Source organism: Heterodontus francisci, chromosome 49, assembly GCF_036365525.1.
Source record: "Heterodontus francisci isolate sHetFra1 chromosome 49, sHetFra1.hap1, whole genome shotgun sequence".
Taxonomy (NCBI): domain Eukaryota; kingdom Metazoa; phylum Chordata; class Chondrichthyes; order Heterodontiformes; family Heterodontidae; genus Heterodontus; species Heterodontus francisci.
The window spans coordinates 1,492,251-1,564,339 of record NC_090419.1 but is presented as its reverse complement, the minus strand read 5'-3'; the positions used below and the strand labels follow the sequence as shown (position 1 = coordinate 1,564,339).

The window sequence follows — 72,089 nt, the reverse complement described above, 5'->3', positions numbered from 1 at the left end:
GATATTTTCAAACTGAAGTGACATTTAATATTATTGAAAAAAATAGTATTAAACACTGACAAATTTTAGAAGCAGGGGAAATGGGATACAGTGTGTGAGGGGACTTTGACAGAATCTCAGTAACAATCCCCATTATCTGCACAGTCCTGTATTGGGGGTTTAGTGTGAGAGTTTAGGGGGCGAGTGTTGAACAGTGTTTTGTATTTTCAAACTGCAGTGACGTTCCAAGCAAGGGCAAGATTTACAGGTTCAAAATTAACCAAGAAATGAAGAAAAACATTTCTGTCCAAGGAGAGAGAGATGGTGTTAGAGACAGAGTCATGGAAAGAGGCAGAGAAAGAGGGAGAGGACGAGGGAGAGAGAGAGAGAGAGAGAGAGAGAAAGATGGGAAGAAACAGACATGAGAGGGAGAGACAGAGAGAGGATGAGACAAGTTGTAACAATCATTAACAATCCTCATTATCTGCCCAATCCTCTTTTTGGAGGTTAGTGTGAGTGTTTTAGTGGTGAATGTTGGATCAGTGTTTCATATTTACAAACTACAGTGACATTCCTAACAAGACTGTTAAAGTATATAAGAGCAGGGAGGTTATGCTGGAACTGTATAACTCATTGCTTAAGCACCATAATGAGACCTCCCAGGGCAGGTACAGTGTGAGTTTATATACAGAGTAAAGCAGTGGATTTAGAGCAGGAGGGAGAGATGGGCAGAAAGAGTGAGGAGATACGGGGAGGCAGGCAGATTGTAGGAGAAACTTTACATCTAACCACGTTAAAAAAATAAATATTTAAAAATTTAAATGGATTGCGCACTGGAAATACTGTCCGCAAACAACAACTAAAGTCACACACCATCCTAACTTGAAACTATATTGCCGTTCCTTCACTGTCACTGGGTCAAAATCCTGGATCTCCCTTCCTAACAGCACTGTGGGCGCTACCCCACATGGACTGCATCGGTTCAAGAAGGAAGCTCAACACCACCTTCTCAAGGGCAATTAGGAATGGGCAATAAATGCTGGCCTGGCCAGTAACCCACACATCCAACAAATAAATACGCAAATAAAAAGTTGACACCGAGTCACGTAAGGAGCTATTCGCTGAGACGAACAAAAAATTGGTCAAAGAGGTCGGTTTGAGGGAGCATCTTCAAAGAGGAAAGAGAGTTGGTGAGACCGAGAGGTTTAGGAAAGGAATTCCAGAGTTAGGGCCTTGGCAACTTGAAGGCACGGCCACCAATGTTGGAACAATTCAAATTGGGGATGTTCAAGAGGACAGAATTAGAGGATCAGAGATATTGATGGATTGTTGAGCTGGAGGAGATAGGGAGGTGTCATTTGTGGAAGACAGTTCCAAACTTCTACCACCCTTTGTATGTAGAAGAGTTTATAAATGTCATCTTTGATAGGGCTTTCGATTAATTTTTGATTTTTCGACAGTCCCCCCGGTCCGAGACTACCCCCATCGAATACTCACAGGGCAGGTACGCACAGGGTTAGATACAGAGTAAAGATCCATCTACCAATGCCAGACTCACTGTTCCTCTGTCTCTTTCTCCTCATCTCTCACTGCCTGCAACACCCTTTCTCTGCCTCTCTTTCTCCCTCTTCCCATCCTGAGAGCAAGAGGGAGAGATTGAGATAGTGTGCAGAGGGAGATAGAGAGAGAAAATGGAGAGATAGACTTGGAAAGTGAGTAACAGAGAGAAGAAATAGGGTTTCAGAGAGTAGAAGAGATGGGAAGAGAGAGATAGAGATGGAGAGAGATTACCAGCAAGAGAGTTTACCAGAGATTACCTCTCTCTCAGTCCCCGTCACTCCTTTCCAATTTGTTACCATCTCCATCTATCTTTCTCCCTCTACCCTGATGTTTCACACTCCATGCCTCTCGCTCGTATGTCTGTGGATACTTCAGTGAAGGATTACATCAAAATATTATGTTTTACATTTGCTCTTTCAATCTAACTGAACAATCTCTCAGATTGTGAACAGAGGGGCCTTGGAGTGAGGGTAGCAGGGAAAATCCAGGTAATTATAGACGGTGAGCCTGACGTCAGTGGTAGGGAAGCTGCTGGAGAAGATACTGAGGGATAGGATCTATTCCCATTTGGAAGAAAATGGGCTTATCAGTGATAGGCAACATGGTTTTCTGCAGGGAAGGTCATGTCTCACCAACTTAATAGAATTCTTTGAGGAAGTGACAAAGTTGATTGATGAGGGAAGGGCTGTAGATGTCATATACATGGACTTCAGTAAGGCATTTGATAAGGTTCCCCATGCTCGGCTGATGGAGAAAGTGAAGGCGCATGGGGTCCAGGGTGTACTAGCTAGATGGATAAAGAACTGGCTGGGCAACAGGAGACAGAGAGTAGCAGTGGAAGGGAGTTTCTCAAAATGGAGACGTGTGACCAGTGGTGTTCCACAGCGACAAAAACAAGAAATGCTGGAATCACTCAGCAGGTCTGGCAGCATCTGTGGAAAGAGAAGCAGAGTTAACGTTTCGGGTCAGTGACCCTTCTTCGGAACTGACAAATATTAGAAAAGTCACAGATTATAACAAAGGAGAAGGTGCAGATTGGACCAGGCCACATAGCTGACCAAAAGGTCACGGAGCAAAGGCAAACAGTGTTTAATTCACTGCCACTTCTCTTCCAGGAATGCCTACCTTGAAGAAGTTCTGCTCTTCTCTCCGACGGGATTTTCGTTTGCCTCTTTTACCTTGTTCACCTTCATTGCTTTCTATTTCCCTTCTGGTGTTTGATAAGGTATCTACCAAAAGTCGTTTTCACAGCCACATCTCCTTCCTCAGTGACTGTCTCCGGCTCAGACTTATTCCACGTGGATTCCAACTGCATTTTCACCCATCATGCTTTGAAACCACCCAGGATCACAGGTATCTCTGAGAAATACAACGTTCCTCGGACTGCTACTCTCGCCGCATCCTGAGATCCACACTCAGTGCTTTGCGCCACCACATACACACACTGGACCTCTCTCTCCAGCAGCACCGTCTCACCTTATCTCAAAGCTGTTCTACTCCGCAGTTTCATCTCATCTTACGTCTCATCTGACGCATTAACAAAAAACTTTTTTTCTTCCTTTCAGGTGTTAAGGAACGCAAGCTCCAGCAGCTGATGGGGACGAATGCTCCTCCAGATCCTCCTTCCGCTTCACTTCCCTCTGACCCCACCCCTTCTGATCTGACCCCTTGCCGTGTATTCACTGTACCCTCTGACCTCCCCCTCTCTGATGCTGAGCGTTCTGTGCTCAGCAAACGTCTCAGTTTTATGCCCTTACGCCCCCACCTCAATGAATTTCGCGCTCGGCGTGACGTTGAGCTCTTCTTCCATCGCCTCCACCTCCGGGCTCACTTCTTCGACCAGGAGTCCTCTCCCCGACCAGCAGACCCATTCACCCGCCTCCAGCATTCTCCCCCGGCCTCTTACCCGCTCTTGATCTCTTCATGGAAAACTGTCGGCGAGACATTGGTCATCTCAATTTCTCTGCCCCCTCACTCACTCTAACCTGTCCCCCTCTGAACTTGAGGCACTCCGTTCACGCACTTCCTTCAAGTAAAAGGTGTTGCTATGGGTACCCACATGGGTCCTAGTTTCCGAAGGGATCGTTCCCTCCGCGACACCCTGGTCCACTCCTCCATTACCCCCACCACCTCGTCCCCGTCCCAGGGCACCTTCCCCTGCAATCGCAGGAGGTGTAATACCTGCCCATTTACCTCCTCTCTCCTCACTATCCCAGGCCCCAAACACTCCTTTCAGGTGAAGCAGCGATTTACCTGTACTTCTTTCAATGTCGTATACTGTATTCGCTGCTCACAGTGTGGTCTCCTCTACATTGGGGAGACCAAGCGTAGACTGGGTGACTGCTTTGCAGAACATCTCTGCTCAGTCCGCAAGCAGGACCCTGAGCTTCCGGTTGCTTGCCATTTCAACACTCCCCCCTGCTCTCATGCTCACATCTCTGTCCTGGGATTGCTGCAGTGTTCCAGTGAACATCAATGCAAGCTCGAGGAACAGCATCTCATCTACCGATTAGGCACACTACAGCCTGCCGGACTGAACATTGAGTTCACAATAATTTCAGAGCATGACAACCCCCCATTTTACTTTCATTTTTAGTTATTTTTTCTTCCTTTTTTTAACATTCCTTTTTACCTTTTTTATAATCTTTTTTTGCATTTATTTCATTTCATCTTAGTTTGTTCAGTTTGCTTACCCACTGTTTTTTTCAGGTTGTTTTTCTTCAGGTTTGCACTTGCTGCTGTTCAATATTCAGTGTATTCACACCTAATCTGTACTAATGCTTTGTCTTTCAACACACCATTAACATATTGTTTACCTTTGCTCCGTGACCTTTTGGTCAGCTATGTGGCCTGGTCCAATCTGCACCTTCTCCTTTGTTATAATCTGTGACTTTTCTAATATTTGACCTTCCCTGCAGAAAACCATGTTGCCTATCACTGATAAGCCCATTTTCTTCCAAATGGGAATAGATCCTATCCCTCAGTATCTTCTCCAGCAGCTTCCCTACCACTGACGTCTGGCTCACCGGTCTATAATTACCTGGATTTTCCCTGCTACCCTCACTCCAAGGCCCCTCTGTTCACAATCTGAGAGATTGTTCTGTTAGATTGAAAGAGCAAATGTAAAACATAATATTTTGATGTAATCCTTCACTGAAGTATACACAGACATACGAGCGAGAGGCATGGAGTGTGAAACATCGGGGTAGAGGGAGAAAGATAGATGGAGATGGTAACAAATTGGAAAGGAGTGACGGGGACTGAGAGAGAGGTAATCTCTGGTAAACTCTCTTGCTGGTAATCTCTCTCCATCTCTATCACTCTCTTACCATCTCTTCTACTCTCTGAAACCCTATTTCTTCTCTCTGTTACTCACTTTCCAAGTCTATCTCTCCATTTTCTCTCTCTATCTCCCTCTGCACATTATCTCAATCTCTCCCTCTTGCTCTCAGGATGGGAAGAGGGAGAAAGAGAGGCAGAGAAAGGGTGTTGCAGGCAGTGAGAGATGAGGAGAAAGAGACAGAGGAACAGTGAGTCTGGCATTGGTAGATGGATCTTTACTTTGTATCTTACCCTGTGCGTACCTGCCCTGTGAGTATTCGATGGGGGCAGTCTCGGACTGGGGGGACTGTCTAAAAATCAAAAATTAATCGAAAGCCCTTTCAAAGATGAAATTTATAAACACTTCTACATACAAAGGGTGGTAGAAGTTTTCAACTGTCTTCCACAAATGACCCCTCCCCATCTCGGCAATCTCCTCCAGCTCCACAATCCACCAATATCTGTGATCCTCGTATTCTGGCCTCTTGAACATCTACAATTTGCATTGTTCCAACATTGGTGGCCGTGCCTTCAAGTTGCCAAGACCCTAACTCTGGAATTCCTTTCCTAAAACTCTCCGTCTCACTAACTCTCTTTCCTCTTTGAAGACGCTCCCTCAAACCGACCTCTTTGACCAATTTTTTGTTTGTCTCGTCTAATAGCTCCTTAAGTGACTCGGTGTCAACTTCTTATTTGCCGTATTTATTTGTTGGATGTGTGCGTTAGTTGCCAGGCCAGCATTTATTGCCCATTCCTAATTGCCCTTGAGAAGGTGGTGTTGAGCCTCCTTCTTGAACCGCTGCAGTCCATGTGGGGTAGGTACACCCACAGTGCTGTTCGGAAGGGAGATCCAGGATTTTGACCAAGTGACAGTGAAGGAACGGCGATATAGTTCCAAGTCAGGATGGTGTGTGACTTTGGTTGTTGTGTGGACAGTATTTTCAGTGCGCAATCCATTTAAATTTTTAAATATTTATTTTTTTAACGTGGTTAGATGTAAACTTTCTCCTACAATCTTCCTGCCTCCCCGTATCTCCTCACTCTTTCTGCCCTTCTCTCCCTCCTGCTCTAAATCCACTGCTTTACTCTGTATACAAACTCACACTGTACCTGCCCTGGGAGGTCTCATTATGGTACTTAAGCAATGAGTTATACAGTTCCAGCATAACCTCCCTGCTCTTATATACTTTAACAGTCTTGTTGGGAATGTCACTGTAGTTTGAAAATATGAAACTCTGATCCAACATTCACCGCTAAAACACTCACACTAACCTCCAAAAAGAGGACTGGGCAGATAATGAGGATTGTTAATGATTGTTACAACTTGTCTCATCCCCTCTCATGTCTGTTTCTTCCCATCTTTCTCTCTCTCTCTCTCTCTCTCCCTCGTCCTCTCCCTCTTTCTCTGCCTCTTTCCATGACTCTGTCTCTAACACCATCTCTCTCTCCTTGGACAGAAATGTTTTTATTCATTTCTTGGTTAATTTTGAACCTGTAAATCTTGCCCTTCCTTGGAACGTCACTGCAGTTTGAAAATACAAAACACTGTTCAACACTCGCCCCCTAAACTCTCACACTAAACCCCCAATGCAGGACTGTGCAGATAATGGGGATTGTTACTGAGATTCTGTCAAAGTCCCCTCACACACTGTATCCCATTTCCCCTGCTTCTAAAGTTTGTCAGTGTTTAATACTATTTTTTTCAATAATATTAAATGTCACTTCAGTTTGAAAATATCAATCACTGATCCAACACTTGCCCCCAAAACACTCACACTAAACCCCTGATCATTCCTTTCAAAATTAGTTCTTATACACAGCCAGTTTTACTTTTTAATTCTATCTTTTTTCAACATTATTAGATGTAAAGTTTTTCCTATAATCTCGCACTCCCTCTCTCTCTGTCTGTCTCTCCTTCTGTCTCTGTTTCTCCCTCTGTTTGTCTCCCTCCCTCTCTCTCTCTCTGTCCCTTTCTCCCTCTGCATCTGTCTCTCTCCCTCTGTATCTGTCTCCCTCACTTTCTCCCTGTCTCTCTCCCTCTGCATCTGCCTGCCTCCCTTTCTGTCTGTCTCACTCTGCATTTGCCTGCCTCCCTTTCTGTCTTTCTCCCTCTGTCTCTGTTTCTCCTTTTTTTCTCTATCATGCTAGCTCTGTCTCTCTCTCTCTCCCTTTCTCTGTCCCACTCTTTCTGTGTCTCTGTCCGTCTGCGTCTCACTCCCTCCATCTCTCTGTCCCTCTATACATGGACAGCAATGCTTTGAGCCATTTGTTTGGTTAATTTTCAATCTTTGACTCTTGCTTTTGTTGGGAATGGCAATGCAGTTTGAAAATATCAAACACTCACCTAACACTCATCCCTAAAACCCTTACATTAAACCCCAAATACCGGACTGGGCAGACAATGGGGATTGTTACTGGGGTTCCGTCAAGGTCTCATTTCGCTACCTCTTCTGTCTCTCACTGTCTTCCACTTTGTCCCTCTCTCTCCATTTCCCCATTTGTTTCCGTTTCCCTCTCTCCTCTTTCCTTCATCGCCCCCAAATTTATAAATGGAGAGGGTGCTCCTCCCACTTTATAAATAAAGATGGAGCTCACTCCACTTTTACATAGCGAGGGAGCTCCCTCCACTTTGTCCGGAGAGGTGGAGCTCCCTCTACCTTATACATAGAAAGGGAGCTCCCTCTGTTTTATATAGCTGCCATAGAACATAGAACATAGAAAAATACAGCACAGAACAGGCCCTTCGGCCCACGATGTTGTGCCGATCCTTTGTCCTCTGTCAAGGACAATTTAATCTATACCCCATCATTCTCCTTTATCCATATACCTATCTAAATCCCATGGTGGGATTTGAACCCCTGTCCCCAGGCCATCTGGTTGGGCCTCTTGATTACGTGACCAGTGATATTATCACTACCCAACTGCCTCCCAAATGGATGCGTACAGTGTCTGTCCCGTAATATCACTCACAGTATGTTCTGGGCTGTAACCCTGAACATGGTCCCGAATCAGAGACTCAAATTTCACATTTTAACTGGGAAAAGGCAGGAACAGAGTGAAACGGGATTGCTTTTGTCCCTGGATTCAGTGTCCACTGCAGACAGATCAATTACACAACAGAGAAAAGCCAGGAGTAAACAAGGTCAATACAATAATATGGAAAATGTAAATGACGCCTCTCACAATTGAAGCATCCGTCCAGTATGAGTACAGATTTCAGGTTTATTCCCGAGAGAGGTCTTACTCAGAAAATGTCATTGACATTGAAATGATTGTGTTTTATCCACCACATTATTTACATCAGAGTCAAAGCTGCTGATGTGATGTGTTTGCTCAGGTGAGTGTAACTAATAGCAATGGTCAGGGGTATAACCGTGTCAGTGGAGACTTATCCCCTGTATAAATCAGGCCCCATTGGAATGGATCAGCTCAGAGTACCTACTGGAGCTGTGGATTCCAGGCTAACAGAAATCTCTGCTTCTCACAGAAATGGGATATCCACTAATGCATCAGCTAGAAGACATTTACTATCCTGTACTTGCAGCAATTGGAGTTGCTGGTAAGCCAGTATCTCAGCTGTTAATGGTCTAAATCGATGTTAACTGTGCTGCTGTACTGGGTATTATTTCCCTCTGTGTGTGTTACACAGCCGCCTGTTCTTTTCCAGCAATTTACTGATGGAATCTCCTTATTGTCTACTCTTTCATTCTTGTAGGAGTTGTGTTATGTATTTAATGGTATTGTTTTAAGTAACTGTGGCTTTGTTATTGGATTATTCTGTGTATTGAATGTATTGGAATGAGATGTTTCAGTTAGGATCTATAATCAGACCATTAGGACTTTTTAATATTTTCGTGATGTGGATCTAACCAATCCTGGAATAGTTTTATGATTTTTTTTCAGTGATTGATAATAAGACATCTCACGGTCTCAGTGTTACAAGGGGACAGAACAAAATACTCCCTCCCCAATAACATGGCCCAGTTTAACTGTGATTTCAATGTATTTATTGATTATCACTGTTATCAAATATTGTTTCATTCTGTATGTGTCTGACGCTGGTTCAGAGGTCTGGCTACTGAACTGAGTTTGCTGCTGACACTTTCACTTCTCCTTCTCTGCTTCACTGTGAAACTTCACTGTCACTGGACTACATTGTAAAATAGAAAGTATTGATGTGATGTTTTACTGGTTTTCACTTTATCAGTTGGTATCAAGAGTCTTTCCATTTATCAGCTGCAGCGCTGATGTTGGTGTTTTATTAATGAAACAATCCCACATTATAACAGATTACTTTATAATTCCAGGAGAAGGAATTTCAATGATTGAGAGGTTTGTCTGGAAGTAGCTTTCGATCCTGTTTACTCCATGTATTGTAGATGAAGTGAAGAGTGTAGGTGAACAGGTGGAGACTTGAGTGTTCTGTAGATACATTAAATTATTCACAGAGGTTTCACCATTGAATGAACTGGCTCTGAGAATAGAATCATTGAACCTGGGGCTGGTGAACAGAACACAGACGCAGAATGTTAGGAATAAATCATATGTGAAAAGCAGCATTAAGTAACAATTTACAGGGTGTGAGTACTCCAGAGAGATAGGGAAGGAGAAAAGGAGCAGGGAGAATGAAACCGAGGGAAAGAGATCAGCAGAAGTAAAGAGAAAGAGAAAGAAGCAGCAGTGTAAATAATTCACTATCATAAAGTGCTGGAATGTCCAGAACAATTAGTGAGAGAAACTGTGAGTTGAAGTTGTCTGTTGTCAGATTGTGTTCATTTTCCTGTTGGACTTGATCCTCTGTGTTGATTTCTGTCAGGTCCTCATTTTGTTTTGTGGAATGTTCCTATTCCTTACTTAGTTACTGAATGAACTGAATAGAATCAGTTCTTCACTGATGGTAATTCATTATTTAAATACTGCACTTTAAAATCTCTGTGACTGCTGAATTCAATAATGAGCGAGGCTAATATCAGAAATATATTTAAATTTATATTTAATTGCCTGTACAAACGAAATATATTGACTATATTGTATTAACAATGAACTGTTCTCCAACACCAATAACCACAGGGATTATTGTTTGAATGTATGAATTGAGTTGTATTCCTGGGATCTATAGATTAGATTTCCTCTTACACTCTGCTGCAGTCTCTCCCTGTGAATCTCAGCCTCTCCTCTCACTGTATTGAATCCTCAGTCTCCTCATCCATTGCTTCAGTTTATCCACTTTCCCAAACCATCTGCTCCAGTCTCCCCTCCTGCTTCAACATGTCCTTTTCCTTCTCTCCCTCCCAATCTCACTCACTGGCTCCACCTCCAGCTGCCTTGTGCAACCTGATAGGAATACAGGAACATAGGAGCAGGAGGTGGCCATTCAGCCCTTCTCGCCTGCTCCACCATTCTAGATCATGGCTGTTAATCAGACTCAGCGCTGCAGTTTTCAGCATTTTCCCATGTGGGAACAGTCCCTGTCTGTTCCCTGAACCCAGAGCATCAAACCAGCTACACATCCCGCTCTCCCCAACCCTTCCCAACCAACAGTCTGGAGACACATCCCCAGTTAACCCATTGGATTCCATCTCTGTAAATCTCCTTCTCATTCCCCCATTGACACTGCATCCTCACTCAGTACTTCCAGTAGATCAGGTGCTGACTTCATTCACTTTCTGCATCAATTTCCCAATTCATTATTAATAATTGTGTTTTCAAACATTTCACTGTGACAAAACACTGCCCAGGTCAATGAATCAGTTTTCACTGCTCGATGCAGCAACAAAGCTGGAAATTTCAGCCCAGATCCTGTCAAACTGCTGCTTTGTCTCCAGGTCTGATCAGTAATTTCTCTGCTTCCTTTTCTCTCTCTCTTCCAGTTAACTTGGTGGCGATTGTGATCCTGTCCCGAGGAAAGTGCGGTCTCTCCAAATGTATCAGTGTCTACCTGGTGGGAATGGCAGTGTCTGATCTCCTGGTCGTTATCACTGATCCCATATTGAACTGGATTGTTGGAATTTATTTCCCATATTCATTCCTGAACATTACTCCTGTGTGTTCTCTCATTTTCCTTCTGCTTTGTGCATCCACAGTTGTTTCTGTCTGGCTCACAGTCACTTTCACCTTTGATCGATTTGTGGCCATTTGTTGTGAGAAGCTGAAAACAAAATATTGCAGCGAGAAAAGGGCGGCTGTGGTTGTGGGAACAGTGAGTGTGCTGGGCTGTTTAGAGTCTCTCCCCTGGTACTTTACACAGGAACAACAATACATTATTTATAATGTTCCCATGGATTGTGTTAATAAACTGAATTTCTCTACTTCCCCCATATGGAAGGCATTTGAATTGACTGACCTCATTTTAACCCCTTGTGTCCCGGTCTTTCTGATTTTGCTGCTCAATGTTCTGACTGTCAGGCGGATTTTATTCTCCAGTAAAGTCGGCAGGGGATTCCGGCGCCACAGCAATGCAGAGAATCACAAGGACCCAGAGATGGAGAATCGCAGAAAATCAATTATTTTACTCTTCAGTATATCTGGCAGTTTTATCCTGTTATGGGTGACCCAGGTTGTGTTTATCATTTATACTCGAATTACAGATAATTATTATAATTCCTCCCTCACTGACCCTGTCTTTATCACAGGTCAAACATCAAAGATGCTGCAGATTCTCAGTTCCTGCACCAACACATGTATTTACATTGGGACCCAGACTAAATTCAGACAGGAGCTGAAGAAGGGGGTGAAATACCCTCTCAATCTCATTGTTAAATTAGTGAAATCATAGAAAGAGCTGAAGGGTTTCAAACACTGGAACTAAATCCCATTCCCCATCCTCCCCCCCCCCCCCCCCACCAGACCCCCAGCTCCAACTCCCACCCTCCACCCACCTTTGTGATGATTTGACCGACGCCATCTTTAGTCCTGGCAGCAGCCTGAGCGTCGGCAGACCCTGACTTTAACTGGAACAGGATACGTTTGCGCATGTGCCAGTGCAGCGCCACCTAGTGGTTGCTTTGTCAACAAACGCCGCCAGTGGACAAAGCTGCAAATCGCAGTGATTGTGAGGTGGTGAGAGGGGGGCAGTAACTGCAGTGAGGCAGGGGCACCAGCAGATGGAGATGGTGTGAAAGGGAGACAGTAACTGCAGTGAGACAGGGACACCAGCAGATGGGGATGGTGAGAGGGGAGACAGTAACTGCAGTGAGACAGGGACACCAGCAGATGGGGATGGTGAGAGGGGAGACAGTAACTGCAGTGAGACAGAGACACCAGCATCTCGAGATGGTGAGAGAGGGACATTAACTGCAGTGAGATGGGGACACCAGCTGATGGAGATGCTGAGCCATTACTGATGGGAGATTCCCTTGCTGAGTTTGAAAGTTTCCACAAGTCTGAAGAATTTACTTTATTGAAAACTTGAGACGCTGAATAAAATAATTTAATGCAACTGTTGGAAAATGGCTATTTTTCTACTATGTGAACACTTGTAACATGAAACTCGTTCCTGTTTGGAAAGTTATATTGAGTGATGAAAGGTAATGTATAAATAAAACAACAGGATCAAATAAAACTCATTCATTTATAAATAAAAACTCTCCATATAAGTTGTGTTGAGTTCTTGATCACCTACGTTATGACATCTCTCTCTCACACACACTTCTCTCTCGATGCTGGTATCTTCTCTACTATAACTAAGAGTAGTTGAAATTTTACTCCAATTGTTTTCTGATAATTAATATTTAATCTGCTTTCAGAAACCTGTCAGACATTGAATTCCAGACCAGAACAACTCCCTGCCTATTTGTTTCACCCCTCTGCTAGTGTAAACAGTCTCTCCTCATGTCTCCAAAACGAGGGAAAGATATTCAATGCAATTAATTTCTGCAGGACAGCAGCTGCAGCGGAGCTGGAACCTCCTGAATTTGGACAAGCGATGAACAAAAATCTCTCTGAATCCCCCAGGAGAACAGAGGATAGAAACAGTCTGGAAGCAAATGGAAGCAAGTGACACTTTATTGCAGCAGTAAAAACTCTTTGTCAGAATGTACAGGTCTTTATTGCTGAACTTTATATAAACTGGAGGTGAAAATTGGAAGATCTTTAACACCATTTGTGATAAATGGCCATTTCCCAGCTTTGTAAACCCTTGTAACATTAAACTGGTAAATGCTAAGAAGGTTTCTTTCGATTGATTACAGGCTAATACATAAATACAGCAGCATCAAATACAGTGCAAAGAATCATTGACTAATATAACTGTAAATATGGGTAAGAATTGTTGTGTGAAATGTCACTGGTTATAAAAGTTCTCTTGGTTGCATCATTAACCTGGCTCTAGTTTCAGTCTTTGTCACACAGTGGAAGTGAAAATCTGAATAAAAACTGCTTATTTATACTGCAGTCAAACCGGCCTCTCCAGCAAAAACTCTTTGTCACAATTTCAAGGTAACTGCAATGAGTCATTTTCTGAACTTTCTGTAAACTGGAGATGAATAGTGAAAGACATTTAATACAATGAGTGTTAAATGGTCATTATCCAAACCGACCCCTCCAGGTTTTAAATTACAGCAGCTTTTCTGCTCTGTTAATGAGGATTTTGTGGGAGGGAGAGAGAGAGACAGACAGACAGGTTTCTGTCTGGAATGGTCCATTTGGGATATGGCTGGAATATCCTCTTCCCCCATTCCCTGTTTACACAGAGACTCACCTTGGACTGTTCCATACCTGGGAGGAAGTGCCCAGATGGAGGAAGCTGAGAGCTGGTTGGATTAGCTGAATTTGGGGTGGACTGTCTGTTTTGAGTGACAGGTTCTGGGATATATTAGGACAACATCAGCCTCTATTCATTCTTTCCTTGCGACTAGTTTGTGAAAGTGAGTTTCTGTGTCTCAGTTTCGCTGTCTCTGTGCCCAGGTGAATTGGAACTGATTACAGTGTGTGTGTGAGAGAGAGTCCAGTCTGAATCCCCCACTCTCTCTGTCCCAGTCCTGACGCTTATCTCCAAATCCCACTCCAGTGTCCCTGTCCAGGATCTTTTCCCCATGGATGAGCTGATGGAGGGAAGGTGTTAGAGTCCAACGATGGAACGCAGACAGTGTGGGATGGTGAGTATCACATCTTTACTGTCACACTCTGCCTTTCTCCCTCCTTCTGACTCAGTCTCTCTCACTCAGTCTCTCTCACTGAATCTCTCTCTCACTGAATCTCTCTCACTGAATCTCTCACTGAATCTCTCTCTCACTCAATCTCTCTCACTCAATCTCTCTCTCACTCAATCTCTCTCTCACTCAATCTCTCTCTCAATCAATCTCTCTCTCACTGAATCTCTCTCTCTCACTGAATCTCTCTCTCACTCAATCTCTCTCTCACTCAATCTCTCTCTCACTCAATCTCTCTCACTCTATCTCTCTCTCACTGAATCTCTCTCTCACTCAATCTCTCTCTCACTCAATCTCTCTCTCACTCAATCTCTCTCTCACTCAGTCTCTCTCACTCCATCTCTCTCGTGCTGAATCTCTCTCTCACTCAAACTCTCTCTCAATCAATCTCTCTCTCTCACTGAATCTCTCCCTCACTCAATCACTCTCTTACTGAATCTCTCCCTCACTCTATCCCTCTCTCACTGAATCTCTCTCACTGAATCTCTCTCTCACTGAATCTCTCTCTCACTCAATCTCTCTCTCACTCAGTCTCTCTCACTCCATCTCTCTCGTGCTGAATCTCTCTCTCACTCAATCTTTCTCTCAATCAATCTCTCTCTCACTGAATCTCTCTCTCACTGAATCTCTCTCTCACTGAATCTATCTCTCACTCAATCTCTCTCTCACTGAATCTCTCTCTCACTGAATCTCTCTCACTCAATCTCTCTCTCACTCAATCTCTCTCTCACTCCATCTCTCTCTCACTCAATCTCTCTCTCACTCAATCTCTCACTGAATCTCTCTCTCACTCAATCTCTCACTCAATCTCTCTCTCACTCAGTCTCTCTCACTCCATCTCTCTCGCGCTGAATCTCTCCCTCACTGAATCTCTCTCTCAATCAAACTCTCTCACTCAATCTCTCTCTCACTCAATCTCTCTCTCACTCAATCTCTCTCTCACTGAATCTCTCTCAATGAATCTGTCTCTCACTGAATCTCTCCATTTCGGAATCTGGTCCATTTGGGATATGGCTGGAATATCCCTCTCTCCCCCACTCCCTGCTTACACAGAGACTCACCTTGGACTGTCCCATACCTGGGAGGCAGTGTCCAGATAGAGGAAGCTGGGAGCTGATTGGGTGAGCTGTATTTTGGGTGGACTGTCTGTTTTGAGTGACAGGTTCTGGGATATATTAGGACAACATCAGCCTCCATTCTTTCTTTCCATGTGGCAGGTTTGTGAAGATGAGTTTCTGTGTCCAGGTGAATTGCAAGCTGATTACAGTGTGTGTGTGTGAGAGAGAGAGAGTCCAGTCTGAATCCCCCATTCTCTGTCCCAGTCCTGACCCTTTCTCCAATTCCCACCCCAATCTCCCTCTCCAGGATCTTTTGCCCATGGACGAGCTGATGGAGGGAACGTGTTAGAGTCCAACGATGGAGGCAGACCGTGTGGGATGGTGAGTATCACATCTTTATTGTCTCTCTCTGCCTTTCTCCCTCCTGCTGACTCAATCTCAATCTCTCTGTGTGTTTTTCTCTCTCTCTCTCTGTTTTTTTTCTCTCTTTTTCTCTTTTTTTTCTCCCTCTTTTTCTCTGTTTTTTTTCTCTCTGTTTTTTCTCTCTCTTTTTCTGTTTTTTCTTTTTCTCTGATTTTTTCTCTCTCCCTTTATCTCTGTTTTTTCTCTCTCCCTTTTTCTCTGTTTTTCTTTCTCTCTCTTTGTGTATTTCTCTCTCTCTCTCTCTCTCTGTTTTTCTCTCTCTCTCTTTTTGTTTGTTTATTTCTCTCGATTTTTCTTTGTTTTTTCTCTCTCTTCTTTTTTTTTCTCTCTCTCTCTCTCTGTTTTTCTCTCTCTCTTTTTCTGTTCATTTCTTTTTCTCTGTTTTTCTCTCTCTTTTTCTCTGTTTTTCTCTCACTCTCTCTTTGTGTGTTTTTCTCTCTCTCTCTTTGTGTGTTTTTCTCTCTCTCTTTGTGTGTTTTTCTCTCTCTCTCTCTCTTTGTGTTTCTCTCTCTCTCTTTTTGTGTGTTTTTCTCTCTTTTTCTTTGTTTTTTTCTCTCTTTTTCTCTTTTTTTCTTCTCTCTCTCTTTTTCTCTTTTTTCTTCTCTCTTTGTTTTTTCTCTCTATCTCTGTTTTTTCTCTCTCTCTCTCTGTTTTCTCTCTCTCTTTCTCTGTTTTTTTTCTCTCTCTCTGTTTTCTCTCTCTCTCTCTCACTGCTTTTTCCTCTCTCTCTCTCTCTCTCTGCTCTTTCCTCTCTCTCTCTGTTTTTCCTCTCTCTCTCTCTGTTTTTTCCTCTCTCTCTCTCTGTTTTTTTCCTCTCTCTCTCTCTGTTTTTTTCCTCTCTCTCTTTTTCTGTTTTTTTCTTTTTCTCTGTTTTTCTCTCTCTTCCTTTTTCTCTGTTTCTCTTTCTCTTTTTCTCTGTTTTTCTCTCTCTCCCTCTTTTTCTCAGTTTCCCCCCCCTCTAAATTCCACCCCCCCCCCGGGAACAGACTCCCCCCTCTAAATACCCACCGATAACAAACTCCCCCCACCCCCCACTCTAAGTACCCGCCCCCGGGAACAGACCCCCATCTAAAAATACCCCGGGAACAGACCTCCCCCCACCCCCCCACCCTCTAAATACCCCCCGGGAACAGACCTCCCCCCTCTAAATGCCCCCCGGGAACAGACCTTCCCCTCTAAATACCCCCCCGGGAACAGACCTCCCCCTCTAAATACCCCCCGGGAACAGTCTCCCATCTAAATATCCCATTCAGCCCTTTGATCCTGTCCCACCCCATGTTAGATCATGACTGATCTGTCCCTTCCCCCATTGGGCCACAAGGAGACAGGCAGAGACAGTTGGGGAGCAGATACACAGAGAGGCAAAGAAACACTGGGCTGGACTCGGACTTGGTGCCAATGGTGCAAACCAGGGTGGAGGGGAGGAGGGTGGTTGTGAATCAGCTGTCCGTTCAGCATCTCGCCCCTGTTTTTATCTCAATGAGAGCAAAACTGGGCAGAGATGGAAAGCAGGATCCCGGTTCACAATCGCCCTGTAAAAACACCAAGGCAGCGAGTTCAAATCCACCCCCAGACAGAGGCACATAGACACAGAAAACAGATTAGGACAGAACAGAGAGAGAGAGAGAAATAAATGGAAAGGGAGATGGAGAATGAGATGCAGGGAGTCCAAAACCAGTGAGAGAGAAACTGAGAACAGAGGGTCAGAAATACCGAGAAGGGCAGAGAGAGAGAGAGAGATACAAAGAGATGTAGATATTGAGAAAGATCCCAGACAAAGAGAGATGCAGAGACAGAAAGAAGTGGAGGGGCAGAGATACAAAGTAAGATGCGTTCACAGAATAGAGAGGGCTGTCCCAGGACAGCGGGGGAGAAAATGCAGTGATAATCTTGCAGGAAATGGGGAGCAGAGATGGAAAGATTCAGGGATTTGGAAGTGAGTGAGTGAGTGAGTGAAGAAATTGACTGAGAGACAGACAGATAAAGACGCAGAGAGTCGCAGAAAGAGAGTGACAATGGAAACCTGTGTGACTCTAGAGAGAGGCAGAGATAGAAAGGATGTTGAGAGATACAGAGATAGGGTTTTAAAGATGTGAAGAAACAGAACTAGGAACAAGGAGGAAGGTGCAGGGAACAAGTTGCAGCAAGAGATGGAGAGAGGGAAATCTACAGGATTACATTGACTGTTCTGGAGCAGCGCTTCCCAAACTATTCCCTTCGGAGCACCCTCCAGCCCTCTCCCTTGTGGTAAAAATCCACAGACCCCCGAAAAGTTTCAATCTCAGTCTCTCCCTCTTGCAGCAGTCACAGCGCATGCAGCCTCCAGCCTCTGGACACAGCAACAGTCAGTTGCACCTCGTTGTTGCACGCAGCACCTCCAATTAGCCAGCAGCCAACCACAGTGCTGTACCTGTCCTGGGAGTTGAGTTTCGCTCAGTTTAGAGATACAGCACTGAAACAGGCCCTTCGGCCCACCGAGTCTGTCCCGACCATCAACCACCCATTTATACTAATCCTACACTAATTCCATATTCCTACCACATCCCTACCTGTCCCTATATTTCCCGACCACCTACCCATACTAGGGGCAATTTATAATGGCCAATTAACCTACCAACCTGCAAATCTTTGGCATGTGGGAGGAAACCGGATCACGTAGACGAAACCCACGCAGACACAAGGAGAACTTGCAAACTCCACACAGGCGGTACCCAGAATTGAACCCGGCTCACTGGAGCTGTGAGGCTGCAGTGCTAACCACTGCGCCACTGTGCCGCCCTGTTTGATGGGACATTGTCGAGTGAGCTTTGCTCAGTATCTAACCCCGTGCTTTAGCTTTCCTGGGTGTGTTTCATGGGGACAGTGTGGAGGGTGGTTTACTCTGTACCAATCACGTGCTGTAACTGCCCTGGGAACAGATTTAACTAAGATGGTTGCAATTCCCCATGCGTAGAATTTCTAGGCATTAAACTCTGTGACAGTGGTTTGTCTTGGCCAGTTCTGTTATTATAAAACACTTTCTGTTTCCGTCTGTCGCTTTGGTCTTTTTCCTTGGGTATTTTCTTCATTTTTCAGTGCTTATTTGCTTCCATATAATGAAGGGAGCAGTCACTACCATTTGTCATCATGACCTCCCTTAACTGGCCCAATGCACTGACTCCATCCCACTCTCCGGCCAGTGTCTGAGACTGAACCAGCCTGTTCAAATCCTAGGCTTCCTATTGGGCTCTGAGCTCATCTTCCAACGCCACCACCCAGACTGCCTCCCTCGGAGTCTTTGTCCATCTCTGTCTCTGCCTCAGCTCCTCTGCTGCTAATTCTCTCATTCATTCCATTGTTAGCTCCACACTCGACTAATACAATCTACTTATCTATTGCCTCCCAGCTTGTCCCCTCCATAATCTTCAGCTAATCTAAAACTCTGCTGCTCACATCCTACATCACAGTAAGTCCTGTTCACCCTTCAGCCCTGTTCCTCCTGAGCTTTTTTGGCTTCTGGTCTGGTAATTCCTCAATTTTAAAATTCTTATCCTCGTGTTCAGGCCCAACTCATTAAACATTTTCCAGTGACGAAACTGCGTCCTCAAAATGGCAATTGTTAAGTTGTTTATGTTTATTATTTTACCCTAAGTACTTTTAACCCCAACGTGGCATTTTGTTTCCATACAAATGGCACAAAGGGAACAGAAGACATAGGGGAGGAGGTAGAAATCAGCTTGGACTCTGATGCAAAACACCATCACCAATACATAGAACATAGAACATTACAGCGCAGTACAGTCCCTTCAGCCTTCGATGTTGCGCCGACCTGTGAAACCATCTGACCTACACTATTCCATTTTCATCCATATATCTATCCAATTAACACTTAAATGCCCTTAAAGTTGGCGAGTCCACTACTGTTGCAGGCAGGGCATTCCACGCCCCTACTACTCTCTGTGGAAAGAAACTATCTCTGACATCTGTCCTATATCTATCACCCCTCAACTTAAAGCTATGTCTCCTCGTGTTTGCCATCACCATCCGAGGAAAAGGGCTCTCACTATCCACCCTGTCCAACCCTCTGATTATCTTTTCTGTCTCTATTAAGTCACCTCTTCTCCTCCTTCTCTCTAACGAAAACAACCTCAAGTCCCTCAGCCTATACCAGGCAACATCCTAGTAAGACTCCTCTGCACCTTTTCGAAAGCATCCACATCCTTCCTATAATGCGGTGACCAGAACTACACGCAATACTCCAGGTGCGGCTGCACCAGAGTTCTGTACAGCTGCAGCATGACCTCGTGGCTCCGAAACTCGATCCCCCTACTAATAAAAGCTAACAAACCATATGCCTTCTTAACAGCTCTATTAACCTGGGTGGCAACTTTCAGGGATTTATGTACCTGGACACCAAGATCTCTCTGCTCATCTACACTACCAAGAATCTTCCCATTAGCCCAGTATTCTGCAATCCTGTTACTCCTTCCGAAGTGAATCACCTCACACTTTTCCGCATTAAACACCATTTGCCATCTATCAGCCCAGCTCTGCAGCCTATCTATGTCCCTTTGTAACCTACAACATCCTTCGGCACTATCCACAACTCCACCGACCTTCGTGTCATCTGCAAATTTACTAACCCACCCTTCTACACCCTCATCCAGGTCATTTATAAAAATGACAAACAGCAGTGGCCCCAAAATAGATCCTTGCGGTACAACACTAGAAACTATACTCCAGGATGAACATTTACCATCAACCACCACCCTCTGTCTTCTTTCAGCTAGCCAATTTCTGATCCAAAGCACTAATTCACCTTCAATCACATACTTCTGTATTTCCTGCAATAGCCTACCGTGGGGAACTTTATCAAACGCCTTACTGAAGTCCATATAGACCACATCCACGGCTTTACCCTCATCCACCTGTTTGGTCACCTTCTCAAAAAACTCAATAAGGTTTGTGAGTCACGACCTACCCTTCACAAAACCGTGCTGACTATCGCTAATGAACTTATTCTTTTCAAGATGATTATAAATCCTGTCTCTTATAACCTTTTCCAACATTTTACCCACAACCGAAGTAAGGCTCACAGGTCTATAATTACCAGGGCTGTCTCTACTCCCCTTCTTGAACAAGGGGACAACATTTGCTATCCTCCAGTCTTCCGGCACTATCCCTGTCGACAATGACGACATAAAAATCAAGGACAAAGGCTCTGCAATCTCCTCCCTGGCTTCCCAGAGAATCCGAGGATAAATCCCATCTGGCCCAGGGGACGTATCTATTTTCACACTTTCCAAAATTGCTCACACCTCCTCCTTGTGAACCTCAATCCCATCGAGCCTAGTCGTCTGTATCTCAGTATTCTCCTCGACAACATTTTCTTTCTCCACTGTAAATACTGACGAAAAATATTCATTTAACGCTTGCTCTATCTCCTCTGATTCCACACACAACTTCCCACTACTATCCTTGATTGGCCCTAACCTATCTCTAGTCATTCTTTTATTCCTGATATACCTATAGAAAGCCTTAGGGTTTTCTTTGATCCTATCCGCCAATGACTTCTCGTGTCCTCTCCTTGCTCTTCTTATCTCTCCCTTTAGATCCTTCCTGGCTAGCTTGTAACTCTCAAGCGCCCTAACTGAGCCTTCACGTCTCATCCTAACATAAGCCTTCTTCTTCCTCTTGACAAGCTCTTCAACTTCTTTAGTAAACCACGGCTCCCTCGCTCGACAACTTCCTCCCTGCCTTAAGTACATACTTTACAAGGACACGCAGTAGCTGCTCCTTGAATAAGCTCCACATTTCGATTGTGCCCATCCCCTGCAGTTTCCTTCCCCATCCTACACATCCTAAATCTTGCCTAATCGCATCATAATTTCCTTTCCCCCAGCTATAATTCTTGCCCTGCTGTATATGCCTGTCCCTGCCCATCGCTAAGGTAAACCTAACCGAATTGTGATCACTATCACCAAAGTGCTCACCAACTTCTAAATCTAACACCTGGCCGGGTTCATTACCCAGTACCAAATCCAATGTGGCATCGCCCCTGGTTGGCCTGTCTGCATACTGTGTCAGAAAACCCTCCTGCACACACTGGACAAAAACAGACCCATCTAAAGTACTCGAACTATAGTATTTCCAGTCAATATTTGGAAAGTTAAAGTCCCCCATAACCACTACCCTGTTACTCTCGCTCCTGTCAAGAATCATCTTTGTTATCCTTTCCTCTACATCTCTGGAACTATTTGGAGGTCTATAGAAAACTCCCAACAGGGTGACCTCTCCTCTGCTGTTTCTAACCTCGGCCCATACTACCTCAGTAGACGAGTCCTCAAACGTCCTTTCTGCCGCTGGAATACTTTCCTTGATTAACAATGCCACACCCCCCCCCCCTCTTTTACCATCTTCTCTGTTCTTAGTGAAACATTTAAATCCCGGAACCCGCAACATCCATTCCTGTCCCTGCTCTACCCATGTCTCTAAAATGGCCACAACATCGAGATCCCAGGTACCAACCCATGCTGCAAGCTCACCCACCTTATTCCGGATGCTCCTGGCGTTGAAGTAGACATATTTTAAACCAAGCTCTTGCTTGCATCTAGATGTGGAAATATATCACCGTTCCTTCATGGTCACTGGGCCAAAAGTCAGAAATACTATCTGTATAGTATTGTGGGAGCATCTTCACTAAACGACTGCAGTGGTTCAAGTTGAAGGCCCAACATTTCATCATGGAAACCAGGGATAGAAAAGTTATGCCAGTCTTGTCAGTGTCACACATATCCTGAGAACAAATGTATATGGAACAGAATATAAATAAAATCATTGAGTTTGTATTTAACTGATTGAAACCAGGCTTGGACTGTGATAAGAGCAGGACATCTTCTTCTTTGGCCTCCTTGTCTCGAAAGACAATGTGTAAGCGCCTGGAGGCAGTCAGTAGTTTGTGGAACAGCGCCTGGAGTGGCTATACAGGCCAAACCTAGAGTGACAGGCTCTTCCACAGGTGTTGCAGATAAAATTGGTTGACGGGGCTGTTGAGCAGTTGGCTCTCTCCTTGCGCTTCTGTCTTTTTTCCTGCCAACAGCTAAGTCTGTTTGACTCGCCGCACTTTAGTCCCGCCTTTCTGACGATCACTGGCAACTGACTCCCACGACTTGTTATCAATGTCGCAGGACTTCATGTCACGTTTGCAGGCGTCTTTAAAGCGGAGGCATGGACGGCTGGTGGGTCGATAACAGTGACGAGCTCGCTGTACAATGTGTCCTTGGGGCTCCTGCCATCTTCCATCCACCTCACATGGCCAAAACATCTCAAACGCCGTTGGCTCGGTAGGGTGTATATGCTGGTGTTGTTGGCCCCCTCGAGGACTTCTGCGTTGGCGATACGGTCATGCCACCTGATGCCAAGGATTCTCTGAGGCAGCGAAGATGGAATGAATTGAGACGTCGCTCTTGGGTGACATACGTTGTCCAGACCTTGCTGTCATAGGGCAAGGTACTGAGGACACAGGCTTGATACACACAGACTTTTGTGTTCCATGTCAAAGTGTGCCATTTTCTCTCTTGGCTAGTCTGTATGCAGCAGTGGACGCCTTTTCAATGTGCATGTTGATTTCTGCATCAAGAGACAGGTTACTGGTGATAGTTGAGCCTATGTAGGTGAACTCTTGAACCACTTCCAGAGCGTGGTAGCCGATATTGATGGATGGAGCATTTCTGACGTCCTGTGTCATGATGTTTGTTTTCTTCAGGCTGATGATTGGGGCAAATTCGTTGCAGGCAGCCGCAATTCTGTCGATGAGTCTGCCATAATCCGACAACGTACTCTGATAAACATTCCGTCAACTTAGTTGGCCTCAATGGCCCTTTGTGTTTGATGTTCTGCTGTTACCTTTATTCGAGTGCAAGTAACAATGAGCCACTGGCTCAAAAACTGCCGGACACCAATTGTAAACATGAAATAATGAATCAATGGCTTGTTTTACTACCGAATCGGAGAATCACGCAGCATGGAAACAATTCATTTAGTCTATCATGCCTTTTCCATTTTTTAAAGAGCTTTATATTTTGTTCTTATTGCCTATTCTTTTCCCATACATCTGCAAATCATCTCTCGACCTCCGCCAGTATTCATCCAGTTCCCTTTTGAAACTTACTAGTGAATTGATTCATTCATGTCTTCAGACGGTGCATTCCAGATTGTAATAACTCGCTGTACATATAAAAAGTTATCTTTTTATTCCCTCTTGTTCTTTTGCCAAGTATTTGAAATCCTGTTTCCGACCCTGGTTCCAGTGGAAATAGTTTATCCTTACTCTGTTAAAATTCCACATCATTTTGAACGCGGATATTAAATGTCCCCTTGACAGTATTTGCTCTAAGGAGTGCAATCCCAGCTTCTTCAATCTTCCACATAGCTGAAATCACCCAGCCATACCATTATTCCAGTAAATTTCCCCTGTACCCTCTGCAAGGCTTTGACATCCTTTCTAACATGTAATGTCCAGAATAACTCACAACTGTTCAGCTGAGACCTAATCAATACTTCATCAAGTTGTCGCGTAGTTTTCTTGCGTTTTCATTCACTGCCTCTATGTATAAAACCAAATATCCTATATGCATTTTAACAAGCTTAGCAACGTGTCTTCTCACATTCAAAGACTTGTGTACATGTGCCTGCACCTCTGTTAACATTGTATCATTTAATTCTGTTGCCTCTCCTCATTCTTCCTGCCAAGTGTATCCTTCACACTTCTTCGCAGATGGGATCAACAAAAACCCTAAAGCTTTCTATAGGTATATCAGGAATAAAAGAATGACTAGAGTTAGATTAGGGCCAATCAAGAATAGTAGTGGGAAGTTGCATGTGGAATCAGAGGAGATGGGGAAACGTTAAATGAATATTTTCCGTCAGTATTTACAGTGGAGAAAGAAAATGTTGTCGAGGAGAATACTGAGATACAGACTACTAGGCTCGATGGGATTGAGGTTCACAAGGAGGAGGTGTTAGCAATTTTGGAAAGTGTGAAAATAGATAAGTCCCCTGAGCCAGATGGGATTTATCCTAGGATTCTCTGGGAAGCCAGGGAGGAGATTGCAGAGCCTTTGTCCTTGATCTTTATGTCGTCATTGTCGACAGGAATAGTGCCGGAAGACTGGAGGATAGCAAATGTTGTCCCCTTGTTCAAGAAGGGGAGTAGAGACAGCCCTGGTAATTATAGACCTATGAGCCTTACTTCGGTTGTGGGTAAAATGTTGGAAAAGGTTATAAGAGACAGGATTTATAATCATCTTGAAAAGAATAAGTTCATTAGCGATAGTCAGCACGGTTTTGTGAAGGGTAGGTCGTGCCTCACAAACCTTATTGAGTTTTTTGAGAAGGTGACCAAACAGGTGGATGAGGGTAAAGCCGTGGATGTGGTGTATATGGATTTCAGTAAGGCGTTTGATAAGGTTCCCCACGGTAGGCTATTGCAGAAAATACGGAAGTATGGGATTGAAGGTGAATTAGTGCTTTGGATCAGAAATTGGCTAGCTGAAAGAAGACAGAGGGTGGTGGTTGATGGCATATGTTCATCCTGGAGTTTAGTTACTAGTGGTGTACCGCAAGGATCTGTTTTGGGGCCACTGCTCTTTGTCATTTTTATAAAAGATCTGGATGTGGGTGTAGAAGGGTGGGTTAGTAAATTTGCGGATGACACGAAGGTCGGTGGAGTTGTGGATAGTGCCGAAGGATGTTGTAGGTTACAGAGGTACATAGATAGGCTGCAGAGCTGGGCTGAGAGATGGCAAATGGTGTTTAATGCGGAAAAGTGTGAGGTGATTCACTTTGGAAGGAGTAACAGGAATGCAGAGTACTGGACTAATGGGAAGATTCTTGGTAGTGTAGATGAGCAGAGGGATCTTGGTGTCCTTAAATCCCTGAAAGTTGCCACCCAGGTTAATAGGGCTGTTAAGAAGGCATATGGTGTGTTAGCTTTTATTAGTAGGGGGATCGAGTTTCGGAGCCAAGAGGTCATGCTGCAGCTGTACAAAACTCTGGTGCAGCCGCATCTGGAGTATTGCGTGCAGTTCTGGTCACCGCATTATAGGAAGGATGTAGAAGCTTTGGAAAGGGTGCAGAGGAGATTTACTAGGATGTTGCGTGGTATGGAGGGAAGGTCTTACGAGGAAAGGCTGAGGGACTTGAGGTTGTTTTCGTTAGAGAGAAGGAGGAGGAGAGTTGACTTAATAGAGACATATAAGATAATCAGAGGGTTAGATAGGGTGGATCGTGAGAGTCTTTTTCCTCGGATGGTGATGGCAAACACGAGGGGACATAGCTTTAAGTTGAGGGGTGATAGATATAGGACAGATGTCAGAGGTAGTTTCTTTACTCAGAGAGTAGTAGGGGCGTGGAACGCACTGCCTGCAACAGTCAAAGACTCTCCAACTTTAAGGGCATTTAATTGGTCATTGGATAGACATATGGATGAAAATGGAATAGTGTAGGTCAGATGGTTTCACAGGTCGGCGCAACATCGAGGGCCGGAGGGCCTGTACTGCGCTGTAATGTTCTATGTTCTATGTTCTATGATCAGGGATGATTTAGAATTAAGATATCCAGGCAGCTTGTCATTTACAAACTCATGTTTTGCTTTTTTTCCCCCAAGCCACAAAAAATTTGTCCCAGATTATAGAATCGAAACATCTCTCGAACGTTTCACCGACGTTAGAATGAATGACCTGTAAATTACAGGGTTACCCATTTGTCCTATTTCAGACAGGGTGTGACATTTGTAACCACCAGTACACTGTCACCATTGCCATATCAAAGTAGGATTGAACAATTCTGGCCAGTGCTTCTGATTTTTCAACATATCTTTCCACCAGCAACCCACAGACATCCCATCCTGATCGAGTAAAGCATATTCTTTATTGTCCTTCAAAAAGTGTTGGATCGAAATGGGTTAACTGAGCCTGTTTTCTTTCAGTGCTTGGAATTGGTGTTAGTCTCCATGGACTGTAGTTGTGAGGGTTTCCTCTGGAGGGTTTTCTTCTTCTATTAATAGTGCACGTCCTTCAAAATGCTAAGCTATTAACACCTAGTGTCAGCGGGAGTATCAGCCCCGGCACTAACAGGGATCTGCGGCTCCAGAGAGAAGGAGATGATCGATCAGAAACTGAGAACAATGGATTGGAATGTTACAACAATGGATCAGAATCTGAGAGCAATAAATTGGAATGTTACAAAAACGGGTCAGAATTTGAGAACAATTGATTGGGAGGTTGTAACAATGGGGAAGGGTTTATCTTCTTCGTTTCAGGCACTTATTGCAGATTATGATTGGATAACAGTAGCATGGCGAATTTATTGCGGTCTTTATGTGATTCAATACTTTTACTATCCAATACTTGCTATTCTTGGTGTTCCTGGTAAGTCTGGCTGTTCAGCGATTAATTCTGTAAACCGTGCATTCTAACAGCATTATTGTACTGCCATTTATTCTGCCCTCTTTGCTGTTGCTATTGTTGTTTGTGCTGGTTAGTCTCTGTACCCAGCTATTAACTCTACAAACTGATTTGATTTACTTTCGCTTATTTTTGCTGCTGCTGGTGTCTGTGTTATGTATGCTGTCACATGTGCAGACCAAGATTCAATGCAGTACTGCTTTTGATGTTTAAACATCGGCAAAATGGAAGCCATGATTTTCGTTCCCCATCATAACAAAGAACAAAGAACAAAGAAAATTACAGCAGAGGAACAGGCCCTTCGGCCCTCCAAGCCAGCGCCGATCCAGATCCTCTACATAACCCTGTCGCCTATTTTCAAAGGGTCTGTATCTCTTTGTTTCCTGCCCATTCATGCATCTGTCTAGATACATCTTAAAAGATGCTATCATGCCCGCGTCTACCACCTCCGCTGGCAATGCGTTCCAGACACCCACCACCCTCTGTGTAAAGAACTTTCCACGCATATCCCCCCTAAACTTTTCCCCTCTCACTTTGAACTCGTGACCCCTTGTAATTGAATCCCCCACTCTGGGAAAAAGCTTCTTGCTATCCACCCTGTCTTTTCCTCTCATGATTTTGTACACCTCAATCAGGTCCTCCCTCAACCTCCGTCTTTCTAATGACAATAATCAGAATCTACTCAACCTCTCTTCATAGCTAGCGCCCTCCATTCCAGGAAACATCCTGGTGAACCTCCTCTGCACCCTCTCCAAAGCATCTACATCCTTTTGGTAATGTGGCGACCAGAACTGCGCGCCGTATTCCAAATGTGGCCGAACCAAAGTATTATACAACTGTAACATGACCTGCCAACTCTTGTACTCAATACCCCGTCCGATTAAGGAAAATATGCCGTATGCCTTCTTGACCACTCTATTGACCTGCATTGCCACCTTCAGGGAACAATGGATCTGAACACCCAAATCTCTCAGTACATCAATTTTCCCAGGACTTTTCCATTTATTGTATAGTTCACTCTTGAATTGGATCTTCCAAAATGCATCACCTCGCACGTGCCCTGATTGAACTCCATCTGCCATTTCTCTGCCCAACTCGCCAATCTATCCATATTCTGCTGTATTCTCTGACAGTCCCCTTCACTATCTGCTACTCCACCAATCTTAGTGTCGTCTGCAAACTTGCTAATCAGCCCACCTATACTTTCCTCCAATTCATTTATGTATATCAGAAACAACAGTGGTCCCAGCACGGATCCCTGTGGAACACCACTGGTCACACGTCTCCATTTTGAGAAACTCCCTTCCACTTCTACTCTCTGTCTCCTGTTGCCCAGCCAGTTCTTTATCCATCTAGCTAGTACACCCTGGACCCCATGCGTCTTCACTTTCTCCATCAACCTACCATGGGGATCCTTATCAAACGCCTTACTGAAGTCCATGTATATGACATCCACAGCCCTTCCCTCATCAATCAACTTTGTCACTTCCTCAAAGAATTCTATTAAGTTGGTAAGACATGACCTTCCCTGCACAAAACCATGTTGCCTATCACTGATAAGCCCATTTTCTTCCAAATGGGAATAGATCCTATCCCTCAGTATCTTCTCCAGCAGCTTCCCTACCACTGACGTCAGGCTCACCGGTCTATAATTAGTTGGATTATCCCTGCTACCCTTCTTAAACAAGGGGACAACATTAGCAATTCTCCAGTCCTCCAGGACCTCACCCGTGTTTAAGGAAGTTGCAAAGATATCTGTTAAGACCCCAGCTATTTCCTCTCTCGCTTCCCACAGTAACCTGGGATAGGTCCCATCTGGACCTGGGGACTTGTCCACCTTAATGCCTTTTAGAATATCCAACACTTCCTCCCTCCTTATGCCGACATGACCTAGAGTAATCAAACATCTATCCCTAACCTCAACATCCGTCATGTCCCTCTCCTCGGTGAATACCGATGCAAAGTACTTGTTTAGAATCTCACCCATTTTCTCTGACTCCACGCATAATTTTCCTCCTTTTTCCTTGAGTGGGCCAATCCTTTCTCTGGTTACCCTCTTGCTCCTTATATATGAATAAAAGGCTTTGGGAGTTTCCTTAAGCCTGTTTGCTAAAGATATTTCATGACCCCTTTTAGACCTCTTAATTCCTCGATTCAGATTGGTCCTACATTCCCCATATTCTTCCAAAGCTTCGTCTTTCTTCAGCCGCCTAGACCTTATGTATGCTTCCTTTTTCCTCTTAGCTAATTTCAGAATTTCACCTGTCATCCATGGTTCCCTAATCTTGCCATGTCTGTCCCTCATTTTCACAGGAACATTTCTCTCCTGCACGCTAATCAACCTCTCTTTAAAAGCCTCCCAATATCAAATGTGGATTTATCTTCAAACAGCTGCTCCCAATCTACATTCCCCAGCTCCTGCCGAATTTTGGTATAGTTGGCCTTCCCCCAATTTAGCACTCTTCCTTTAGGACAAGTCACGTCTTTGTCCATGAGTATTCTAAAACTTATGGAATTGTGATCACTATTCCCAAATAGTCCCCTACTGAAACTTTAAACAAGATTCCCCCGAGATTAACAGTGAAATCTTGCAGAACTCCAGTCACTGGTGGGCTCTGGTGGTTGATACATGAGATGGTTGTGGTTGTTGGAGGTCAATCATCTGAGCTCCCGGACATCACTGCAGGAGTTCCTCAGGGTAGTGTCCTAGGCCCAAACATCTTCAGCTGCTTCATCAATGATCTTCCTTCAATCATGAGGTCAAAAGGTGGGATGTTCACTGAGGATTGAACAATGTTCTGCACCATTTGCAACTCCTTAGATACTGAAGCAGTCCATGCAGAAATGCAGCAAATCTTGGACAATATGCAGGCTTGGGCTGATAAGTGGCAAGTAACATTCGCGCCACACAATTGCCAGGCATTGACCATCTCCAACAAGAGAGAATCCAACCAACTCCCCTTGACATTCAATGGCATTTTGATTGCTTAAGTCCCCACTATCAGCATCCTGGGAGTTACCATTGACCAGAAACTGAACTGGAGTAGCCATATAAATGCCATGGCGACAAGGGCAGGTCAGAGGCTAGGAATCCTGAGCGAGTAACTCACCTCCTGACTCCCCAAAGCCTGTCCACCATCTACAAGGCACAAGTCAGGAGTGTGATGGAATACTCTCCGCTTGCCTGGATGGGTGCAGCTCCAACAACACTCAAGAAGCTCTACACCATCCAGGACAAAGCAGACCGCTTGATTGGCACCCCATCCACAAACATTCACCCCCTCCACCACAGGCACACAGTGGCAGCAGTGTGCACCATCCACAAGATGCACTGCAGCAATGCACCAAGGCTCCTTAGTCAGCACTTTCCAAACCCGCCACCTCAACCAACTGGAAGGACAAGGGCAGCAAATGCATGGGAACACCATCACCTGCAAGTTCCCCTCCAAGTCACACACAATCCTGACTTGGAACTATATCGCCGTTCATTCACTGTCGCTGGGTCAAAATCCTGGAACTCCCCTCCTAACAGCACTGTGGGTATACCTAACCCACATGGACTGGTTTTTTTCTGGTTTTTTTTCAGGTTTGCACTTGCTGATGTTCAATATTCAGTGTATTCACACCTAATCTGTACTAATGCTTTGTCTTTCAACACACCATTAACATATTGTTTGCCTTTGCTCCATGACCTTTTGGTCAGCTATGATGCCTGGTGCAATGTGCACCTTCTCTTTTGTTATCTCTTGCCCCACCCCCACCTCACTTGCTTACAATCTGTGACTTTTCTAATATTTGTCAGTTCCGAAGAAGGGTCACTGACCCGAAACGTTAACTCTGCTTCTCTTTCCACAGATGCTGCCAGACCTGCTGAGTGACTCCAGCATTTCTTGTTTTTGTTCCACATGGACTGCAGCAGTTCATGAAGGCAGCTCACCACCACCGTCTCAACGGCAATTAGAAATGGGCAATAAATGCTGACCTAGCCAGCAACATCCCCATCACAGGAGTCAATAATAAAAAAACACAAACATACATACAGACACACTCTGAGACACAAACAGATACACACAAACACAGAAGTACACACACTCAAGACACAGAAACTGAGGCACAGATGCACCAAGATATACAAACAAACACAGTCACAGTCTCAGAGACACACACACTGTGAGATACAAACAAACAGATACACATAGGCACATAGAAAGACACAGAGACATGGACACACACTCAGTGACACATACTCACAGAGACTGAGACACATAAACACACAAGCACAGAGGCACTCAGAGACACCGAAACTGATAATCAATCACACTGATACACAAAGACACAGAAACACACAAACTCATATATACATACACACTGCGATAAAACACACAGAAACACACCATGAGAGACAAGCAGGCAGGTATATATAACATATAAGTAAACAAACATGCACAGACACACACACACACACACACATACACACACAAACAGACATAAACAAGCAGGTATACACTGACACATAGTGGAACACACACACACACACAAACACACACACTGAAACGCAAGGAGATACACAAAGACACGTAAAAATAAGCAGACATACTTGGAGACACACACACTGAGACACAATCAAACAGAAAAACACATACACAAGCACGTTCAGGTCGAGGGTTTGGAAGGTGCTGTCTGAGGAGCCTTGGTGCGTTGCTGCAGTGCATCTTGCAGATGGTACACACTGCTGCCACTGTGCGTCGGTGGTGGAGGGAGGGAATGTTTGTGGATGGGGTGCCAATCAAGCAGGCTGCTTTGCCCTGGATGGTGTCCAGCTTCTTGGGTGTTGTTGGAGCTGCACCCATCCAGGCAAGTGGAGAGTATTCCATCACACACCTAACTTGTTCTTTGTAGATGGTGGACAGGCTTTGGGAAGTCACGTGGTGAGTTACTCGCTCAGGATTCCTAGCCTCTCACCTGCTCTTGTAGCCACGTTATTTATATGTCTGCCCCAGTTCAGTTTCTGGTCAATGGCCGCCCCTAGGATGTTGATAGTAGGGGATTCAGCGATGGTAATGTGATTGAATGTCAAGGGGAGATGGTTAGATTCTCTCTTGTTGGAGATGGTTATTGCCTGGCACTTGTGTGGCGCGAATGTTACTTGCCACTTATCAGCACAAGCCTGGATATTGTCCAGGTCTTGCTGCATATCTACACAGAGTTCTTCAGTGTCTGAAGAGTCATGAATGGTGCTGAACATTGTGCAATCATCAGCGAACATCCCCACTTCTGACCTTATGATTGAAGTAAGGTCATTGATGAAGCAGCTGAAGATGTTTGGGCCTAGGACACTACCCTGAGGAACTCCTGCAGTGATGTCCTGGAGCTCAGATGATTGACCTCCAACAACCACAACCATCTTCCTTTGCGTCGGGTATGACTCCAGCCGACGGAGGGTTTTCCCCCTGATTCCCACTGACCTCAGTTTTGCTAGAGCTCCTTGATGCCATACTCGGTCAAATGCTGCCTTGATTTCAAGGGCAGTCACTCGAAGCTCACCTCTTGAGTTCAGCTCTTTTGTTCATTTTTGAATCAAGGCTGTGATGAGGTCAGGAGTTGAGTTGCCCTGGCATAACCCTAACTGAGCTTCTGAGCAGGCTATTGCTAAGCAAGTGCCGCGTGATCGCAGTGTTGATGACACCTTCCATCACTTTACTGATGATTGAGATGGGGCGGTAACTGGTCGGGTGGGACTTATCCTGCTTTTTGTGTACAGGACATACCTGGGCAATTTTCCACATTGCAGGGTAGATGCCACTGTTATACCTGCACTGAAACAGCTTAGCTTGGGGCGTGGCAAGTTCTGGACCACAGGTCTTCAGTACTATTGCCGGAATATTGTCAGGGCCCATAGCCTTTTCAGTATCCAGTGCCTTCAGTCGTTTCTTGATATCACGAGGAAAGAATCGAATTGGCTGAAGTCTGGCATCTGTGATGGAGAGGACTTTAGGAGGAGGCTGAGATGGATCAGCAATTCGGCACTTCTGGCAGAAGATTGTTGCAAATGCTTCAGCCTTGTCTTTTGCACGAAAGTGCTTCGCTCCCACTTCATTGAGGATGGGGATATTTGTGGAGCCACCGCCTGCAGTTAATTGTTTAATTGTCCACCACAATTCACGGCTGGATGTGGCAGGACTGCAGAGCTTAGATACATACTCAGAGTTACTGCTTACAGACACAGGAACTGAGACACAAACAAACAGATACACTCAGACATACAAACACAAACGTACATACACACACACCCAGAGACAGAGACTGATACACAAACGAACAGATACACTCAGACATAGAAACACAAACGTACATACACACATATACCCAGCAACAGAGACACAAACAAACAGATACACACAGACACATAAACACAAACTCATACACACGCAGAGACACACACCCCGACACCCAAATAAGCAGATATATAAAGATGCATAAGGAACAAAGAACAAAGAACAGTACAGCACAGGAACAGGCCATTCGGCCCTCCAAGTCTACGCCGATTTTGATGCCTGCCTAAACTAACACCTTCTGCACTTCAGGGCCCATATCCCTCTATTCCCTTCCTATTCATGTATTTGTCAAGATGTCTCTTCAAGGTCGCTAACGTATCTGCTTCCACCACCTCCCCTGGCAGCAAGTTCCAGGCACTCACCACCCTCTGTGTAAAACACTTGCCTCGTACATCCCCTCTAAACTTTGCCCCTCTCACCTTAAACCTATGTCCCCTGGTAACTGACTCTTCCACCCTGGTAAAAAGCTTCTGACTATCCACTCTGTCCATGCCGCTCATAACTTTGTAAACCTCTATCATGTCGCCACTCCACCTCCGTCATTCCAGTGAAACCAATCCGAGTTTTTCCACCCTCTCCTCATAGCTAATGCCCTCCAGACCAGGCAACATCCTGGTAAACCTCCTCTGTCCCCTATCCAAAGCCTCCACGTCCTTCTGGTAGTGTGGCGACCAGAATTGCACGCAATATTCTAAGTGTGGCCTAACTAAGGTTCTGTACAGCTGCAGCATGACTTACCTATTTTTATACTCTATGCCCCGACCGATGAAGGCAAGCATGCCGTATGCCTTCTTGACTACCTTATCCACCTGCGTTGCCACTTTCAGTGACCTGTGGACCTGTACGCCCAGATCTCTCTGCCTGTCAATACTCCTAAGGGTTCTGCCATTTACTGTAAAGCTCCCATCTGCATTAGACCTTCCAAAATGCATTACCTCACATTTGTCCAGATTAAACTCCATCTGCCATTTCTCTGCCCAAGTCTCCAACCGATCTATATCCTGCTGTATCCTCTGAAAATCCTTATCATTATCCGCAACTCCACCAACCTTTGTGTCGTCCACAAGCTTACTAATCAGACCAGCTACATTTTCCTCCAAATCATTTATATATACTACAAACAGCACTCAGTTACACACTCAGAAAGAGCTACAAAAGAGCGTGAAAACACATGTGTTAGTTCATATGTGTTCTAAAACATGTGCACAGAAACAAACACAGTAACGCACATTGACACACAGAAAGCCCACACACACACACAGATGTACATACACACATATACTTCTCTAAATGTTGTGGTGAAGCAGAGATATGTACGAGTCCAAGTGCAGGAATCACTAAAACTTAGTAGGCAGATGCAAAAAGTAATGAAGAATATTATTAGGATGTTGGCCTTTATCTGGAGGGCTGGATTACAAAGGGAAGTGAGTGGTGCTTCAGCTGTACAAAGCTCTGGTTAGACTCCATCTGGAGTATTGCTATCGGGTTTGGGTCATCCATCTCAGAAAGGATGTATTGACCTTGAAGTGAGTGCAGCCCAGAACGATACCAGAATAATACTGGAGATAAAAGGGTTAAATTCTAAGGACAGGAAGCATAGACCAGATCAACATTCACTTCCGTAGAATACATTAAGAGGTGATATAATTATCACAGAATATTACTGCACTGAGGGAGGCCATTCAGCCTTTCAAGGTTCTGCCAGCTGTTTCGAAGAGCAATTATGTTTGTTGGACTGTTCCAATCTTCCCCATCTCCCAGCAATATTTCCTCCTTCACAGATTTATACAATTCCCTTTTGAAATCTACATTTAAATCTTTTTCCACCACCAGACCATCAAGTAGTACTTTGGAGATGCTAACAATTCATTCACTAAAACTTTTGTTCTCATGTTCCCACTGGGTATTCTGACAGTCACCTTAAACCTGTGTCATCTGCTCATTGATCCTCCAGTCATTGGAAACAGTTTCTTTTTAGTGAATCTGTCTGAATCTATTACTTCTGTCACAACTCTGTCATTACCTATGAATTGCTCTTGTTCATTCTTCAGTGACTCTGCTCCCATTCTGATTTGCATGTTGTTATTTATCTCTCTGTAAAATACTTCACTATTTCTTTTCATATTACTTGACAATTTAAATTTGCAGCTCCTCTTTGACTTCATTTATTTTGGTTTCCTTCCTCATTTCTTTGATTTTACTTTCTCGCATCCTCACATTTATTGTCAATGGACTTTCATTTTAGTTTCAATTTGTGCTTCTTCATTTATTCATCCATGGTGTCTCATTATTGGGCAGTCTGTTCTTTTTTAGCAGAATAAATATCTTCTGAAGTCCATTCATCACTTTTTGAAATATTTCCCACTGCTGTTCTATTTGCTTGTTCATCAATATTCTGTTCCAATTTACTTTTCTACATTGCAGACTTACCATTCAAAATAAGCTTTTCTAATTTATTATTTTTGGCTTTTCTTCTTTAATTCTTTCTCAATCATTGCCTTAAAATTTGTTATGTTGTGATTGATATTGCCTCGATTTTCATCAAAGTTTTGATTTCACATCAGCTCTGGTTTATTTTCAATGACTGGATCCATCACCACTGCCTTGATGGATCTCCTATCTACTGGGTACGAATTCCATCCTAAACACATTGTAAATATTCCTTTCCCTTTGCCCCATTCCCTACCTCTTCTTTCCAGATTATTAGTTGTGGTTGAAATCTCCCATGATTAATACACGATGAATTTGATTCACTTCATATTTTCCTCTAATTCCCATCCACTATTAGCTGGCCTGTAGAATGGCCATTTTCATATGATTTAACTTGGCTACGATCCACATTCCTCTGAGACATTTGTATCCAATATGGAAAATACACTCAGCAGATCAGCAGCTATTGCTTGCCAATTATTCAAATGTTCAAGATGAATTTGAAAGTTGTCCAAACAGCTTCTGTGACAGAGATAGACTGTCAAAAATAAGGAAAAACAAGTCCCGGAAGACTTACAAAGTCTTACTTACAAAGCACATCTTCTTTGGCCTCCTTATCTCATGAGACAATGGATACGTGCCTGGAGGTGGTCAGTGGTTTGTGAAGCAGCGCCTGGAGTGGCTATAAAGGCCAATTCTAGAGTGACAGGCTCTTCCACAGGTGCTGCAGAAAACTTTGTTTGCCGGGGCTGTTGCACAGTTGGCTCTCCCCTTGCGCTTCTGTCTTTTTCCCTGGCAACTGCTAAGTTGCTTCGACTCACCACAGTTTAGCCCCACCTTTATGGCTGCTCGCCATAAACAAGTCCCAGAAGACTTACAAAGTAAAGCACATCACAGGCATAAGAACATAAGAAATAAGAAGAGGAGTAGATCATTCGGCCCTTTGGTTCTGCTCTGTCATTCGATATGATAATGTTTGATCTATTATCATAACTCCACCTTCCTACACTATCCCCATCTGCCTTATTATCCAAGAAATTATCAATGTCATTCCTGAATATATTCAACAGCTGAGCATTCACTATCCTCTTGGTAGAGAATTCCAAAGATTCATTCCCCTTTAAGTGAAGACATTTCCCCTCATCTTAGTCCTAAATGGCCAACCCTTATTCCTAGTCTGTGTTCTCTAGTTCTAGATTTCCCAACCAGCATGTAGACATAAGCCAGCAGATATTCCAAGTGAAATGAAATGTCAGAAAATGTGTTCAGGAATGTGGCTGGGTGAGATGGGGGCACAGATTTGCAGCAGAGGTCAAAACTAAAAGTAATCTTGCTTCCAGATTAACAGAAAAATCTTATAGAACTCGAAGTCACTGATGAAGCTTGACATATCCAGAGTAGCTCAATTGAAAACTGGGAGTGTGGAAGTTCAGTTCAGCTCATACATTGTGTTCAGTGGTATTGCTGGGCTGTGTGAAAGTGATTGTGTTGGGACATAAATTACACAGCAAATCTCTTGACTCAGATAGAAGGCACAGGGAGAGAGAGAGAGGCAGAGAAACAGCAGCAAAGAGGAAACATACAGAGGGAAATAAGTGAGACAGACTGAGAGAGAGACGTGGAGTGAGAGGTTTACAGTGCGTCGGGGAAAAGAGAGAATGAGGCAGAGAGTGTGAGTATAATTATGTCATGTTCAGTTACCTAGTTAAAAACTGAGGCTCAGTGATTTTCCATTATTTCTGCTAGTTTACTGCCATTACCTAACTTTACCTTATGCATCCCTTAGTGAGCCTGTCCCGATCCTGATTTTACTTTTGTTATTTGTGTCTGTAGAAAACTTTACTAATTTCTTTTTATTATTCCCTGAAAATTTCATTTCCTCGGTCCTCTTTGCCTTCTTTTTTCACTTTGTTCCTAACTTCTTCCAATTCCTTTTTGTTGCCTTATTCTGTCTTGTAAATGGAATTAACGTTTACCTTTTACTTTCATTTCAATTTTGTCCTTATCAAATTATCCGCCTATGGTGTTTTATCATTGACTGGTTAGTTCTTGTTATTTAGCAGAATATATTTATCCTGAAATCTATTGATCATTTTTTGAAATATTTCACACTGCTCTTCTATCTCTTCGCATGTCAATATTTTTTCAGCATTCCTTTACTAGTTCCATTCTCATTCCCTAAAAATCAGCTTTTTCCCCAATCTATTAACATTGGCTTTCCCTTACTTACATATTTTTCAAACATTATCTTCAATCTTCTAATCTGATCACTATTTCCAAGATTTTCACCGAAGACTACCTTTCCTAACAGCGAGGCATCATTTCTAACGTTAGATCCTATATAGGTCCTTTCTTCCTGGGCTTCCTCCGTACTGGGGAGGAAAGGAGATCTGATTGGCCATTAAATATTCCATTCCCTTTTCCCCTTCATCCATGTCGTCTTTCCAGTTTATGTGGAGGTAGTTAAAATTCCCCTGATTTTTATGCTATGCATTTATGGAATTTCAAAGATTTGTTTGCATGTTTTCCCTCAACTTCTCTTCCACCATTAGGTGGTCTATAGGAGAATCTTATTGGAATAATTTGAACCTGGCTGTGATCCCTGTTCTCCAGAGGCATCTGTGTCCTGGATGGATATAAGCTCAGCACAGCTGTGACAATTCCTTGTCAATTATTCAAATGTTTCAGATGAATTTAGAAATTGACCAAATGTCTTCAGTTCCAGAGACAGACTAACAAAACAAATGAAAAACAGAAGCAGAATGAAGGCATAGAGAATGTACAGATAAAGAAGAGAGTAGATATGTCATTGGAAGATGAAATGTAATAAAATGAGTTGAAGAATGGGGCTGCGTGAGATGTGGAGTCAGAGATGAGATTAGAAACACAAACAGGATTCGCCCGAGATTATCAGTGAAATCTTGCAGGATTCCAGTCAGTGTTAGGGTCTGGTGGTGGTTGTGTAAGATGGTTGTGGTTGTTGGAGGTCAAACATCTGAGCTCCAGGACATCACTGCAGGAGTTCTCAGGGTAGTGTCCTAGGCCCAAACATCTTCAGCTGCTTCATCAATGACCTTCCTTCAATCATGAGGTCAAAAGGTGGGATGTTCACTGAGGATTGAACAATGTTCAGCACCATTCACAACTCCTCAGATACTGAAGCAGTCCGTGCAGAAATGCAGCAAGACTTGGACAATATGCAGGCTTGTGCTGTTACGTGGCAAGTAACATTCGCGCCAGACAAGTGCCAGGCAATGACCATCTCCAACAAGAGAGAATCTAACCATCTTCCCTTAACATTCAATGGCATTCCTATCGCTGAATCCCCCACTATCAACATCCTATGGGCTGCCATTGACCAGAAACTGAACTGGAGTAGCCATATAAATAACGTGGCTACAAGAGCAGGTTAGAGGCTAGGAATCCTGCGATGAGTAACTCACCTCCTGACTCCCCAAAGCCTCTCCACCATCTACAAGGCACAGGTCAGGGGTGTGATGGAATACTCTCCACTTGCCTGGATGGGTGCAGCTCCAACAACACTCAAGTTTGACACCATCCAGGCTAAAGCAGCCTGCTTGATTAGCACCACATCGAGGAACATTCCCTCCCTCCATCACCGATGCACGGTGGCAGCAGTGTGTACCATCTACTAGATGCACTGTATCAATGCACCAAGGCTCCTGAGACAGCACCTTCCAAACCCTCGACCTCTAACAACTGGAAGGATTGGAGGACAGCGAATGTGGTACTATTATTCAAGATGGGTAGCAGGGATAAACCAGGTAATTACAGGCTGGTTTTTCTAACATCAGTAGTAGAGAAACTATTGGAAAAAGTTCTGAGGGACAGGATTTATCTCCACTTGGAGAGGCAGGAATTAATCAGGGATAGTCAGCATGGCTTTGTCAAGGAGAGATCGTGTCTAACTAACATGATTGATTTTGTTTGTCGATGTGAATAGGTGTGTACATGAGGGTAAAGCAGTTGATGTAGTATACATGGACTTCAGTAAGGCTTTTGATAAGGTCCCACATGGGAGATTGGTTAAGAAGGTAAGAGCCAATGGGATCCAATGCAATTTGGCAAATTGGATCCAAAATTGGCTTAGTGGCAGGAGGCATAAGGTGATGGTTGAGGGTTGTTTTTGCAGGTGGAAGCCTCTCACCAGTGGTGTAACACAGGGTTCGGTCCTGGGACTCTTGCTGTTTGTCGTGTACATTAATGATTTAGACATGAATACAGGAGGTATGATCAGTAAATTCACAGATGGCATGAAAATCGGTGCTGTTGTAAATAGTGAGGAGGAAAACCTTAGATTGCAGGACGATAAACATGGGCTGATAAGATGGGTGGAGTTGTGTCAAATGGAATTTAATCCTGAGAAGTGTGAGGTGATGCATTTTGGGAGGACTAACAAGGCAAGGGAATATGCAATGGATAGTAGGACCCTAGGATGTACAAAAGGTCAGAGGGACCTTGGTGTACATGCCCATAGATCACTGAAGGCAGCAGCACAGCTAGATAAGGTGGTTAGGAAGGCATCTGAGATACTTGCCTTTATTAGCCAAGGCATAGAATATAAGAGCAGGGAGTTTATGATGGAGCTGGAAAAAACGCTATGATACAGGATGAGTAGAGCGCCCCATGTCTGTGTATCACATACTCAGGGGATGAGTAGACCGCCCCCTGTCTCTGTATCACAGACTCAGGGAATGAGCAGACTGCCCCTTGTCTCTGCATCACAAACTCAGGGGATGAGTAGACCGCCCCCTGTCTTTGTATCACAGACTCAGGGTATGTGTTGACTGACCCTGTCTCTGTATCACAGACTCAGAGGATGAGCTAACCGCCGTTGTCTCTGTATCTTATACTCAGGGGATGAGTAGACCGCACCCTGTCTCTGTATAACAGATTCAGGGGATGAGTAGACCGCTCCTGTCTCTGTATCACAGACTCAGGGGATGAGTAAACTGGCCCTGTCTCTGTATCACCGACTCAAGGGATGAGTAAACCGCCCTTGTCTCTGTATTTCATACACAGAGGATGAGTAGACCGCACGCTGCCTCTGTGTCTCATACTCAGGGGATGAGCAGACCACACCCTGTCTCTGTATCGCACACTCAGGGGATGATTAGACAACCCCCGGTCTGTGTATCACAGACTCAGGGGATAAATAAACCGCCCTTGTCTCTGTATCTCATACTCAGGGGATGAGTATATCGCCCCCTGTCTCTGTATCCCCGAATCAGGGGATGAGTATACCGCCCCAGGTCTGTGTATCACAGACTCAGGGGAAGAGTAGACCGCCCCCTCTCTCAGTATCACCGACTCAGGGGATGAGTAGACCGCCCCATGTCTCTGTATCAGTGACTCAGGGTATGAGAAGACCGCACCCTGCCTCTGTATCACAGACTCAGGGTATGTGTTAACTGACCCTGTCTCTGTATCACAGACTCAGAGGATGAGCTAACCGCCGTTGTCTCTGTATCTTATACTCAGGGGATGAGTAGACCGCACCCTGTCTCTGTATAACAGATTCAGGGGATGAGTAGACCGCTCCTGTCTCTGTATCACAGACTCAGGGGATGAGTAAACTGGCCCTGTCTCTGTATCACCGACTCAAGGGATGAGTAAACCGCCCTTGTCTCTGTATTTCATACACAGAGGATGAGTAGACCGCACGCTGTCTCTGTGTCTCATACTCAGGGGATGAGCAGACCACACCCTGTCTCTGTATCGCACACTCAGGGGATGATTAGACAACCCCCGGTCTGTGTATCACAGACTCAGGGGATAAATAAACCGCCCTTGTCTCTGTATCTCATACTCAGGGGATGAGTATATCGCCCCCTGTCTCTGTATCCCCGAATCAGGGGATGAGTATACCGCCCCAGGTCTGTGTATCACAGACTCAGGGGAAGAGTAGACCGCCCCCTCTCTCAGTATCACCGACTCAGGGGATGAGTAGACCGCCCCATGTCTCTGTATCAGTGACTCAGGGTATGAGAAGACCGCACCCTGCCTCTGTATCACCGACTCAGGGGATGAGTAGACCGCGCCATGTCTCTGTATCACCGACTCAGGGGATGAGTAGACCGCCCTCTGGCTCTGTCTTGCAGACTCAGGTGATGAGTAGACCACTCCCTGTGTCCGTATCGTACACTCTGGGGATGAGTAGACCGCCCCCTGTCTCTGTATCACATACTCGGGGGATGAGTAGACCACCAGCGGATGAGTCATATACTTATCGAGATACAGAGCATGGCCATTCGGCCCATCGAGTCCATTCCTGCTCTTCGCAGATAAACCCAGACAGTCCCATTCCGACTCTCAACCCATGGAGCCCCGAAACTTTCTTCCCTCGAAGAGCCCATGCAATTTCTTTGCAAGTCATTGATCACCTCTGCTTCCAACATCCACGTGGGCAGCAACTTCTAAGTCATTATCACTCGCTACGTAAGCATTTCTTCTTCACATTCCCATTGCACCTCTTGCCCAATATTTTCAATCAGTCTCCCCTTGTCCTTGTACCATCATTTAATGGGAACAGTTTTTATTTGTCTACATTATGCATGCCTGTCATAATCTTGCACATCTCCATCAAATCTTCCTCAATATTATTTGCTGCAGGGAGACAAACCCCAGGTTTTTAATGTAAATCTTGTAACTAAAATCCCCACCCTCGAATCATTCGGCTAAACGTCTTCTGCACCCTCTCCAGGACCCGCATATCTATTCTAAAATGTGGTGACTAGATTGGACGCAATATTTTCGTTGTGGCCCAACCAGTGCAAAAACCTTCATAAAAGGGTAGGTAGGGACAGTAGGTCCGTTTAAGGATCAGTGTGGTAATCTATGTGTGGAGCCACGGGAAATGGTTGTGGTCTGAAATGAACATGTCTGCCTGTATTTAACGTGGAGAAGGTCATGGAAGCTAGTGAGTTCAAGGGAGGGAACACCGATATCTGGCAGCATATCAGCATTACAAAGGAGGAGGTGTTGAAGGTTTTGAAGTACATTAATGTGGGGAATTCCCCAGGGCCTGACCAGGTGTATCCTAGGATGCTCTGGGAAGCAAGAGAGGAGATTGCTGTGGCCCTTGCAGAGATTTTTGTATCATTGTTAGGCACGGGTGAGGTACCAGAAGACTGGAGGATAGCTAATGTTCTACCTTTATTTAAGAAGGGCAACAGAGATATGCCAGGGAACTATAGGCCAGTGAGCCTTACATCAGTGGTGGGAAAGTTATTGCAAGGGAATCTGAGAGACAGGATTTATATGCATTTGGAAAGGCATTGTCAGATTATGTATAGTCAGCGTGGCTCTGTGCGTGGGAACTCATGTCTCACGAATTTGATTGAGTTTTCGAGGAGGTGACCAAGAGGATTGACGAGGACAGGGCGATGGACCTTGTCTACATGAACTTTAGCAAGGCTATTGAAAAGGTCCCGCATGGTAGGCTGGTCCAGAAGGTTCGAACACATGAGATCCAGGGTGTGCAAGCAAATTGGATACAAAATTGGCTTGGTGATAGGAGGCAGAGGGTGGTAGTGGAGGGTTGCTTTTCAGATTGGAGGCCGGTGACCAGTGGTGTGCTGCAAGGATCGGTGCTTGGCCCTTTGTTGTTTGTCATATATATTAATGACTTTGATGTGAATATAGAGTCAATGATTAGCAAGTTTGCAGATGACATCAAAATTGGTGGTATAGTGGACGGAGAAGAAGGTTGTCTAACGTTACAACAGGATATAGATTAACTGGGAAAGTGGGCAAGGGATTAGCAAATGGAATTTAACACAGACAAGTGTGAAGTAATGCATTTTGGGAAGCTAAACCAGGGCAGGACATATACAGAGAATGACAGGTCCTGTGGAGTGTTGTTGAGCAGAGAGACTTTGGGGTGCAAGTACATAGTTCCCTGAAAGTGGCAACACGTTAGACAGGGTGGCGAAGAAGGCGTATGGCATGCTTGCCTTCATCGGCTGAGGCACTGAGTACAAGAGTTGCGACGTCATGTTACAGTTGTACATAACGTTGGTTCGGCCGCATTTGGAGTACTGTGTGCAGTTCTGGTCGCTGAACTACAGGAAATGTGTGATTAAACCAGAGAGGGTGCAGAAAAGATTCACAAGGATGTTGCCTGGTTTGGAGGGCTTGAGTTATAAAGAGAGATTGGACAGGCTGGGTCTGTTTTCCCTGGAGTGAAGGAGGCTGAGAGGGGGCATGATCGAGGTATATAAAATTATGAGAGGCATTGATAGGCCAGAGTCTGTTTCCCATGGTAGGGGTGACTAAAACTAGATGGCATAGATGTAAGGTGAGATGGAGGAGGTTTAAAGGGGATCAAAGGGGTAAATTTTTCACACAAATAATAGTGGGTACCTGAATGAGCTTCCAGAGGAGGTGGTGGAGGCAGGAACAGTAGCAACATTTCAGAGGCTTCTGAACAGGTACTTGAATGAGCAATGCATAGAGGGATATGGAATTAATGCAGGCAGGTAGGATTAGTATGGATAAGCATTCAGGTTGCCATTTATATGGTGGGCCGAAGGGACTGTTTCTATCCTGTATGACTCCATAACTTTCTTGCTTTTGAAAACTATTTCCCTATTTATGAAGCCCTATATGCCCCATGCTTTACTAACCACTCTCTTTTTTAACGCCTTCAAAGTTCGATGCACGTGCATCCCCAGGTCCCTCTGTTCCTGCACATTCTTTAGAACTGTGCTTTGAAGTCTCTGTTAACTTCCTATCGTTTAAAACGGAATGCATCACCTCACACTTATCTGAATTAAAATCCACTGGTCGCTTGCCTGCCCATTTTGCCAACTTATCTATGTTCTGCGGCAGGTGGTGCATATCTTTCTCATTGTCACTGTCCAAGTTTGGTATCATCAGCAAATATTGAAATGCTACTGAGTAGGCCAAGATCCAAGTCATTATATCCCGCAGAAGGAAAACAAAATACACAGTGGACCGAACACTGACCCTTGGCGAACATCACTGTCGACCAACGTGCATTCATTAAAGCCACCATTTACCGCCCTTAAGCCAATTTCAATCCAATTGGATAAATAACCCTCCGATTCCACGAGCCTGAATTATGTTAACCAGACTTTTACGTGGTATCTCAACAAATCATCAAATGCTTTCTTCGTGTCCATATGAACAACGTCCATCGCATTCCCTTCATCAACCTTCTCTGTTACTGCATGATCTGCCCTTTAAAAATCCATGAAGGTTATTGTTAATTAACTCAAGCCTCAAGAAGTGCCTATTGATTGTTTCCCTGACTTGTTTCTAAAACCATACACTTCACGCATGTTAAACCAACTGCTCTCTAGTTTTTAGGACTATCCTTACACCCTTTCATAATTTGCCCCTCTCCAGTCATCCTGCAACTCCCCCATATCTAGGGAATATTGGATGATTGTGGAAAGCCCTTCCATTATCTCCACCTCACCTTCCTTTAACAACCTGGGTTTCAAGCAATCAGGAAAGTTTACTAATCTACCCTAAGCACAACCAGCCGAAATAGTACCTTCCCCTCTCATTTATTACCCTATCAATTGCCTCTATTCTCTCTGCTTCGACCGATACTTTGCCAGACTCCTCTTCCTTAATAAAGACAAATACAAAGTACTGATTCTGTATTACATCATATATACCAGAAATGTTGGACATACTCAGCAGGTCTGGTGGCATCTGTGGAGAGAGAAGCAGTGTTAATATTTCAGATCCGTGACCCTTCATCAGTTCTGAGTTTTTGCAGCATTTCTTGCTTTTTTTTCAGATTTCCAGGATCTCCATTATTTTGCTTTTATTACTCATTGTGTATTCCAGCCTTGCCACATGCCTCCAAATATAATTCTTACCCTTCGTGTCGCTAATACGTTCTACATCACTTCCCACTACCTGCTTCATATTTGTATGCAGTACAAGATTGGTGGAATCCCTATTGGAATACTTTGGGTTACCTTTTGTTTTGAATGGGAGTGAATGTACAAGGTGGTGCCGATCAAGTGGGTGGCTTTGTCTTGAATGGTTTCGCGATTCCTGATTGCTGTTGGAGCTGTACTCAGGCAGGTAAGTGGAAAGTATTCCATCACACTCCTGACTTGTTTGGTGCGAAGAATACATGCCCATTATCAGCACAAGCCAGAATGCTGCCCATGTCTTGGGGCATGCGGTCATGGACTGCTACAGTGTCTGAGGATTTGCATATGGTACTGAACACTGTCATCGTTTCTGTTAATTCATGTATGGCATGTGGGCCAGCATTTATTTACCATCCCTAATTTCCTTGAGAAGTTGGTGGCAAGATGCCTTCTTGAACCACTGCAGGCAATGTCGTGTAAGTGGACCCACAGCGCTGTAAGAAAGGGAGTTCCAGCATTTTGACCCAGCGACAGTGAAAGAACAGTGATATAATTCCAATTCAGAATGGTGTGTGGCTTGGAGAGGAAATTGCAGGTGCTGGTGGTGTTCTCATGTATCTGCTGCCCTTGCCCTTTTAGGTGGTAGAGATCGCGGGTTTAGAACGTGCTGTCGAAGGAGCCTTGGCGAGCTGCTGCAGTGCATCCCGTAGAAGATACACACTGCTGCCACTGTGCGTCAGTGGTGAAGGTAGTGAAGGTTCATGGTGGTGGATGGGGTGACAATCCTGCGGCTTGCTTTGTCCTGGATGTTGTCGAGTTTCTTGAGTGTCGTCGGAGCTGCACCGGTCCAGGCAAGTGGAGTATATGACGTCACATTCCTGAAGTGTGCTTGTAGTTGGTGGACAGGCTTTGGGGTGTCAGGATGTTAGTTACTCGCAGTAGAATTCCTAGCACTGGACCTGCTCTTGGAGCCATAGCATTTAATTGGCTGTTCGAATTCAGATTCTGGTCAATAGTGATGCCCAGGATGCTGATCAAAGAGTCATAGAGCTATACAGCAGAGAAGCAAGCCCTTCAGCACATCGCTTCTGTGCCCACCATCAAGCATTGATCCATCCAAATCCCATTTTCCAGCACTTGGCCCTTAGCCTTGTATGCTATGGCATTTCAAATGTTCATCTAAATACTTCCTAAATGCTGTGAAGGTTCTTGCCTCAACCATCCCTTCAGGCAATGTGTTCCAGATTCTAACCATCCTCTGGGTGAAAAAAAACCTCAAATCCTCTCTAAGCCTCTTGCACCTGACCATAAACATATGATCCATGGTTATTGACTCCTCTCATGGAAAATGGTTCGTCCTATCAATGCCCCTCCTAATTTTGTAAACCTCAATCCGGTCCCCTCTCACCCTTCTCTGTTTTAACGAAAGCAACACTCGCCTATCCAGTCTCTCTTCACAGCTGAAATTCTCCAGTCCAGGCAACATCCTGGGGAATCTCCGCTGTACCCTCTCCAGTGCAATCACATCCTTACTATAGCGTGGAGAGCGGGACTGTACACACTACTCTAGCGAGGCCTAACTAGCATTTTATACAGCTCCATCATAATCTCCCTGCTCTTATATTCTATGCCTCCACCAATAAAGGCAAGTTTCCCAGATGCCTTCCTAACCACCTTATCTACCTGTGCTGCCGACTTCAGTGATCTATGGAAAAGTACAACAAGGACCCTCTGACCCTCTGTACTTCCTAGGGTCCTCCCATCCATTGTATATTCCCTTGCCTTGTTATTCCTCCCAAAATGCATCACCTCATACTTCTCAGGATTAAATTCCACTTGCCACAGCTCTGCCCATCTTACCAGCCCATCCATATCATCCTGTAATCTAAAGCTTTCTTCCTCACTATTTATGACACCACCAAATGTTGTGTCATCTGCGAACTTACTGATCATACCTCCATTATTCACGTATAAATCATGAATATACGCTACAAGCAGCAAGGGTGCCAGCACCGATCCCTGTGGTACTCCACTGGTCACAGGCTTCCAAACACAAAATACACTCTCGACAATCACACTCTGCCTCCTAGCACAGAGACAATTTTGGATCCAAATTGCCAAATTGCCCTGGAACCCGTGGGCTCTTACCTCCTTAACCAATCTCTCATGCGGGACCTTATCAAAAGTCTTATTGAAGTCCATCTCGACTAAATCAACTGCTTTACCTTCATATACACAACTAGTTACATCCTCGAAAAATTCAATCAAGTTAATTAGACACGATCTCCCTCTGACAGAGCCATGCTGACTATCCCTGATGAATTCCTGCCTCTCCGATGGACATTAATCCTTCCCCTCAGAATTTTTTCCAATGGTTTCCCTACCACTGATGTTAGACTCACTGGCCTGCAATTACCTTGTTTATCCCTGCAACCCTTTTTGAATACTGGTACCACATTCGCTGTCTTCCATTCACTCTGGTACCTCTGCTGTGGGCAGAGAGGATTTGAAAATTGTTGTTAGAGCCCTTGCTATCCCCTCCCTTGCCTCACATGACAGCCTGGGATACATCTGATCTGGGCCTGTGGATTTATCCACTTTTAAGCCCGCTAAGACAGCTAATGATTCCTCTCTTTCAATGATAATTTGTTCAACTGTATCACCATCCCCTTCCCTTGTCTCTACAACTACAACGCCCTTCTCCATCGTGAACTCAAATGAAAAGCAATCATTTAATACCTCAGCTATGCCCTCCGGCTCCACACACATTTCCATTTTGGTCCCTAATAGGCCTTACTGTTTCCCTGGTTACCTTCTTGCCCTTAATAGACTTATAACACGCCTTGGGATTTTCCTGTATTTTGGCCGCCAGAGATTTTTCAAGTCACCTCGTTGCTTTCCTAATTACTTTTTTAAGTACCCCCTTACACTTTCTAAAATCCTCTAGTGCCTCCGCTGTTTTCAGTGCTCTGAATCTGCCATAAACCTCTTTTTTCCCCTTATCCAATCCTCTATATCCCTTGACATCCTGGGTTCCATGGACTCATTGGTCCTACCCTTCACCTTTACCAGAACATGTTTGCCCTGAACTCTCACTATTTCCTTTTTGAATGAATCCCTCTGGCCTGATGTAGACTTCACTACAAGTAGCTGCTCCCAGTCCACCTTGACCAGATCCTGTTTTATCACATTGAAATCGACCTTCCTCAATTCAATACGTTTATTTCCGGTCCCTCTTTGTTCTATTCCACAACTATTTAAATCTTGCAGAAATATGGGTACTATCACCGAAATGTTCCCCCACTGGCACTACTACCAATTGTCCAGTTCATTCCCTAGGATTAGGTCCAGTACTGCCCCTTCTCATGTAGGACTACAGCTGTCCTGTATGCACTGTAGGAATTCTGCCCCCTTTATTTTTTTTGCACTAAGACTATCGCAGTTGATATTGGTAAGTTGAAATCCCCAACTATTATTGGCGGATTGTTTTTTACACCTCTCTGAGATTTGCCATCACATCTGCTCCCCGATCTCTCCCTGACTATTTGGAGGCCTGTTGTATACTACCAGCCAACTGATTAACCCCTTTTTGGTTTTATGTTCTAGACATATGGCCTTTTTTGAGGAATCTTCATCCCTCCTTACTGTCGTAATTGACTCCTTGATCAACAGTGCAATGCCACCTCCTCTTTTACTCCCTCCCCTGCCATACCTGAAGATTCTATACCCTGGAATATTGAGCTGCCAGTCCTGCCCTTCGCTCAACCATGTCTCTGTGGCAGCAATAATATATTTACATGTGTTTATCAATGCCATCAATTCATCTGCCTTACTAGTAAGACCACTTGCGTTAAAATAGATACAATCCAGCCTTGTATTATTTGCTTGTGCCTTAAAAGGTCTATATTTTCTCTACCTTCCAGATTGACTTAGTGTATCTCCTAATTTTGACTGTGCATCACCCCGCACAGTAGCTACACGCTGCATCCCATTTCCCTGTCAAATTAGTTTCACCCCTCCACCCCACACCCCCGCCCCCCACGCGACCGCGCCCCTGAACAGCACGAGCAAACTTCCCAGCAAGGATGTCGGTCCTGTTCCAGTTCAGTGCAATCCGTCCAACTTGTACAGATCCCACCTTCGCCAAAAACAGACCCAGTGGTCCAGGAACCCAAAGCCCTCCCTCCTGCACCATCTCTTCAGCCACGCATTCATCTGCTCTATCCCTGCATTCCTCTACTCACTAGCACGTGACACTGGGAATAATCCAGAGATTACAAACTTTGAGGTCCTGCTTTTTAATCTGCTTCCTCGCTCCATAAATTCCTGTTGTAGGACCTCATCCCTCTTTCTACCTATGATTTTGGTGCCAATGTGAACCATGACTTCTGACTGTTCACCCTCCCCTTCAGAATGGCCTGCAGCTGCTCCGTGACATCCTGGACCTAGTACCAGGGAAGTCACTTACCATCCTGGACTCACGTTTGCGGCCACAGAAACGCCTATCTGTAACCATTACGATATAATCCCCTATCACTATAGCTCTCCCACGATTGTTCCTCCCCTCCTGTGCAGCTGAGCCACCCGTGGTGCCACAGACCTGGCTCTTGGCACATTCCCCTGAGAAGCTATATTCCACACTTGTATCCAAAGTGGAAAATCTGTTAGATCGGGAAATGGGCCCAGGGGTTTCATGCACTACCTGCCTTGTACTTCTACTCTGCCTTGCAGTCACCCATTACTTTTCTGCTTGAGCAGTCTTTCCCTCCGGTGTGGCCACCTCCATGAGGATCTCAGCCTTGCGGATGCTCCAATGTTTCCAGCCGCTGCTCCAGATCTGAAACGCGGATTTTAAGTAGCTGCAGCTGGAGACACTTCCTGTACAAGTGTTACCCTGGACTCTGGAAGAGTCCCTGACTTTCCACATTGCACAGGAGGAGTACTCCATGCTGCCAAGCTGCCCTGCCATGACTTATCCATAATTTACTCACTTAAATTACCCAACAAATTGATTATATACACGAGGGACCTTGATTCCCTAAATATCAAACTCCTCAATACTGAAGTAGTCCGTGTAGAAATGCAGCAAGACTTGGATAGTATCCAGGCTTGGTCTGATAAGTGGCAAGTAACATTCGCGCCACACAAGTGTCAGGCAATGACCATCTCCAACAGAGAGAATCTAGCCATCTGCCCTTGACATTCAATGGCATTACCATCGTTGAATCCCCTACTTTCAACATCCTAGGGGCTACCATTGACCAGAAACTTAACTGGAGTAGCCCATATAAACACCGTGGCTACAGGAACAGGTGGGAGGCTCGGAGTCCTGCGGCGAGTAACTCACCTCCTGACTCCCCTAAGAATGTCCACCATCGACAAGGCACAAGTCAGGAATGTGATGGAATACTCTGCACTTGCCTGGATGGTTGCAGCCCCAACAACACACAAGAAGCTTGACACCATCCAGGACAAAGCAACACGCTTTATTGGCACCCCATCTACAAACATTCACTCCCTCCACCACCGATGCACATTGGCAGATACGTGTACCATCAACAAGATGCACTGCAGCAACGCACCAAGGCTCCTTAGACAGTAACTTCCAAACCCGCAAACTCTGCCAAATAGAAGGACAAGGGCAGCAAATTCATGGGAACACCACCACCTGCAAGTTACCCTCCAAGTCACACACCATCCTGAGGTGGAACGACATCGCCGTTCCTTCACTGTCACTGGGCCAAAACCCTGGAACCCCCTTCCTAACAGCACTGTGGGTGTACCTACCCCACAAGACTGCAGCAGTTCAAGAAGGCACCTCACCAGCAACTTCTCAAGGGCAATTTGGGATGGGCAATAAATGCTGGCCAGGCCAGCGACGCCCACCTCCGATGCATGCATAAAAAAACTATACTAAAAAACTGTAGCTCTTTCACTTAATTTGTTTACTTACGCAGCTATTTCAAGTTATTCCCTAACAGCAGTTACTCACCAACTAACCAACTTGCAGCTTCCCTGTGATGTCACTTTTGACTTTTTTTCAAAACTCAGGTGCGCATGGACTGCTGTCCTCTCCCAGAAGGTAAGTGAATGCCCGCAGCCTCGTGCTGAATTTATCTACTCTCGTTCTCGGCTTTCCCAAACAGGTCCGATTGCTCTCCACCCCTGAAGTTATGTCTCCTTTACTGAAGGTCAGATGATATGTAGACATCTTCTCTTTTGACCTTATGATTGAAGCATGGTGCTTGATGAAGCAAGTGTAGATAGTTGCGTCTCGGACACTACCACAAGGAACTCCTGAAGTGATGTCCTGCAGCTGAGATTGTTGACCTCCAACAATCACAACCATCTTCCTTTGCGTTAGGTATGACTCCAACCAGCAGAGAGTTTTCCGCTCACCTGTAGAGTTCAGCTCTTTTGCCCATGTTTGAACCAAGGCTATAATGAGGTCAGGAGCTGAGTGGCTGATAAGGGTAATGATGTTGAAGTGGTGTACATAGACTCCCAAAAGGCATTTGATAAAGTGTCACACAACAGGTTTGTCAGCAAAGGGAGAGCCCATGAATAAACAGGACAGTTGCTGTATCAATTGGAAATTGGCTGAGCAACAACACAGTGTAGTGGTGAATGTTTTTTTGTTTTCCCTAGGGCTGGAGGAAGTAGCCAGTGGGTTCCCCGGGTGTCGGTATCAGCACCAGTGCTTTTCTTGATCTATATGAATGGCCTGGCCTTGGATGTGTAGGGCATGATTTTGATCGACGACACAAAAGGTGGAAGTATTGTGAATTATGAGGATAGCGATAGGCTTCAGGTGGACGTCGACAGGCTGGGAGAATGGGTGGTAAGAAAGCAGATGAAATTTAATAATGGGAAGTGTGAAGTGATTCATTTTGGTAGGAAGAACGAGGAGGTACAGTATAAAATACTGAATACAATTCTACAGGGGTGCAGGAGCTGAGGGACCTGCGGGTATATGTGCTCATTTTGTTGATAGTTGCAGGGCAGAGAAAGCCTTTAATAAGGCCTACACGATCCAAGGATTTATGAAGAGGGTCATATAGTACAAGATCTATGAAGCTGTGACAAACCTGTATAAAATATGGTTCCGTCTCAACTGGAGTATTGCGTCTAATCCTGGCACCACAATTTAGGAAAGATGTGAAAGCTGTAGACAGGGTGCAGAAAATATTTTCAGACACGTTGCAGGATGAGGGACTTCAGTTGACTGGGTCGATTGGAGAAGCTGAGGTTGTTCTCCATACAGACGAGAATGTCGAGAGGAGATTTGATAGAAGTGTTTAAAATTATGAAGGGTCTGGAGAGTGTAGATAGGGATAAGCAGTTCCCATTGGCCGACAGTTCCATAAGCAAAGGACATTGACTTAAGGTGATTGGCAAAGAAGCAAAGGTGCAGCGAATGGTTAGGATTTGGAATGCAAAGCCTTTGACATTGGTGGAGGCGGATTCAACCGTGCAATTCACAGTGGAATTGGAAAATTATCTGAACAGAAAAAAAACACATAGCTAGGGAAAGTCCAGGGGCTGGAGGGGACTAGCTGAATTGCTCTGCAGTGTCCAGTACAGACACGACAGGCTGCATGGCCTTCTTTTGTACTGTACCAATCCTGACTCTATGATACTATAAACGAACACGTGAACATTCCGACTCTTTACCAGCCTCTAAGGTACATGCAGTGCAAGCTTTGAGCAGATGACTGCGCCTGTCAGACCAAGTGATGGTGCGACATCATCAATGCTGTGCTGTTGCTCTCTCTCTCTCTCTGTCTATCTGCTGGAGCTGCCGTGCCTGGGAAGCTGACAGTTTTGGATTATCATTGGAAAGTATGAAATCAGAAGGCGAGGGTTGAATTCAGGGATTGTTGCTGGGATGGAAAGCAGGAGATCCATGGTCCCACCACCGGTAGCTTGCACATCATCCCAGACAGCACTGATGAGGGGGAGGTGGAAGTTAAGAAGGGGCATAAGGCAGACACATAGCATCATCCTGAATGCTCTCGGTGATGCCGGATGCTACGGGTTCAGTCATAGCTGGTGTCATGATGTGGAGAACCGTCTCCTCCATCAGTCTCTGGGGATGAAGGTATGCCTGGCCCCCATCAGTTTAGTGCTGCTCCCTGAGATTATAGGCAACATATCCTGCAATAGCGCGGTCATAATCTCAGTGATTGTATTTCACTGTGTTTGGGTGATGTTCCTGCCATACCTGAATAGCTGGTGGTATGTGGAGGCAGCGAGAGATAGTTATGAGACGGCTATCAGTGATGAGGTGGAGCATGTGAATGTTAGGTGTGGGTCCTGATTGTTTGAGATTGCTGATGGGTGAGTAATGGGGGTGTAGTGAACATTGAGCAGTGTGATAAGTTGGTAATGATGGGGGTAGGAGATGCCATATGGAGATGAATTCACTGATATTGACATGGAGAAGGACGATGTAGGTGTCGAGGTCAGGGAGGGGGTTTGTGATATAACTGAGTATATTAACATTGAAAGAGAGGAAGCATTAGCTGGTTTACCGGGTTTTAAAGCGGATAAATCCCCAGGCCCAGATGAATGTACCCAGGCTGTTATGTGAGGCATGGGAGGAGATAGCAGGGGCTTTGACACAAATGTTCAAATACTCCCTGGCCACAGGAGAGGTACCAGAGGACTGGAGGACAGCGAATGTGGTAGCAATATTTAAGAAGGATAGCAGGGATAAGCCATTTAATTACAGGCTGGTGAGTTTAACATCAGTGGTAGGAAAAATTTTGGGACAAATTCTGAGGGACAGGATTAATCTCCACTTGGAGAGAAACGGATAAATCAGGGATAGTCAATACGGCTTTGGATTTTTTGAGGCGGTGACGAAATGTGTAGATGAGGGTAAAGCAGCGAATGTAGTCTTTCTGGACTTCAGTAAAACCTTTGAAAAGATCCCGCATGGGAGAATGGTTAAGAAGGTAAGAGCCCGTGGGATTCAGGGCCATTTGACAGATTGGATCCAACATTGGCTTTGTGGTAGGAGGCAGAGGATAACGGTCGAGTGTTGTATTTGCGAGTGGAAGCCTGTGACCAGTGGTGTAACGGAGGGATCGGTGCTGGGACCCCTGCTGTTTGTAGTGTACATTAATGATTTGGATGTGAATATCGTAGGTATGATCAGTAAGTTCGCGGATGACACGAAAATTGGTGGCATTGTAAAAAGTGAGGAGGAAAGCCTGAGATTACAGAACGATATAGATGGGCTGGTAAGGTGGGCGGAGCTGTGGCAAATGGAGTTTCATCCTGAGAAGTGTGAGGTGATGCATTTCTGCAGGGCTAACACAGCAAGGGAATATACAATGTTTGGCAGGACCCTAGGAAGTACAGAGGGTCAGACAGTCCTTCGTGTACTTGTACATAGATCACTGAAGACAGTAGCACAGATAGATAAGGTGGTTAGGAAGACATATTGGGATACTTGCCTTTATTATTCAAGGCATAGAATATGAGAGCAGGGAGGTTATGATGGAGCTGGATAAAACACTAGTTAGGCCACAGTTGGAGAGCTGTGTACAGTTCTGGGCACCACATTATAGGAAGGATGTGATTGCTCTGGAGAGGATGCGGACATGATTCACCAGGATGTTGCCTGGGTTGAAGCATTTCAGCCATGAAGAGAGACTGAAAAGGCTTGGGCTGTTTTCCTTAGAGCAGAGAAGGCTGAGGGGAGATATGATTGAGGTGCACAAAATTATGAGGGGCATTGATAGACTAGATAGGAAGAAACTTTCTTTCCCCTTAGCAGAGGGGTCAATAACAAGGGGGCATAGATTTAAGGTAATGTGCAGAATGCTTATAGGGGATTTGAGGGAAAATGTTTTCACCCAGAGGGTGGTTGGAAATGGAGCACGCTGCCTGAAGAGGTGGTAGAGGCAGGAAACCACACAATATTTAAGAAGTATTTAGATGAGCACTTGAGATGCCATAGCATGCAAGACTAATGCCCAAGTGCTGGAAAATGGGATGAGAATAGTTAGGTGCTTGATGACCAGCACAGGCACGATGGACCAAATGGCCTGTTTCTGTGCTGTATAACTCTATTTCCCTATGACCCGTGTGAGCTCATTTAATTTCTTCTGGCACTGCTGCCATGTCCTCGGATCCAGGCATCCTGCATTGACCTCCCTCGTCCCCAGCTCCCATTCCTTTCAGTGGTTTTTTTCTTGAGGTTCTGCACTCCCTCTCGACGGAAACATGGCCTCTGTCCTCCTCCTGGCCTCCATGATAAAGGCTTCAGCACCAACTCCATGTGCCCTAGCATTAGGTGATTAAAATTCAGATTTTCCATGTATGATCTGCTGGGACGTGCCCTACCTTTTAATGTAGGTTTAGCATACATTTCCCACTTTTATTCTCTGTATATACATTTAAAAAGCATAGGATCTCATTATTTCCTGCTTTGTTAACCTGTTTGGAGACCTTCAAATATTTAAGCACAAATAAGCCCCTTGTCTCTGTCCTTGTACTCGCTTTAAAGTTGTATCTGTTAGCTTGTATTATCCCTCCACATATAGCCTTCTAAAATGCATTACCTCACACAAATGCTGTGTCAGTTAACAATTCTGAAGATTGAAGCTGTTGTTTTCAGTTCCAGCACCAAAGTCCATTTACTGTCTACTGATTCCAACCCTCTCCCTTTCAACTGTGTGAGACTAAACCAGACAGTTCACAGCTTTGGTGTCATATTTGAACCTGAGAAGAGATTCCAACCACATATAAGCACCTTCATTAATAAAGCATATGTTCACCTCTGTAACATGATTCGACTTCGACCCTTTCTCAGCTCCTCTGCTCAAAACCTTCATAACAGCCTTCTTAACCTCTAGACTTGACTATTCCAATGCCTGTCTGATGATATCCCACATTCTACTCACTGCAAACCTTAGATTAGATTTTTTAGATTAGAGATACAGCACTGAAACAGGCCCTTCGGCCCACCGAGTCTGTGCCGAACATCAACCACCCATTTATACTAATCCTACACTAATCCCATATTCCTACCAAACATCCCCACCTGTCCCTATATTTCCCTACCACCTACCTACACTAGTGACAATTTATAATGGCCAATTTACCTATCAACCTGCAAGTCGTTTGGCTTGTGGGAGGAAACCGGAGCACCCGGAGAAAACCCACGCAGACACAGGGAGAACTTGCAAACTCCACACAGGCAGTACCCGGAATCGAACCCGGGTCCCTGGAGCTGTGAGGCTGCGGTGCTAACCACTGCGCCACTGTGCCGCCCTAGGTCGTTCAAAACTCTGCTGCTGATGTGTCAACTCACAGGAACTCCCGTTCACGTATAACTCTTGTGCTCGCATGACCATCATTGTCTTTCGATTAACAAGGCTCTTGATTTTAAAGCTTTCTTTCTTGTTTTCAAATTCCTTCATGGTCTCTTCTGCTGATCTGGATTTTATGTGCACCCCTGAGTCATGGTCGGAAGGGAGGGGAGGGGGAGGTGCAAATAGAATCATGTTGAGTGATGGGGCAGCTGGCCCATCACCAACCCACCACAAAACAATGTTGCCTGGGGCAGGATCGGGCGATTGAGGCCCTAAAGTGGCCCATTCGCGGTCGTTTAAGCGCTTCTTCCCACCACTGCTGGGATCTAACCAGCAGCAGGGGTACCTATGCGATTTGAGGAGGATGCCTTGTATAATGGGGCGCCCTTTCGGTGGGCTTGGGCTCCCTCCTCTGTGGGCAATCTATGGCCAATGGAGTGCCCTGTCCAGGAAACAATGAAACTCCCAGGAATCCCTCCCCCCTGGGCTTCACGACCAATCTCCAATTGCCCTCACTGGGGCCGTCCAGATTGCCTCTGACGACATCCCTTCATCATAAAACCAAGAAGTGCTGGGAACACTCATTAGGTCTGGCAGCATCTATGGAATGAGCAGCAAAGTTAATGTTTCAGGTTAGTGACTTTTCATCAGAACTGGCAAAGGTTAGAAGTTTATTTATTTATTTAGAGATACAGCACCGAGTCTGTGCCGACCATTAACCACCCATTTATACTAATCCTACACTGATCCCATATTTCTACCACATCCTCACCTGTCCCTACATTCTCCGACCACCTACCTATACTAAGGGCAATTTATAATGGCCAATTTACCTATCAAGTCTTTTGTTGGTGGAAGGAAACCGGAGCACTCGGCGAAAACCCATGCTGATTTGCAAACTCCACACAGGCAGTACCCAGAATTGAACCCGTGTCGCTGGAGCTGTGAGGCTGCGGTGCTAACCACTGCGCCACTGTCCCGCCCTAATGTAATAGGTTTTAAGCAAATCAAGTGGAGGTGGGGCAAAAGAGAACAAATCAGAAGGTATTGATCGCACAAAGGGTCACAGAGAATAACTAACATGGAAGTCATTGGGCAAAAGCAAATACAAAGAGTGTGTTAATGGTGTGGTGAAAGACAAAGCGTTAGTACAGAGAGGGTGTTAAATGGCAGAATAATGAAAGCTCTAGCCACATGCAAGAATATGAGGGAAAAAAAGTGGGCAGGCACATGGCAATAAAATATTGTAATGATGGAACAAACTAAAATAAAATGAAATAAAAAAAAATCAAAGTAATACTAAAATAGAAAGGGTTCTATGCATGCTCTGAAAGTATTGAACTGAACGTTCAGTCTGGCATGCTGTCGTGTGCCTAATCAGTCAATGAGGTGCTGTTCCTTCAGGTTGTGTTGATGTTCACTGGAACACTTCAGCAATCCCAGGGCACAGATGTGAGCATGAGAGCAGGGAGGTGGTGTGTTGAAATGGCAATCAACAGGAAGCTCGGGGTCGTGATTTCGGACTGAGTAGAGGTGCTCCGCAAAGTAGTTGCCCAATCTGTGTTTGCTCTCTCCAATGCAGAGGAGACCACATTGTGAGCAGCGAATACAGTACCCTAACATCTTCTGGGATACAGGATCAGAGGCGAAGGGACCCAATCGCATTGTGCCTAATGCGACCTTCCTCCCCAAAGTGAAGAGAGCCCCCTTTAGGTGGAATTACACGAGCAGTTAGTGGGAGCCCCGCCACTTGTGCAGGCCATCCAGTGAAACAAGGTCGTCTCTTGCAGGCTTGGGGCCTCCTCCACGGGTAATCTGTGCCCCCTCAGCAGCAAAGGCAGCACCTCTGGTAAACATCCTGCACTCAACACGCAGCCTCGTCCATCTGCTGGGAACTACTGGACTGCCACCGGTGACCCTGCAACACCTACATGGGGTCTGGGACTCTAAAGCTGCTCCTGCTCCCAGGCCTCGTGCGATAGCAGCAGTGCCCCCCGCTTCCTTATTGGCCCAGGCGAAGCTGCTATACTTACTTTGGCTATGAGTCTCTAGTTGTGGCCCTGGTACCCGGACAACTGAGGTACTGACAATGGTCCCCAGACGCTGACTGATCATTCATACCCAAACACATTTAATTGGGCTCCAACCTCCTGTAATGGTCCGTGCCCAAGGACTGGTTTATTACCATCAGTGCCCTTCTAGTCCCTCACAGATCCCAGAGGACACCACCCCACACTTACCTGGAATCTGGAGCTCCTGCAATGCTTACAGGCCTAGTTAGTATCGGCATTAACCCGTGCTCTGTGGCAGGCCCCAGCGAACCTGCCACATTTAACTGGGATGTGGGGCTCCAGCAATGCATCTGGTCCCAGACTTGGTGTAGTACCAACAGTGGCTCCTCCTCCCTGAATGGCCCCGTGATCCCCCAAACTTACCTTGGGTCTAGGACTCCAGTGATGGCCCTGGTTCCAGGAATGAAGTTCTTCCGGGAGAGGCTCCACTCCCAAGCAGGCCCCAGTGACTAGAAAAATCTTATCTGGTGTTCAGGGTATCCAAGAATGGGCCTGAACCCAGTGCTGGTGTAGTACTGGGGGTGGCCTCCACTGCCTCAATGACCCTCATGAAAGGTCACAGACCTGAAACGTTCACTCTGCTTCTCTCCACACAGATGCTTCCTGAGCTGTTGAGTAATTCCAGGGTTTACTATTTTTTTAATCTTTATATTTGGCTTCCAATTGAGGGAGGAGTGAGGAGATAGTCCTTATTTCTCATTATTGTATATATTGTTTTCGAAACCTGATAATAACAATCAGTTCCCCACATTTTTTTTTCAAATTAAAACAAAATGCCGTTTGCTTCGGACATTGTAAGGCTTGTAGTTTAAGAGAACATTTTTACTTTATTTTTCGTTGTATGTCAGCATTTGGTGGTTTTAGCTGTATTGTTGCCATGCCAATCTGATATAAAACAGGCTGGCTGATGCCCATGAACCACCCCATCACCAAGATAAACAAAATAAATGGCTTTCCCATTACCCCACCAAAAAAAACCGTACATTTAATATGTGACCTCCCCTACAGCTGCACAACGTGCAGAGGTCACACATTCCCCTCCCCACAATACACATGTAGAGTTAACTCGCCACCCCCCAACCCGCCCCCGCACTATAATAAAAATACTAAATTGCCCCCTCACTACCTCGATGGTGCCAGCTTTCCCTGGACGGGAAACAGAAGGCGTATCAGTGCCAGCCGCCACGCGCAAGGTCACAGACAGTTGGCAAGTTCGCAGTGAAAGGAACATTCATTTATTCATATCCTTTATTGCAATATTTAAAGTTGGGACCCACCGCTGAGTGGGGTTTGGATCGGCCATGGAGCCTCACTGCCACCAAGAAGATTGAGACTAGCAATGCTGGCATTGAACTCATCAATATTCTGCCCAGTGTTTCAGCCCACTGACCCTTGGTCTGAAATGTGAGAGATGAAAGTTTGAACAGATTTAAAGGAGTTGGGGGCATTATGATCAGCATTGACCTTAACAATTTCACAATCAGACTTTTGACATTTAAACTCTCCTGGCTTCTACCATATCACAGATCTTCCTGTTTGTTCTTTCAGGTCTAATTATTTCACTGCATCACTGAATACAGCAACATATTTGTCATTCTCAATAAGTCCTCAAAGTAACAGGGGTGTGGGGCTCCAGCAATGCATATGGTCCCAGGCGTACCTGGGAGTGGAGCCTCTCCTGGAAGTACTCCATCCCTGGAACCAGGGCCATCACTGGAGTCCTGGACACAAGGTAAGTTTTGGGGGTCAGCGGGCCAGTCAGGGAGGCGGAGCCACTGCTGGTACTACACTGAGTCTGGGACCAGATGTATTGCTGGAGCCCCACACCCAGTTAAGTTGAGTCCTTGTAACTTTGCTCCAAGCCTGATGTCTGACTTCCCTGTTTATTTCCCTTCCTCACAGCTAACTTGCTGACGATTGGGATCCTGTGTCGAAGAAAGTGTGGCCTCTCCAAATGTGTCACTCGCTACCTGGTGGCCATGGCAGTGGCGGATCTACTGGTCATTATCCTTGACCTGATATTGAGGCACATTCCCATTCGTTATCGGGCACAATTTCTGTTCCTGTTGTCCGTCCCCATATGTAATATCCATGCTGTTCTACTTTACGCAGCCACAGACTGTTCTGTCTGGTTCACTGTCACTTTCACCTTTGATCGATTTGTGGCCATTTGTTGCCAGAAGCTGAAAAGTAAATATTGCACCGAGAAAACGGCGGTTGTGGTTCTGGGAACAGTGACTGCGCTGAGCTGTCTGAAGAACATCTTTTGGTTTTTTATGTTAACAACTCGCTATCAGCTGTTCAACCAATCTACGTTTTGTTACATAACAATGGCTGGTCTGACCAAGTGGTTCTGGGGAGCAATCGAGTTCCTCAATCATAGTCTAACGGTGCTTGTTCCCTTTGTGGTGATTCTGTTGCTCAATGCAATGACCGTCAGGCACATTTTAGTGAGCAACAGAGGTCGCAGGAGACTCCGGGTTCAGAGCAATGGGGAGAATCACAGAGACCCAGAGATGGAGAGCCGAAGGAAATCCATCATTTTACTGTTAGTTATCTCAGCCAATTTCATCCTGTTATGGACAACGTTGATGGTGTATTGGCTGTGGAACCGGATGTTTTGGTTGGGGTATCGGTCTGTCCCTGGTCTTGTGCGGGAAGCGGGCTTTATGCTGCAGCTCCTGGGTTGCTGCACAAACACTGCGATTTATGCTGTTACCCAGACTCAGTTTCGGGAGCAGGTGAAGAATGTGCTGAAATATCCATTTACTCGAATTGTTAAATTAATTCAATGATGTGAGGGATTGAATCATTGACCCATCCCAACGCTCTTGGGGGCGGGATCTGTCGCTCTGGTGGCACAGCAGGGTCTGAGCCTGTCGCTATGTTGACGGGGGAGTTGGGCGAGGGCTAAATGGGGTTGAGGTCTGTCACTATGTTGACAGAGCGGGGGCGTTGCCTGTTGCTATTGTTTTGGAGTGGGAGCTGGGCCTGTATGGATGGTGACAGGGCGAGGCCAGACCTGATCACCACGGTCACGTAGAGTGGTGGCGAGGACTGTTCCATATTTTGACGTGAGAGTTGGGGCATACAGACATGCAAACATCCGGACATACGAATTCGGAGAAGGAGTAGGTGACTCCACCCTTCGAGCCTGCTCCTCCATTCAATAGGTTCATGACTGAACTGATTACTCCACATTTCTGCCTAACCCCGATAACCTTCCACACCTGGGGCGGGGCCTAATTTACATGGGGAGGGGCTGACGGGGCGTGGCCTGTTCCTCATGGTGATGGCCAGGAGTGGGGAGTTCAGGCCTGATCCACATGGTGATGGGCAGTGTGGACAAGGCCTGTCGCCTTGAAGCAAGGAGTTGGCTGTTCCAAAGGTGACGCTGCAATGACAGGTTGCAGTGCCTGACGTCCACCGGCCCCGCTCACTGCTTCGCCGATTGGAAGATAGAGGGCTCGAGAGGAAAGCATCACCAGTGGCCCCGCTCTCCGGCGCTCTCTGTGGCAACCAGGGCAACAAGTACCGGAAGAGAAAAATGGTGTGAAGCTTCAGCCTGAATATTTCAAAATAATGTGTGACCCTGTTGAACCCTGTATGATCCTTAATAATCCTTTTCACACATTAAATGGTTTTAGATCATTTGTAATACATTATAACTCTTCCAAATCATCTATAATTATTTGGAACCCTTTATAGTTCTTAGCAATATTTTATAACCCTGTATAATGTTTTATAATCTTTCATAAACCTTCATAAAACTTCCTAATATTTCGAACATTTATAATAATCTATAAGTCTCTATAATTCTTCATAATGCTTAATAATCCTTTCTACTTCTTTATAATGGTTTCCAATTCATTATAATTATTTATGATACTTTATAACCCTCTATAATGCTTTGCAATTCTTTATAAACCTTCATGATCCTTAAAAACCTTCATAACACATTATAACCGGTTATAATACTTCCAAATCCTACAAGGCACGTTATATCTCTTTTCAATCTTTATATCCCTTTATGAGCCTTATAATCAGTTATTATCCTTTATAGCACTTTAAAATGAACAGTAAGACTTGATAATCCTTTTAACTGCTTTATAATACTTTCTAATCTCTTGTGAACTCACAGGACAACGTTCTTGCTTGCAGTGTGTCCTTGCTGAACTGCACTTGTGATGCTGCCTGCAGTGTCAGCATTATGGTAGAGGTCACATGACCAGGAGGCACAGTAGTACAATATTGCATTTCTATCCCAAACAGTCCAGTTTTCATACAGAAATAACAACAGTGAATTGCACAAATTATTATTTACACTGTGAGTTGCCCACTTCACCCATTACGCACACAACCGCTCCAATGCATTAACAGATCCTTATTCCCGTGACACTCTGCACATGCATCGCTCGCAGAGGGCTGAATTGCATATTCCTGCTGCCAAAACCGGCGGCGGGCAAAACCAGGCGGCGCATCGCTGAGCCGCCATGATCCTAATTCCGATGGTTCATTTAAATAGCTGGGACGGGTTGCCCCCACCCCACAGCCCGACAACGTGGAGGGGGCCGGCTGTCCATCCCTGGCAATGGTATCAGCAGCTTGTGTGCAGGAGCTGACGTTATTTTTAATGGGCTTTGAGCCCTGCTGTCTCATTTCAAGTTCTAAAGGTGCAGTTATTAAAACAAAAATGCATTTATTTAGCCCCTCTCTCAGCCCCAATAACCATAAACTTAATTTGTCAGTCACTCCTGTTAATACTTCTGGCTTCTGTCGTATGTTTGCTATTGGAAGCGTAGTTTGGCTGCAGCATGATCTTTGTACCGGACTACTTTCCATGCCTTCAGTAGGTGTGTTTCTCCACTCAAGTATTGGCTGGTAAACATCTATGCCGGGTTTGCTCGCTTTCCTTATGATTTCTTTGGCGATTTTCATGGTTGCCTCAGCCTCTTCATTTGATGGGGGATAGTGAAGGGATGATATATGGTGTTGAATTTTCCAATCCTTTATGAAGCAGTGGAATTATTCACTCGTGAACTGAGAGCCATTGTCATTCATCACAATGTCTGGAACGCCAGAGCAACTGAAGTCTGCTTTCAGGCAGTCAACAATCTCACCGACAGTCTTTGAAGTCAGCTGGTTTATCCTCCCAGTAGTCAGAATAGTTGTCAATGGTGACAATATATTCAGTACCTGTGGGAGTAAAGAGGCCTACTCCCATCTACACCCATAGTCCGTCTGGGATGACATGTGTCATCAGCGGTTCTTTGGCTTGCTTAGCTTGGTACACGTTACATGCACTGCACAGGCTGATGTGTTTCTTGTTTTCATTTCTCATGTTTGACCAGTCGAGCACTTCTATTGCCTTCCTCACACTTGACAAAATTCCTTGCTGGTTTGCATGGATGCGCTTTAGCTGCTCTCCTCTCAACTCCTGAGGAATAATGAATTTATTTCCTTTGTAAAAGATGCCATCTTAGCCTGTCAAGTCATCTCTCTGTCTGCCCAATAAGCTGTTGTAACCACAGGAGTGTCTTTGATCCTTTCAGGCCATCTTTTCCTCACTACTTCTTTCAAAGCATGGACAGCTGCATCTTGTTGGGTTGTTCATTTGATTTGAGTAAGGAGCTTGTCAACCAGATTCAATGTCTCTGCTCTTGCAGAGCATGTAACGCTGAAGCTTCACGTTGGATCTGGAAGATTTCACACTCTGTTGTAGCATCCTCTACTTTCTTCATTGGGAGTGCTGCTCTCGGCAGCATGTCAGTGATGTGCATTTGCTTCCCTTGCTTGTATTTCACGTCCAGATGATATCTCTGTAACCGAATAACATACTTTGAAGATGCTTTGGAGCAGATAGTAGTGGCTTAAGGAAAACACGTTGAAGTGGCTTGTGGTCAAAATCGACTGTTACTGTATCTCTTCAAAGTAGGTATTGATAAATTTTTCACAAGCAAAGACAATGGCCAAGCAGTGCTTCTCGATCTGAGCACAGCGTCGTTCCTTCTTCGTTTATGCCCTGGATGCAAATGCAACCAATTGTTCTGACAGCGTTAAGTTTGCCCCAAGTCCTATCTCGCTGGTATCAGAATGCAGGGTTAATTCATCACCTACATCATAGTATTTCAACAGTGGCATTCCCATCACTAGTTTCCTGATTTTAGTGAATGTTGCTTCTTGCCCTGTGACCCAATATGTGGGCAAAGATGTTGTGTTTGCCCTCACAGGAGAAGACTCAAGTTCCATACCATAAATCGACCTTAACCGAGGGACAAAAGAGGGTGAGGAAATTAAGGAAATTGATAGCTGCTGAGAAAAAGTATTGGAGAAACCTGGGGGACAAAATCTGACAAGTCCCCAAGACCGGATGCCCTACACACTACAGTTCTAAAGAAATAGTAGATGTCTTGTCTATGGTTTTCCAGAATCCCTTAGACTCAGGACTGGATCCGTCATATTGGAAATTGGCAAATGTTATAACGCGTGTTAAGAAAAGAAGTACAGAGAAAACAGGGAACCACATGCCAGTTAGCCAAACATCAGTCATTGGGAAGATGCTGGAAACTATTCTTAAACAAATATTAACATTTCATTTGGAAAAACAAAGAATGTTGAGAACAAGTCAGCTTGCTTTTACTAACGGGAGATCCAGTTTGGCACATTTATTAGAATTTTTTGAGGATGTAAATAGTATGCCACAGGGCCGGGTCCACGATGGCCTGTCTGAGATGGGACTCCAGGTCGAGCATCCAATCTCGGCTTCCTGCCTATTGGTCGATCCCGTTGCATACTCCTGACAGAAGACACGGATGTGAATATAAAGAACAAAGAACAGTACAGCACAGGAACAGGCCATTCGGCCCTCCAAGCCTGCGCCGATCTTGATGCCTGCCTAAACTAACACCTTCTGCACTTCAGGGGCCCATATCCCTCTATTCCCTTCCGATTCATGTATTTGTCAAGGTGTCTCTTCAACGTCGCTATCGTATCTGCTTCTACCACCTCCCCCGGCCGCAAGTTCCAGGCACTCACCACCCTCTGTGTAAAGAAATTGCCTCGCACATCCCCTCTAAACATTGCCCCTCGCACCTTAAACCTATGTCCCCTAGTAACTGACTCTTCCACCCTCGGAGAAAGCTTCTGACAATCCACTCTGTCCATGCCGCTCATAACTTTGTAAACCTCTATCATGTCGCCCCTCCATCTCCGTCGTTCCGGTGTAAACAATCCGAGTTTTTCCAACCTCTCCTCATAGCTAATGCCCTCCAGACCAGGCAACATCCTGGTAAACCTCCTCTTTACCCTCTCCATAGCCTCCACGTCCTTCTGGTAGTGTGGCGACCAGAATTTCACGCAATATTCCAAGTGTGGCCTAACTAAGGTTCTGTACAGCTGCAACATGATTTGCCAATTTTTATACTCTATGCCTCGGCCGATGAAGGCAAGCATGCCGTATGCTTTCTTGACTACCTTATCCACCGGCGTTGCCACTTTCAGTGACCTGTGGACCTGTATGCCCAGATTTCTCTGCCTGTCAATACTCCTGAGGGTTCTGCCATTTACTGTATACCTCCCACCTGCATTAGACCTTCCAAAGTGAATTACATCACATTTGTCCAGATTAAACTCCTTCTGCCATTTCTCCGCCCAAGTCTCCACCGATCTATATCCTGTTGTATCCTCTGACAATCCTCATCATTATCCACAACTCCACCAACCTTTGTGTTATCCGCAAACTTACTAATCACAGAAGCTACATTTTCCTGCAAATCATTTATATATACTACAAACAGCAAAGGTCCCAGCACTGATCCCTGCAGAACACCACTAGTCACATCCCTCCATTCAGAAAAGTACCCTAACACTACTGACCTCTGTCTTCTTTGACCAATTTCATCCCTAATTTCCCCCCAACAGTGAACCCCTTATTCAGGGCCAGGGACACCTTCCTCTCGGTCTTGAGGAAAAACACTGCCTTCCCACACATTTTTGAGGGTGGAACAATGGGGATGGTAGCTGACAACCTCGGCCAGTGCCTTTACGCATGTCATATTTGGGTGGGTGTCAATCTTCACCCTATGCTGTCTTGTTAAAAGCTTAAAAGGCGCTAGATTAACAGGAACGGCTGCAGCAGCTGCTGCAGCATAGGAAGGCCCCGCCACGGAGGGAACTGAGAAGCCTTGGAGTAGAAGAGTTACACCCACCATGTGTTGAGAGTGAGAGAGGAAAAGCAATTATCAAATATAGCAATAACTTGATAGGATAAGCAGTCAGAGGCTGAGGCGAAGAGGCTGAGGGAGAGGAAGGCAAGGAGGAAATAGTATTTTACAGCTGCAAAATTACAGAGCAGTCTTCATGCCTGTCCTCTGGTTGTAGGGGGCTGATGTCTTCACCTGGAAGAGCTGAAGTTCCCCAGGCACACACTTTTCCAGATATCATGAAGCAACAATGAAGACTCTTCCCCTGGGCAGCTTCCACTGTCACACACCACAGGGTGGGGAAGGAGCTCCCGATTCGATGCTAACAACTCAGAAGCCCCATATTGAAACAGGCAAGAGCTGGATAATATCCAGGCTTAGGCTGATAAGTGGCAAGTAACATTCGCGCCATACAAGTGCCAGACAATGACCATCTCCAACAAGAAAGAATCCACTTGACATTAAATGGCATTACCATCGCCGAATCCCATACTATTAACACCGTAGGGGCTACCATTGACCAGAAACTGAACTGGAGTAGCCTTATAAATATACTGGCTGCAAGAGCAAGTCATAGGCTTGGAATGCTGTGGCGAGTAACTCACCTCCTCACTCCCCAAAGTTAGCCCAACATCTACAATGCACAAGTCGGGATGTGAAAGAATACTCTACTCTTGCCTGGATGGGTGCCACTCCAACAACACTCAAGAAGCTCGACACCATCCAGGATAAAGGAGCCCACTTGATTGGCACCCCAGCCACAAACATTCACTTCCTCCACCACCGTCGCACAGGGGCAGCAGTGTGCACCATCTACAAAATGCACAGCAGCAACGCACCAATCCTCCTTAGTCAGCAACTTCCAATCCTGCGATCTCCACCAACTAGAAGGACAAGGGCAGCAAATGCATGGGAACATCACCACCTGCAAGTTCCCTTTCAAGTCACACACCATCCTGACTGGGACCCATATCGGCCACTCCTTCACTGTCGCAGGGTCAAAATGCTGGCGTTCCTTCTTAACAGCACTGTGGGTGTACCTAACTCACATGGACTGCAGCGTTAAAGAAGGCAGCTGACCACCACCTTGTCAAGGGTACATAGTGTTGGGCAATAAATGCTGGCCTACTAGCGACGCCCACATCCCATGAATGAATAAAAAAACAGCCCGACGTTAGTTATTCTTCCTTTTTCTCGTTCCCCCCTCCAACAATTAAATACGAAAGGACTGCAATGCTGAAACAAACTCATGGAAGAGCTTTCAGTTCCTTCATCTTCCTGCTCCTTTTCCTTGTTTACAGAATAAATGGAAAACATCTTCCTTTCAGTCTCGTTCTCTCTCCCCCTGCAGCAGTTGTACTTGCACAACCTCCAGTCTCCCGCCTCAGCACACTGTCCACAATCAGAAATCAGCCGAAAATCCTTGTGCACCCGGAAGTCAGTGGTCCAAATTGGGCAAGAGCCAACACCAGTGCTTTACCTGTCCTGGGAGCGTTTGATGCAACAGTGTAGACGGAACTTTACTCCGTATCTAACCTTTTTTTTCTCTTTCGAGGAAGTGTTGCACTGTGTTTAATCCATGCTCTAGTGGCCCTGGAGAGTTTGATAGGGACTGTGTCGAGGGTGATTTAGTCCGGATCGAAGCAGTGCTTTACGTCCTGTAAGTGTTGACGGAATCAATTTGGAGGCAGATTTAGTCGTTATCTAACCGTTTTTACTGGGTGTGTTTGATGGTACAATGTAGAGGGAGGTTGACGCTGTATCTAACCCGTGCTGTACCTGCATGGGAACGTTTTATGGGGACTCTGCAGAAGGAGGTTTATGCTGTGTCTATCCCGGTGCTGAAACTGCCCGAGGACTCTTTGATGGGGACAGTGTAGAGGGACGTTTACTCTGTATCTAGCCCGTGATTTACTTGTCCTGGGAGTGTTTGATGGGGACAGTGCAGAGGGAGGTTTACTCTGTACCTAACCCGTGCTGTAGCTGCCCTGGGAGCATATTAAACGAAGCTGATTGCTATTCCCCAAGCGTGAATTTCTAGGCATTAAACTCTGAGACAGTGTTTGTGTTGGTCAGTTCTGCTTTCATAAAATCCGTTCTGTTTCTGTCTGTCGCTTTGGTCCTTTTTCCATGAGTATTTCCTTCATTTTTCAGTGCTTATTTTTTCCATTTAATGAAGGGAGCAGTCACTACCAGTTGCCATCATGATCTCCCTTAACTGGCCCTTGCACTGACTCCATCCCACTCCCTGGCTGATATCTGGACTGAACCAGCCTGTTTACAACCTAGGCTTCCTATTCGGCTCTGAGCTCAGCTTCCAACGCCATCACCCAGACTTCCTCCCTCCGAATCTTTGTCCATCTCTGCCTCTGCCTCAGCTCCTCTGCTGCTAATTCTTTCATTCATTCCATTGTTAGCTCCACACTCGACTAATACAACCTACTTATCTTTTGCCTCCCAGCTGGTCCCCTCCATAATCTTCAGCTCATCTAAAACTCTGCTGCTCACGTCTTACATCACAGGAAGTCCTGTTCACACATCAACCCTGTTCCTGCTGACCTATATTGGCTTCTGGTCTGGTAATGCCTCAAATTCAAAACTCGTATTCTCGTGTTCAGGCCCAACTCATTAAACATTTTCCAGTAGCGAAACTGCATCTTAAAAATGGCAATTGTTAACATGTTTATGTTTATTATTTTGCCCTAAGAAACTTTAACCCCCAGTGTGGCAGTTTGTTTGCATACAAATTCACAAAGGGGACAGAAGAGACAGGGGAGGAGGTAGAAATCTGCTTGGACTGTAATGCAAAACACTATCACCTCTACATTCCCATTTTCCAAGTTACACACTATCTAGATATGGAAATAGATCACCATTCCTGCATCGTCACTGGGTCAAAAGTCTGAGATCCAAACTGTACAGTATTGTGGTAGCATCTTCACCACACGACTGCAGTGGTTCACGATGAAGACCCAACATTTCATCATGGTAACCAGGGATGGACAAGTAATGCCAGTCTTGTCAGTGTCACTCATATCCTGAGAACAAGGAGCAGACAATCCAGGTTCCACAAATTGTGGTTGATGAACTGGGCTGCAACCATTCCATTTTCTGTCTTTTGGGGATTTTGCGCTGGTTAAGATAATTGAAACTGGCCTGAGGCAAAGCACAAACCGACAGACGAGAATCAGAGTGAAAGCGAGGGAGAGAGAGAGAATTGGCCATTAGAAGGAAATCCATCAATGGCAGATCAAATCACAAAAATGATGCTATCGGATCATACCCATTAGGAATGGGGTGCACCGGCGGGCACAGTCCTAGAGCCATTTACGGCATAGAAGGAAGACATTCGGCCCATCGAGTCTATGCCAGCTCTCCATGGAGCAATCCAGTCAGTCCCACTCCCCTGGTTAATAACTGCAGCACTCCAAGTCTCTTTCGTTTAAGCGCCCATCCAATTTCTTTAGAAAACTTCGATTGTGTCCACTTCTACCACGCTCAAGTGCAGCGAGTTCCAGGTTATTATCACTCACTGGGTAAAAAAAAGTTATTCTCACATCCTCTGCATTTTTTGCTCAAAGCCTTCACTTTGCGTTTGCTAGCTCTTATACCATTAGTTAATAGGAACAGCTTTTCCTTGTCTAACGTATCGAAGAATATCATAACCTTGTACACCTCTATCAATTCTCCCTCAATCTCCTTTGCTCCAAGGAGAACAAAGAAAAGTTTTCCAACCTAACCTTGCAGCTAGCAATCCCCTCATCTGGAACCATTCTGGTAAATCTCCTCCGCACCCTCTCAGGGATCTTCATATCCTTCCGAAAGTGTGATGACCAGAAATGCATACACTAATCCAATTGGGGCATAACCAGATTGTTATAAAGTTTCAACATAACTTCCCTGACTGTTGCACAATGCATCTATTTACGAAGTCAACAATGCCATATGTTTGGCTACCACTCCCTCAGTATGTCCTTCAACTTTCAAAGTTCGATGTACAAGCATCCCCAGGTCTCTCTGTTTGTGCACACGTTTTGGAACCGTGCCATTCGGTCTATATTGCCTCTCCCTATTCCTTCTGCCAAAATGCATGACCGCTTACTTGTATTAAATTCCATCTGCCACCTGACTTTCCATTTTTCTAGCACATCTATGTCCTGTTGTAGGCTGTTCATATCATCCTCACTGTTTGCCACACCACCAAGGTTTGTGCCATCGACACATTTCGAGATTCTGTACTCCAAGATGTAAGACTTATATATGGCAAAAAATTGCTCCTCGCACTGACCCTTGGTGAAAACTATTATCTACCATCCACCAGACTGCAGAAAAAAACAACCATTTAGCATGGCTCGCTGTTTTCTGTCTTTTATATATTTTTTATCCAATTGGACTATAATTCCGGTGGGCATAGTCCGAGAGCCATTTACGGCATAGAATGTAGACATTCAGCCCATCGAGTCTCTGCCAGCTCTCCATGGAGCAATCCAGTCCGTCCACTCCCCTGGTTGATAACCGTAGCCTGCAAGTCTATTTTGTTCAAGTGCCCATCCAATTTCCTTAGAAATCTTTATTTGTTTCCATTTCTTCCACACTCATGTGCAGCGAGTTCCAGGTTATTATCACTCACTGGGTAAAAAAAAAAGTTCTTTCTCACATCCCCCTGCATTTCTTGCTCGAAGCTTTCACTTTGCACTCGCTCGCTCTTCTACATTTACTTAATAGGAACAGCTTTTCCTTGTCGAATTTATCTAAGAATATCATAACCTTGTACACCTCTATCAATTCTCCCCTCAATCTCCTTTGCTCCAAGGAGAACAAAGAAAAGTTTTCCAACCTAACCTTGCAGCTGGGAGCCCCCTTATCTGGAACCATTCTGGTAAATCTCCTCTGCACCGTCTCAGGGACC

The 72,089-nt window shown here is 45.1% G+C and overlaps 1 protein-coding gene across 1 annotated transcript; it reads left to right on the top strand.

Moving 5' to 3' along the window:
- The first annotated feature begins 26,639 nt into the window (after nt 1-26,639).
- On the top strand, nt 26,640-61,774 carry LOC137358313 (probable G-protein coupled receptor 139). The gene is made up of 2 exons (XM_068024251.1): nt 26,640-26,898; nt 60,882-61,774. Exons 1-2 carry the CDS (start codon nt 26,655-26,657, stop codon nt 61,772-61,774), a joined length of 1,137 nt encoding a protein of 378 aa, XP_067880352.1. The 5' UTR covers nt 26,640-26,654.
- Nucleotides 61,775-72,089: the final 10,315 nt, after the last annotated feature.

Coding starts and splice junctions, on each gene's coding strand:
- LOC137358313 (XM_068024251.1), top strand. CDS start 26,655: ATGGATTGGAATGTTACAACAATGGATCAGAATCTGAGAGCAATAAAT. Junction 26,899..60,881: donor TGCTATTCTTGGTGTTCCTG/GTAAGTCTGGCT, acceptor CCTTCCTCACAG/CTAACTTGCTGACGATTGGG.